Source organism: Triticum urartu, chromosome 7 (genome assembly GCF_003073215.2).
Source record: "Triticum urartu cultivar G1812 chromosome 7, Tu2.1, whole genome shotgun sequence".
NCBI classification, from domain to species: Eukaryota; Viridiplantae; Streptophyta; class Magnoliopsida; order Poales; family Poaceae; genus Triticum; species Triticum urartu.
Window position 1 is genome coordinate 634,618,999 of NC_053028.1, and position 72,089 is coordinate 634,691,087.

General features: G+C 44.7%; 1 pseudogene; it reads left to right on the forward strand.

Moving 5' to 3' along the window:
• The first annotated feature begins 12,023 nt into the window (after window positions 1–12,023).
• Window positions 12,024–38,595, forward strand: LOC125519249 (annotated as a pseudogene).
• The last annotated feature ends 33,494 nt before the right edge of the window (window positions 38,596–72,089 follow it).

Consider the following 72,089-nt stretch of genomic DNA (forward strand, 5'->3'; position numbering starts at 1 on the left):
GTGATGGTTCACAGAATAGGTTACACTATGTTGATTCCTATATAGATGAAATTAACAAATTATATTCATATTTTTATGAGTAAACATGAATTAATTTTTGGAGCCACATATCATATATATAGTTGTTGTGTACGAGTGCAAAGTTGTATGTTCGCAATCTGTTACACCATGATTTTTTGACTAACTGGTATTGAACTATGCAAGTATGTGAGAGGTGCACAAATCATTCAATTCTTTTAGTAAAAATTTAGAGTGTAGGTGCACTACCAAAAGAAAAACGTTCAAGTGATCCTTTAGTCAGGCTGGTACCATAGTTGTCACGCACTATTCTCTTCACCCAAGAGGTCTTGGGATCATGTCCTGATTGCATTTTTATTAAAACTTAAAATCTATGGCCTCTAGAAAAGAACAAAGGCCATATGGGCTTTGTAGGGTTTCTGGGCACATTTGCATCTTGCTGATCGATGACGGTTTCTATGACGGACGAGGGAAAATCGTCATCGATTGTGACAGATTTTCATAACGTCACTAGAAATCCGTCATGGATTAACAGGTTTCTTGTAGTGATTAGCTTCGATCCGTGGGCATAGACCAACTTAGGCCAAAAGCCTAAGCTTGGGGGAGTACGTATTTCTCACCGACATTACATTCATGTTCACACACTCATTCTAGTTGTCGGTGCTCATACTTTTTCATTGTACTGTCCATGCTAGTTTATTTTCTTTTCTAAACCCTCTTCTCGTGTGTTTGAAAAACCTTAAGAAAAACCAAAAAATTAGTTGTAGCTAGTTTACTTTCCATGCCTGCAGTAGTAGTAATTAAAAGAAAACCCAAAAAGATTTTTCGTTCTTCTTTTGCTTGTTGGGAGCTTTCCCGTGTAAATAGTTTTATTTCTTTTCTTGTTCTTTGGGGGTCGAGAGGAGAAGACCATGATGAAAATGTTGAGTGGCTCTCATATGCATTATTGTTGATTTAACTAAGAGCCCATGTTACCTTGTCTTCTCCCTTGTATTAAATGCTTGCAGATTCCAGCTTAGTCCAATGCACGTGCACTACTATTATTATCCACACCGTTTGGTCGTGCAAGTGAAGGGCAATAATGAAGATACATGATAGACTGATTGAGATGAGAGAAGCTAGTATGAACTCGACCTATCTTGTTTTTGTAAATATGATTAGGTCATCGTTCCTGATTCAGCCTATTATGAATGAAACATGTTTGCAATGATAATTAGATATTATAGTTGCCCATGCCATGCTTAATTAGTTAGGAGTTTATAATAGTTTACCCTGCGTGGCAACATGCCATTAAAATGGTTGTGATGTGGTATCCTCCTTTGAACGATTCGCGTGGCTTGACTTGGCACATGTTCACGCATGTAGTTGAAACAAAATCAACATAGCCTCCACGATATTTATGTTCATGGTGATTCATATCCTACTCATGCTTGCACTCATTGTTGATTAATCTTAATGCATTTTCATGACTGTTGTCACTCTCTAGTTGGTCGCTTCCCAGTATCTTTCTAGCCTTCACTAGTACTAAGCGGGAATACTACTTGTGCATCCACTTCCATAAACCCCAAAGTTATTCCATATGAGTCCACCATACCTTCATATATGCAGTATCTACCCGCCGTTCCAAGTAAATTTGTATGTGCCAAACTCTAAACATTGAAATGAAATTCTGTTTTGTATGCTCGAATAGCTCATGTATCAACTAGGGCTGTCTATATCTTCCATGCTAGGTGGGTTATTCTCAAGATGAGTGGACTCCGCTCATCATTCACGAGAAAATGGCTGGTAACTGGGATGCCCAGTCCCATGCTCAAATCAAAATAATTGCAAACACAACTCCCCTGGAATTGTTGTTAGTTGGAGGCACCCGTTGTTTCAGACAAGCCATGGATTGATATTTGTTGGTGGTGGGGGCGTATAAACATTACCATTCTGTTTGGGAACCGCCTATAATGTGTGTAGCATGGAAGATATCGAGATCTCTTGGTTGTTATGTTGACAATGAAAGTATGCCACTCAAATATTATTTATCTCTGTTTCAAAACTTGAGCTCTGGCACCTCTGCAAATCCCTGCTTCCCTCTACGAAGGGCCTATCTATTTACTTTTGTGTTGAGTCATCATCCTCTTATTAAAAAGCACCAGTTAGAGGGCACCACTGTCATTCGCATGCATTGCTATTACTTTACATTGAGTATGACTGGATATCTTTTACCATGAATTACAATGTCTAGTCAGTCCTTGATCTTCAGGGTGCTCTGCATTTATGTTTTGCGGTCTCAGAAAGGGCTAGTGAGATACCATCTTGTAATATCATATTATGATTGTTTTGACAAAGTGTTGTCATCCGAGAATTATTATTATTGCTCGCTAGTTGATTATGCTATTGATATGAGTAAACATGAGACCTAAATGTTATTGTGAATATGGTTAGTTCATAATCTTTGTTGAAAACTTGAATGCTAGCTTTACATATTTGCAACAACAAGATCAACCAGAGTTTGTAAAAGTTTTTCTTTATCACTTTCAGTTTGTCAACTGAATTGCTTGAGGACAAGCAAATGTTTAAGCTTGGGGGAGTTGATACGTCTCCAACATATCTACTTTTCCAAACACTTTTGACCTTGTTTTGGACTCTAACTTGCAAGATTTGAATGGAACTAACCCGGACTGACGCTGTTTTCAGCAGAATTGCCATGGTGTTATTTCTGTGCAGAAATAAAAGTTCTCAGAATGACCTGAAAATGTTTTGGAATTTATAAAAAATATTGGCCAAAGAATCAGCGTAAGGGGGCCCACACACTGTCCATGAGGGTGCAGGGCGCGCCCCCCGGGGCACGCCCCCTACCTCGTGGGCCCCCTAAGACTCCACCAGCGTCAATTCCAACTCTATATATTCATGTCCGAGAAGAAAAAAATAAGAGAGAAGGATTCATCGTGTTTTATGATACGGAGCAGCCGCCAAGCCCTAATCTTCATCCGGAGGGCTGATCTGGAGTCCGTTCGGGGCTTCGGAGAGGGGAATCCATCGCCATCGTCATCATCAACCTTCCTCCATCACCAATTTCATGATGCTCACCACCATGCGTGAGTAATTCCATCATAGGCTTGCTGGACGGTTATGGGTTGGATGAGATTTATCATGTAATCGAGTTAGTTTTGTTAGGGTTTGATCCCTAGTATCCATTATGTTCTAAGATTGATGTTGCTATGACTTTGCTATGTTTAATGCTTGTCACTAGGGCCCGAGTGCCATGATTTCAGATCTGAACCTATTATGTTTTCATGAATATATGTGAGTTCTTGATCCTATCCTGCAAGTCAATAGTCACCTACTATGTGTTATGATCTGGTAACCCCGAAGTGACAATAATCGGGACCACTCCTGGTGATGACCGTAGTTTGAGGAGTTCATGTATTCACTAAGTGTTAATGCTTTGGTCCGGTACTCTATTAAAAAGAGGTCTTAAAATCCCTTAGTTTCCAATAGGACCCCGCTACCACGGAAGGGTAGGACAAAAGATGTCATGCAAGTTCTTTTCCATAAGCACGTATGACTATATTCGAAATACATGCCTACATTACATTGATGAACTGGAGGTAGTTCTGCGTCACCCTATGTTATAAATGTTGCATGAGAAATCGCATCCGACATAATTATCCATTGCCTACGAGCTTTTCACATATTGATCTTTGCTTAGTTACTTTTCTGTTGCCACTGTTATGATTGCTACAAGAACTACTAATGTTACTTTTGCCACTATTACCGTTACTTCCATACTACTTTGCTACTAAATACTTTGCTGCAGATATTAAGTTTCCAGGTGCGGTTGAATTGACAACTCAACTGTTAATACTTGAGAATATTCTTTGGCTCCCCTTGTGTCGAATCAATAAATTTGGGTTGAATACTCTACCCTCAAAAACTGTTACGATCCCCTGTACTTGTGGGTTATCATCCCCCGTTTCAATAAACCTCTTTCTATATTGTAGAACAGTACCCATTTCAATGAACTGAAATTTCATAAATACTAGGCACTCATTAATCACAATACTAGATTTAACATGACCACAATCCCAGAAACATTATAGGTACTCATACATAGTCAACATGCATGGATAGATCTCATATGGCGAACTAATAATAGTTGATAAGCAGTCTACTAGGTAGTCATATAGTAGCATATATATGGTTCAATAGCCACACACACGTATATAGTTCTAGATGATATCGATGACGATCATCATCCTCAAGCCTTGGCGGTGGGTGTTCCTGATAGTAATTAGGATGGCCTGTCCAACATGAAGATTCTTACCAACGAGAAAGCTCTTCCACCCAACCGAGCTGAAGTGTGTGCGACCGTCTGTGTCCATGTCATACGCACAGGTGGTGACGGAGCCCCTTGCGGTAAGGCATATTCCAGCAGAGCCTTCTTCATCAGGCTCGATACCACAACTCACACATTGGCTCTTTGGCAATTTATGATTAAGAAAAACATATCAATTAATAAGTAGCCTCGCACATACTCTTGCAAATATATTTATACTAAGTATAGATTTCTACACTATCAAAAGACAATACTACATTTCTACAAACATGAATTCTACTAATAAGTATGGACTCTACACTATTAACAGTTCCTTGGATTCTACACTAGCATATATATCATTGGACTCTAGCTACACTAAAGCATATCATCGATTGGATTATACATTAAGCATATATATCATTGGACTCTAGCTACACACTAAAGCATATCATTGATCAGACAGTAAGCATGTAATTGGACTCTACACTAATTAAGCATGTCATCGGACTCTACACTAAAGCATATCATTGGCTAACTTCTACACAACATATCATTGGACTCTACGCTAAGCATATCATCAGATTCACTAAGTATATCATTGGATTCTACACTATGCATATCTCATCGGATGCTACATACAGATAATTTGCAATTGTAAGTATAACAATAAAGCATAGGGACAATTCCATTTCTGCCCCTAACTGGAACCCACTACTCAAATTTGCCCCTAATTTCAATGTGTGCTCAAATTTGCCCCTCTGCCGTTAGTTGCCCTTATAGAAATGCCCTTCTGCGACGTTATCGTCCGGTCAAACAACTTTGACCATCTCGAAAAAAATAGTAAAAAAATCAAAAAAAATCTGAAATTTTGTGGGATTGAAGCTACCCATGTGCGCAAGGTGCGTGCAAATTTTCGTGCTATTTAGACATACCAGGAGCTCGTGGCAAAGGAAAACAATAAATCTGTACATCTTTGAATAGTAAATTCAAAAAAATAGCAAGAAAATCTAGACACGTTCCCTCTCGATACCCAGAGACTAGCTCGGAGACGGTGCGGTTTACAAGCGGCCTCAGGGGAAATTAATAGTTGAATTAATAAAAAAATGCCGCCATCCACCATTAAGAAGATGATCTATCACATTGAATCTTCTCTGCCCGAAACGGGTGAACAGTCATACTGATAGTTCATCTCCTTAATAAGAGTGTAATGAATACCGAATCTTACTGCATCTGGACTATTCCACTATTTAAACATGTTATGTTGCTTGTCTCTAGGTGAGGTGGGACTAAACTTTGATGGTAGCCTTATCTTTACCGAGAGCTACTCTCGGCAACTGTTCCTTTACCGAGAGGAGCTCTCGGTACAGGTACTGTTGGATCATAAAATTAATACATATTCATAATTGTATATCACCGAGGTACTTTCGCCTAATTAAATAGGTCATGTTGCTGCATCTGGACTATCCGACTATTTAAAGAGGTCATGTCGCTTGTCTTTACTAAGAGCTCCTCTTGGTAACTCTTACTCTGCAGAGAGTTGCTCTCGGTAAAGGTGTGGTTTGATCATAAACTTATGAAAAACACCAACATCCATTCTTTAGAATACAGACTATCAATATGAATTTTCTTTGTCCGAAACATGAAGATTCATAGTGATAATACGTATTCTTATTAATGAGGACTGATGCTTAATGCGATTGGACTATTGAACTATTTAAACAGGTCTTTATGCTTGTCGGTAGGCGAGGTGGGACTAAATCTTTGCCGAGAGCCACTCTCGGCAAAGAGTTGCAACCATGAACGTGCCGTTAATCACCGCCGGATGTGCCACATGGCAAAACTTTGCCGTGTGGTGGCCACTTGGCCCTCGGCAAATAGTTCCTTTGCCGAGGGTTGCCTTTTTGCCGAGGCCTACTCTCGGCATTAACATGTGTTTGCCAAGATGCTCCCTTTGCTGAGAGTCACACTCGGCGTCTCTTACTTTGCCGAGTGTCCGTGGTTGGCTCTCAGCGAAGACCCTGACACCCGGCGTATACGAAATTTCCAGTAGTGCATGAACAATCCATTCCTATAAGAGACCCACTTCTTATAAAGACAACAACAATTTCATATTGAGATCATGTGTGCGGTGATAAATCTGCATACAATGGCACATATGGGAGACGTGGCCAAACGATTAGCATACCAAGGCGCATATGGCAGACCACTTTGACTTGTCGATGATCCAAATCGTATCGTAGCACATTAATGTGGAAGCTGACCTCACAGTGAAGATCAAGTTACATTCCGGATGAAATGCAATCCTATGGGAATCAACCGGATGGATAGCAAACTGATCGGAATCAGTAACATTTGTCCCTCCAAATAAGTATGAAATTTCAGCACTATGCTTCAATATCCATTCTTTGCTGTCATAGTCCTTGAGAACATAGACAACTAGTCGAACCACATCACAATGGTGGTTTTTCTCAAAATTGGCATAATGCAGGCGACCCTATGACTGCTGAATAAAACCATCATATAGATGACCAGGGATACCGATATTCGCTCATGTTTCCCCCTCCATGTCCTCCACACCTAGACAATGAGATGACCTTTTGCCATAGGCTTGAAAATGCAACCAGCCGTTGAGGAAGACATCAGCCGACCAAGGAGTAAGAAGCTCCATATTTTCGCCCCATCTGTCTTCCTTATGATCCCATCTCCTGGTTTCTGACGAATACACCTCCGCCCTACCAAGGTAGAAATTAAAGTCGACATCCTCTAGCAACACAAACACATACTCCCTCCCTTCCTAAATATAAGTCTTTTTAGAGATTCCACTATGGACTACATACGGAGCAAAATAAGTGAACCTACACTCTAGAATATGTCTATATACATCCGTATGTAGTTTGTAGTGGAATCTCTAAAAAGACTTACATTTAGGAACGGAGCGAGTAGAAGTGGGAAGACACGGCCGGATCGAAACACAGACGCACTATGCCCACCTTGCTAACATAGATGCGATCAGGCAACAAAACCCACTCCTCTGTGACAGGGTTGCACACGATGTAACAGAACTCATCACCCAGAGCGGAGACATCGCAACAGCGACAGAGGAGGAGGCCATTGCAGCAGTCCAATAGATCGATGCGCCCGTGGCTGGGAATAAAGGTGAAAGAGGTGTCGATCGGAGGGCAGCTTTCCCCAAGACACTGGCGAAGCAAACTTCTATTTCTAGAGACAAATCCCCTTTGTTGCTCCTAGTGTAGAAGAAGCTAGCTAGAGTTTGAGGGAGCTTCCTGCGGTTATCGAGGTTGTCGACGAGGCTGAGCCAGTGCTTGGAGACGCATTTGAAGTGGTACACCGACCTCACAGGGACGCGCGAGAGTATCTCAACAAGCAGGTCGTCGGAGAGTCCCTCTGCCGTCATGCCCCCGTGGGGAAGAGAGGAAGATATGCACAAACAAAGAGAAGAGGTCAGGCCAGGGGATCGGTGAAGGAGTTGGCGATGGTTTATACTGCTGCTCTGCATACTGGATACGACTTGAAACACGTGTTGGTTTTCACCCTCAGGAAAGATCACGTCAAAGTAGCAGAACACACGCGCACGAAAAACTTTGCCAAGGGCACGTGGCGCGCCCTTCTTTTTCATTTACTTCTTCGCAAATCCACAGGTTCTATACATAGAAAACTGCAGCTCTTATGTACTTTATATACACACTTGGGAGCAGGCCCAACGCCACTTGACAAACGACTTCATGATATACTCGGATGACATAACCTAGACGAGATGATTAGTGATTACAACTTGTGCTACCAGGACAGGACACGGCTAATAGCTATACTACTCCTAATTTACTGCTGTATCATACTAGTATGCGACTAGGTTTGGTTCATTTCCAACAGTGGACTTACTCCCGCGGGGCGAGAGCGATCCGCCGGCATGGACATGGCAGCGGAAGATGGCGCCAGTGGTGCCGTCGAGCGAGGAGGAAGGGGATTGAAGCCTACGACTATGACGGGCTCGGGGCTTTGGTTTTCTTGCTAGCGGGCTGTCAATGGGTCGTCGAATGGGCTGAACAATGAAGCTCTCTCGACAATTCATCACTCTGGTCTGCATTAGCAGCTTGTTGCCTTCCTTTTTCACACACAGACACGCGCAAAAATGATCTAACACAGGTAAAAAAAACCTTCTAAGTTCTCTTGATAATTCCAAGAAAAATTCTTGTTGTCAATCTCCCTTGTGCCCCAGGAATAAAAGTCCTGATCAAAAATGCATTATGCCATGAGATGAGCTATTGCAATGGGTTTATGATGAAACAAGAACAATTTTAGTTTTCCTTTCCGTCTCGCAAGACGATTAGGGCAAAACCTTCTTTCCCTCGCCTCCGCCGGAAGTCTATGGATATGTCTCCACTTTGGCTGCCGCACCGGTGGTCGATGGCGATGGGGGGGGGGGGGGGGGGGGGGGGGGATCCTGGTGGCCTTGGCTCTGGCTAGTAGATATGTTATGGTTTTAGTTCCCGCAGGGCGACGCTCAGACGGATGGTCGCACTTTTTCTTCCAGTCAGTTTTCCGGGCTTCGGCATGTCTCAAGTTCGTTTGCTGGGACGGATTAGGAGTTCCGACATAGAATCCTGCCAGCTCCTCGGGGCAGAGCTTCGATGATTAGGGCCGAAGGGGTGCAACCAACATCAAACCATGCAATGGCCCTAGAAAGAGTGCCACCAAACCGCGTGACACTACACTCCCAGCTCCAACATGACCATATGTCCTCTAAGTAAAACCATCAACCAAACCACTAGAGACACCGGATTTCATCCATGTTTCCCCCTTCGCATCCACTGCAACCACACAAATGTATGACCAATGGCCATTGTCTGGTTTGAGACAGATACACTGGCAATTCTGCCACCCAGCCCCCCCCCCCCCCCGCCCCCCAAGCGCTCGTCAATGTCGTGGTACCAACTTAAATACATGGAAATGCAATGCAATGATTCTGCCAGGTTGAAGCCCAAACCGACAGGTGGCCTAGCCGAAGGCCAGCACCACGACCCAATTCCTTGTGGCTGGATTGCATTCACACATGAGGCACATATTTTGAATAATTAGTCTCAGGGAAATCAGCGACAATCCCCGCGGAATGAACCAACATTGCTCCAAACTTAAAAGCATGAAGGCATCAGGGCACTCCAGTCAGAGAGAGGACGAGATTCAAGCAGGCACACCCTACTAAGCTGCTAAATTTGCATAAGAACATGTAAGATAGCAGCACCTAGTTTTCCAAAGGTTTTCCAGCTCAAGGCAATCAATTTCCATGATGACCTTCTCAGCACGAATGTCCTGGAAGATTAACATCATCCCAGTACGCAAATGCCACAGCAATAAGTTGAATTACCTCTCTTATTTAACACATCAGAGTTCTGGACTGGAGTTTATGTGGACCATTATAGTAAGACTGACATGGGAAGTGCACTGTGGCGACATCGCTTACTTTAAACTCTTTAAACCTACCTACGTGAACAAAATCCACAAACACAAAGACGATGACTTCCTAGTTTTCTGGAGCAGTTTTGTGTTAAAAGTTGTCTACCAACAGGATGAACGTTATGATCCACAATATTTCCTATTTGATAAACAACAGCATTGTGGCTGTGATGTTATGCTAACAACATAACCTATTTGAATCAGACAAGTTAATAGCACCAAAAGAAGTGACAATGTAATCAGCCAAAGTATAACAAATAAGCACATACAATAGAAAATACATTGAACATTTGAATAAGCCATCTGAGAGAAATCAGCCACAATGCCCCCAGAACGAATCACCATTGCTCCAAACTTACAAGCATATAAAACATCAGAACTTTCAATCACAGACCAAACCAAATGCAAGCAGACGTACCAAATGCGATGCTCCATAGGCAATATAACACGAATAATTGACATCACTTGTGTAACGATTGTAACTCTTCATACAGCGGCACATATGGCAGATATGGTGGATTGCCATTTTCAAGATTGCATATCACTTTGAGTTGCCGACGGTCCATATCATAGAACATGAACGTTCTATTCCAGCCCAAGGTGAAGAAGATCAAGTTACATTCCGGATGAATTGCAATCCAACAAAAGTCCTCCTCAATGTCTACAATGTCTACATCATGTCGCCCTCCAAATAGATGTGAACTTTCAATGCTATGCTTCAGTATCCATTCTTTACTATTATAGTCTTCGAGAACATAAACTAGTAATCGAACAACATGACCATCATTGTCATCTGTTTCAAAACCAGCATAATACAAGCAGCCCTGTGAGTGCTGCATAAAACCATCATTCAGAGAAGGAACACGAGAGTATATCATTGTTCCCGCCTCCTTGTCGGCAGCTAGACACAGGGTAGAGTGATTGACATCGGCGAAAAAATGCAGACTACCATTAAGATATGCAGCTGAGTGAACAAGAACGAGATCAATATCCCAGTACCATTTCTTCTCCTTATGAACCCACCTCCCGGTTTCCGATGAATAGACATATGAACAGACGTCCACTCCCGGGAGACCAAATCCATTTAGTTCGTCCGTCAACAAAAACACATGGAAGTGGGGGGACACGGCTGGATCAAAACCTAAGTGCACAATACCCACCCAGCCGGCATGGTCGCAATGCGGCAACTCAGTCCATTGATCCATTCCTCCGTGGCAGGATTGCACACGACGTAATGGCGCTTGCCACCATGGGCAGATACGCCGTAGAGAAGGAGGCCATTGCAGCAGTCCAAAAGAAAGGCGTTCCGGCCGTAGGGCAGGAAGGTGAGATTGGTGCGACTGCGGTTCCCGGATAAATTGGTGAAATGAAGAACTGGATGTACCAATTGCTCCTCCGTGGTGCCCCTGAACAAGAAGCCGGTCAGGGTCCGGGGGAGTTTCCGGCGGTAGGTGCGGTCGTTGATGAGGCCGAGCCAGTGCTTGGAGAAGCACTTGAAGCGGCAAAGCGACCTGGCGGGCACGCGCGAGAGTATCTCGACTAGGAGGTCGTCGGTGAGTCTCTCGGCCGCCGTCTCGCTGCTGCTGGGAGGAGAAGAGGATGACCTGCACACAGAGATGGAGAAGTGGTCTCAGGGGATCGTGTGAAGAAGGGAGAGGAAGGTCGCAACGATTCATGGCGATGTCTGCTCTGCGTACCTGATCCGAGTTGATTTGCGTCCGTCCTCCCACTGGCGAGCTCGATCCACCGGTGTGGACATGGCGGCGGCAGCGCCGTCAAACGCGGAGCAGGGGTGATGAAACCTAGGGGGGCGGGGGAGGGGATTTAAAGGGGAGGCTAATGGGCCGTCATTAGTATATTGGGCTAAACAGTACATGTCCCATTTTCACTAGACCCCTTTAAAAATCAACCCCAAAAGAACATAAAAGTAGGAATCTTTATTATATACACCCCCGTCCCAAAATAAGTGACTCAACTTTGCACTAATTTTGTACTAAATCTTGTACAAAGTTGAGTCACTTATTTTGGGACGGAGGAAGTACTAGTAAAACGCCCGTGCGTTGCTATGGGTCTAGCACAGGTAAATAAATACGTTCTTAGCATGAAAAGGAAGCATAAGTAACATACAAGTTTTGTCAGGATCATCTGGGAAAATCCTCCCTGCTACAGCCATCATCGACGATGAAGCCCCTCTTGCCGACATTTCGTGGAGTTGGGCAATGGCATGGCGTGCAACGCCAGCGTCGAGGAAGCAGCTAAGCGGCATGGTGAACTAAAGCAGAGCTGCAGTACGAGTGACGTGGTCATGACTCATGAGCAGCTAGCCACCAAGTACAATCAATTGGTCGAGAGTCGAGACCGAAGCCGGATAAACCCAAACGGTGGTGGAAGTCTCCCATGGTGGGCCGGCTCACGACAGCATTGTGCTAACATCTCCATGGGGGACAGCGCGCTCTCCTCTGTATGAATCTAGCGAAGGAGAGAAGGAATATACACAAAGAGATTTTTTTTCTTTTCTTGTGTATGCATGTGTTGTTTCATGTAGGAAGATTGTCGTTGTGCTGGCCTAATTAACTAGATCATCAGCGACCAGCGCCTTCCACAACATATGGCTAGTTCTTTTCAGATTCCTCGGCTGGTTCTAGGTCCGTATGCGACCTAATTTGTGTTTAGGAACACCTTAGCGGATACAAACAGAGGAAAATGTTCTTGACCTATCATATTTGGCTATATCCTATACATGCATGCCGAATCTGTCTGGAACTATATATAATTCAGAGATATCTTAGGAACACCATTACTTATCTCTGTACTTCATATTTGAGCTGGCCCTTAAATTAATCTGCATGTTAGCAAAATATCCAACCTATAGTCACGTTTTGTGCGCAATATCCTGTACCTTAAACCATCGCAAATCCTTTATCTTGTGAGCCAGTATCTTCATTCTTCATGCACAATACAAGCAATACTTCAACATTGAATACTTCACAATTGGAAAAAATAAATGCAAGGAGGAAAGTTTGCTCTTATGTGTTAATAAGTCCACATAGAATCTAAGCAAGTTGTTTCATGTTTGATGTTTTTTGTCGTATAGCCAAACATTATTATTTAATGACCGTTCTCTAGATTTCATGTGAAGTGGTGTATATATTTAATTGTTTAATAAAACCTTTTAATTGGAATGTATTTTTTCACTTGCCAACAATTCCCTAAAAGACTGTTATATTATTCTAGACAGAGAAATGTGGCTTTGGATTGATAGCCGAGGACGAAATAAAGAAAGGAGAATTTGTTATAGAATATGTAGGAGAAGGTATGGGTTTGTTGAAATCTATTTTAAGCAATTAAATGAAATGCAGACAAATGAAAGTATTATTATTTTTTACTCATATTGGGCGATCAAACTAATATCCATATATCCTGCATCAATATTGTAGTTATTGATGACATAACTGGTGAGGAAAGACTATGGAAAATGAAGAGACAACGTTACACTAACTTCTATCTTTGTGAGGTCAGCAACAATATGGTCATTGATGCGACAAACAAGGGGAACAAGTCCAGGTTTATACAATCTTGGGCTCGGGTGTGCGCTGCTTTGTACAATCGAAAAAGGAGTGTGCTTTGTACACTGAGCCATGCAGCTCGCCTCTGGACGACGGCTCACGCTGGCGCCGTGCTGGTCGCCGACGCCGCCGGCGGATTCCGGATCTCGGTTCTCTTGCCTAGGTTCTACCGATGCGGAGGAGGTGGTGCATGCGGTTCAAGACTCCTCCATCGAAGCCTCTACTCTGCAGTCTTCGGTTGTTCGTCGGAGGAAGACGGACGAGGAACTGGCGGCTGAGTTCTGGGCGCACATTGGTTACCCTACACCGGCGTCTAGTTTGTGGGAGAGACCGTCGTCTCGACGGACAGGTGAGGTTTCTTGTATTTGCAGGTCTGACAAGAACGGAGAACCGTTGCTGGACCCGGCGGAGATCGCGGTGGCTTCACGTCGGGTGCTATCGTGGATGTGCTAGGATCGAAGGTGTCACCGATGATACTTGCCGCGGCCGCCCGCGGCGTCTCCGGGGTGCCCATCCGGTCAAGACCGCTGATCAAGCCTTGGATCGGCCCGATCCCGCCTCCTCGGGCATCGCCGCCAAGAACTCTCGGCGATCTCTTGCCGCAGGTGTGTCTCGGAGATGGGGAGGCCTCATCGGAATTCTGTTCGTCGGTGCTTTCTTCGGGTCAGGCAGGGCGGGGTGCTAAAGCGATAATAGTTCGAAATCTCGATCCGTCATCTGCGGCTGTTTCAGGTCTGGCATGTGATCAGACGAATCCTGGATGTCGGCTCCAGATGGTCAATCTCAGCCGTTGGCTTAGACACTTGTTGAACCGGGCAGAGCAGGCAGCCAACCCTAGGTTCAATCCTTCCTTCGTGGTTGTCGTCCGCTCCCCAGCAATGACGCGCGCCGACCCATCCGCGCCGCCGGGCACCTCCACCAGCCACCAGTCTAATCCATCTTCAAGCTCCTCTCAGCCAAATGCTTCGCCGTCGGGAGGCGCTCTTGGCTTCACACCGGGGGTTTACCAGCCGGTGCAGGTCGCGCAACCCTATGCGTCGCCGGGAACTTTCGCGCCGGTGCAGCAGCCGTCGGAGCATCCGCAGCCAATGCAGCAGTCCACTGTGTATTAGGCGCTGTTCCAGCAGCAGTTTTTTGGGACCTTAGGTCAGCTCGTGCCATAGCCGATGTATCTTCTTCAACCAATGACTGGCTTCGCGCAGCAACATCAGCAGCCTGTAGCTTTTCAACCAGTGATGAACGCTTATGTGCAACATCATGGTGCTCCCGTCGGGGTGCAGATGGCACCCAACTTCAACGCCAGGCCGCCACACAACTCTGCTGCCACCGGAGGCCCTGCTGCTGCACGACCTCGCAAGCCGAAGGGAAGCAAGGGTGGTTGTCAGAAGACGCACTAGGGAGTAGCTCTGTCATCCACCACTCCCCCACCTGCGGACCCTATGATGCCACCACCAGTGCAGGTGCCTACCATGGCCCCTTCGTCTATGATGGTTGCAGGTCACGGCCAGTACATGCATATGCAGCTGGGACCAATGCAACAACAGCCTACACCTACGATTCAACCTTCAGGGGCATCCGAGGGTGCAGCAATTCCTAAGAAGGTGTGATGCTCTAAGTGCCAGTCTGCAGGGCACACAAATGATGATTGCGAGACACAACAATTTTGTTTCTTTTGCAACAAGACTAATCACCCGATGACTTTGCGGCGCTGCCCTGCTTTCAAGATGCCGAAGCCGGTGGCGATGCTGTGTGGTTATGGAACTGAAAGTATGGCCTTTTTTCAGATGCCCGACAATGTCTGCAGGGAGGATCTTGCACCACAGGATTCACTGACGGCGTTGGTATCTATTTCTGGTGGCTCTATAACTCCCAGTATCGTGGAGGCAGAGGTTGCTAAGATTGCTCTGTACCAACTGCAGTGGACGTGGGAGGCCATGCCGCATGGCCAGGACGCTTTTCGCATGTCCTTTCCGAGTGAGGAAGTTCTACACAGGGTCACTGGGTTTGTAGTTTTCATCAAGTCTCACAATGTCACTATCGAGTTTAAGCCTTGGAAGCCAGAGGAGATACCACACCGTTTCGAGCTGATACCTATTTGGGTCCATGTGCATGGGGTGCCTCATGCTCTCCGACACTTCTTGGGTGTGTGGGCGGTTGTCCCGGTGATTGGCGCTACTCTTGACATCGATCTTCTCTGTTTACGTCGGAGAGGAATTGTTCGCATCCAGGTAGTGGTGCCGAACCTTGATGCTTTCGAAAGCAGCACAATTGACTCTCTCTACCGATGTGGTGGTTCAAAAAAAAGTTTATGAGTTCCGGTACAGTCTGGAAAAATCAGACTTCCGGGTTGATAGTGACTTTGTGCCTCGAGTCTAGGAGCACGGCGATAATCCAGGGGGCGACAAGGGGCATGACAGGGAGGATACATTGAAGAGCAACAATCCAAGCAAGAGGTCCAAACCCACTTCATCTCCCAACAACCCTTTGGCCCTTCCTACCACGGGCGGAGTGGTGCCCATGCAGATGACCAATGCCGTCACACCACCGAACCCTCATCGAGGTCTTCCTCCCACGGCTGCTTCTTCATCATTAAAGGGGTCTTCTTTGACGGTGCCGGATACTTTGTCTAAGGCTGTCCCTCCGACGACGTCGGCTCCCCTGTCTTTGGCCCCGCCGACTCCGACTCACTAGTGGGCACCGCCCATCGATGAGGGGAGCCACACATGGCCCATACCTGAGGGGGAGGCACCTGCGGGGGTAATTGCGAGCACTACATCGCCGCCACCGTCGCCAGCACCTACTTCTCCGACTCGTCGGGGAGTGATCTTCTCCCCGGCCGTCCGAGCTGGCCAGGAGTCGGCCATGGCACAACTACGAGCACTATCATCTACTCCTCCGTCACCGAGGGGGGGGGGCGTCGGCATCCGGACTCGAGGATGTTGGGGAGCAGCCCATACGATCTTCTTCTTCATCGCCACAGCAGTCTACTCGGCCTCTCGGGGTCGCCGGGATGTCTTCTTCATTGACGCAGCAGACTACTCCGCCTCTCGAAGGCGCCGGGATGGGCTCGGCGGCCGATGTTTCTCCTTCTCCGCTGAGGGGCAGCAGGCGTCATTATGTCGGGACTGACGGTTCTGCAGCAACCGATGATGATTCTATGGTGAAGGCCATGCGTAGGACGGCTTTCCGCAACCTCGACTTCGAAGTACCCCTTCTTGCAAATCGTTTATGTCTTTTGATAAATCCAAATTTTCTTCAAATATCACTAGACTTGGAGTGTCACTGGGACGTAATGAGAAAGAGGTAGATTTTCGGTTAAGGCTCTTAAACAAGTGGAGTTCGACCGGCTTACGGTTGCTTCTAAATTGTCGAGTTTTGTTGACCCTCCCGTGTCTGTTGAGGTGGATGAGGATGCTGATGCCAATCACGAAGGCAAGCTTCTCTCTCATTTAGTTAAAGACACGACTGAAGTAGACCTTGATGATACTGTACGCGACACTACGCTTTATGAGCTTGTCACGTCAGCGCAAGAACAAGTATAACTCAGCAAAGAAAAGAGGGCGCTCTTCTAAGAAGGCGAAGGTCTCTAAAAAAATTGGTTCAGCATGAGAGGCATGTTTTGGAATAGCAGAGGTCTTGGTGACTTGGCTAAACACAAACACATTGCCGATTGTGTAAAGGATCATGCGTTGGACTTTGTAGCTATCACTGAGTTGGGCAAACGTGATTTTCCAACACGTACTCTCGACCACTTTTCAAGTGGTTTGGACTACGAATGGCACGTATTGCCGCCGACTGGCAGGTCCGGTGGAATATTTCTCTACTTACTAACTTGCAACTATTGTCCACGTCAAAGGGGGATTATCATATCAAATTCCCCCTTCGAAACAAGTCCGACAACTTCCTTTGGATTCTGGTGGCTGTATATGGCGCCGCTAAAGAGGAGTTTAAGTCTGCATTTCTAAAAGAACTTGTTAATACCTGTCAAGACAATCCCCACCCCATGTTAATTGGGGGGGGGGGATTTTAATATCCTTCGATATCAGCAGGAAAAAAGCAATGACCGGTTAGATACTAGGTGGCCTTTCCTCTTTAATGATGTTATTGACAGCCTAGATCTGAGGGAGATCCCGATGTCTGGTCGTCAGTATACCTGGCCCAATAACTGATCAGTGCCAACATTTGAAAAACTTGACTGAGTGCTAGTTACCACTGACTAGGAATATAAATATCCCCTGGCATCGGTTCGGGCTCTAGAACGTATTGAGGCCTTATCGGATCATGCTCCTTTGCTAACCAATTTTGGACAACCAATCCCAAGTTCTAACCGTCACCAGTTTAAATTTGAACTGGGATGGCTCACTAGAGATTGATTTCATGACCTTGTTAAGAAAGTGTGGGCGCGTCAACCTCGTGGTAACACACTCATTCAACGATGGAACAACCGAATTAGCGCCTTGCGCCGATTCCTTCGTAGATGGGCCAAGCATACTGCTGGCATTTACAAAAAAGAAAAACTGCAACTATCTACCTTAATCGATTCCCTTGATAAAATAGCGGAGGTCAGGCCTCTGTCTGCTGTTGAGATTGAGCAAAAAAGCAATCTAAATGAGCAGATTGCCCGCCTATTACGCAAGGAAGAGATTAAATGGTACCAACGTTGCAAGGTGGATTCGCTTGTGCAAGGTGCTGATAATACGAAGTACTTTCAAATGCTTGCCAATGGCAGACATAGAAAGAAACGCATATTCTCCCTTGACCAGGAGGAAGGCCGAATTGAGGGGGACGCACCACTTAGAACTTTCATTACTAAGTATTACAAGGAGCTTTTTGGACCTTCAGCTGAGACAAATTTTCAGTTGGATGAATCTGTTACTCATGACATCCCTCAAGTTACGGAAGAAGAAAATGAATTCCTAACCTCCTCGTTCTCTGAGGAGGAAATTCAAATCGCGGTGTTTCAAATGGAACACAACAAAGCTCCGGGTCTGGATGGCTTTCCTGCAGAGTTCTATCAATGTTTTTGGGACGTGATTAAGGCAGACTTGTTTCCGTTGTTTAACCAACTGCATACTGAAGACCTTGATATTTCTCATTTAAACTTTAAGGAAATTATCCTATTGCCCAAGATTAAGGAGTCTAATCATATTCAACAATATCGACCGATTTGCGTTCTGAATGTAAGTTTTAAATCTTTATGAAGGTCACAACTAATCGGTTGAACGGGATGGCTGACCATGTCATAAAGCCCACTCAAACATCATTTATGCAAGGCCGCAACATATTAGATGGAGTGGTCGTCCTGCATGAAACTGTACATGAGCTTCACTAGAAAAAGTTGAATGGTGTCATTCTTAAAATAGATTTTGAAAAAGCCTACGATAAAGTTAAGTGGCCCTTTCTTTTGCAAACTTTGCGCATGAAGGGGTTTTCACCAAAATGATGTCGTTGGGTAGAGAGCTTTGTTTCAGGAGGCAGTGTGGCCATAAAAGTTAATGGTGACGTTGGCAACTATTTTCAGACAAGGAAGGGGCTTCGCCAAGGGGACCCCGCCTCTCCTATTTTGTTTAACATTGTGGCTGACATGCTAGCTACCCTTGTTGAGCGGGCTAAGCTAGACGGACAAATCAGTGGTGTCATTCCACACTTGGTAGAAGATGGTCTATCTATTCTACGATATGCGGATGACACTATCCTTTTCTTGGATCATGATCTAGACAAGGCAAGGAATCTCAAGTTTCTCTTATGTGCTTTTGAGGAACTTTATGGTCTCAAAATCAATTTTCATAAGAGTGAACTCTTTTGCTTTGGCGATGCTGCAGAATCAGCACCTGAGTATGCTGAGATTTTTGGATGTCAGCTCGGGCAGTTTCTGATTCGATATCTGGGTATTCCCATACACTATCGGCATTTAACAATCGCTAAGTGGAAGCATGTGGAAGAGAGACATGAGAAACGTCTAGCCAATTGGAAGGCCAAACTCTTGTCTTACGGGGGACATTTGATCTTGATCAATTCTCTCCTAAGCAACACGGTTCTATATATGTTGTCATTCTTCCACCTATCGAAAGGGGTTCTCCAGTGACTAGACTACTTTAGATCCAGATTTTTTTGACAGTGCGATAATGAATCCAAGAAATATTGACTGGCTAGGTGGAGCGTATTATGCAGACCTAAAAGTCAAGGGGGGCTGGGAATTCAAGACCTTGAGATAAAAAATATTGCTCTTCTCAGCAAGTGGGTTTACAAACTACTCTCTGAGAATGGGGTATGGCAGGAAATCATTCGCAACAAGTATGTGGGATCCAATGCCATTTCTCAAGTTCATTGGAAACCCGGGATTTGCATTTTTGGAGTGGCGTCATGAAGGCTAAGGAATTCTATTTCCAATTTGGGACCTTCTCGGTCAGGGATGGTGCTCTGGTTCGATTCTGGGAAGACACCTGGCTAGGGAACAACCCACTAATAGTGCAATATCCGAGCTTGTATAGGATTGTCAGACATAAATTTGTCATGATCAAACAAGTTTTAGGACAACAAAACCCTGATATTTCTTTCCGTAGGGACCTTCTTGGCCCTCACCTGGCAGCATGGAATGAATTACTCACTCGTCTGGAGGACATTCAACTATCAGGTGAGCCGGATGTCATTCGATGGAACTTGCATCAGAATGGCAAATTTTCTGTCAAATCCATGTATGATGCAATGGTTCATTGTGATGTTTCAGTTGATAACAGGAAATTGTGGAAGCTCAAAATTCCTCTAAGAGTGAAGATTTTCCTCTGGTTTCTACATAGGAGTCATCCTAACTAGAGATAATCTGGCACCACGAAACTGGCATGGTTCTAAGACATGTGTCTTTTGCCATCAGGACGAGACTATTAGACACTTATTCTTTGAGTACAAATTCGCTTGGGTAGTTTGGGCCATAGTTCAAGTAGCTTCTAATTTATACCCACCACGTAGTGCATGGAATATGTTTGGCAACTGGTTGCGGGTATTGATAAACAATTTCCTGCACATATTCTCGTGGGAGCGGCGTGTTGGGGATCGTAGCAGAAATTTAAAATTTTCTACGCATCACCAAGATCAATCTATGGAGTAATCTAGCAACGAGGGGAAGGGGAGTGCATCAACATACCCTTGTAGATCGCTAAGAGGAAGTGTTACTAGAACGCGGATGAGGTAGTCGTACTCGTAGCGATTCAAATCACGGTCGATTCTGATCTAAGCGCCGAACAATGGCGCCTCCGCGTTCAACACACGTGCAGCCCGGTGACGTCTCCCATGCCTTGATCCAGCAAGGAGAGAGGGAGAGGTTGGGGAAGACTCCGTCCAGCAGCAACACGACGGCGTGGTGGTGGTGGAGAAGCGCGGTACTCCAGTAGGGCTTCGCCAAGCACTACGAGAGACGAGGAGGGAGAGAGGTAAGGCTGCGCCTTGGGAGAGAGAGACTCGTGTGTTGTGCAGCCCCAAAACCTCCACTATATATAGGGGCAAGGGCAAGGGGAGGCGCCCTAGGGTTTCCCCTAGGGGGGCGGCGGCCAGGGCAGATGCGATCTCCCCCTTGGGTGACTTGGCCCCCAAGCCAGGAGGTGGGAACCCTAGATGGGGCGCCCCAAACCCCTAGTCACGTGGGAATAGGTGAGGGGGGCGCACAGCCCCTTAGTGGGCTGGTTTGCCCCCTTCCCTTGGCCCATGAAGCCCCCCAACACTTGTCGGGGTTCCCGAAACACCTTTCGGTCATGCTGGTCATCACCCGGTACCTCCGGAACACTTCCAGACTCCAAAACCCTTCGTCCAATATATCAATCTTCACCTCCGGACCATTCCGAAACTCCTCGTGACATCCGGGATCTCATCCGGGACTCCGAACAACATTCGGTAACCGCGTACATACTTTCCCTATAACCCTACCGTCATCGAACCTTAAGTGTGTAGACCCTACAGGCTCGGGAATAATGCAGACATGACCGAGACATCTCTCTGGTCAATAACCAACAGCAGGATCTGGATACCCATGTTGGCTCCCACATGTTCCACGATGATCTCATCGGATGAACCACGATGTCAAGGATTCAGTCAATCCCGTATACAATTCCCTTTGTCTACCGGTATAGTACTTGCCCGAGATTCGATCGTCGGTATCCCGATACCTTGTTCAATCTCATTACCGGCAAGTCTCTTTACTCGTTCCGTAACACATCATCCCATGATCAAATCCTTGGTCACATTGTGCACATTATGATGATGTCCTACCAAGTGGGCCCAGAGATACCTCTCCGTTTACACGGAGTGACAAATCCCAGTCTCGATTCGTGCCAACCCAATAGACATTTTTGGAGATACCCATAGTGCACCTTTATAGCCACCCAGTTACGTTGTGGCGTTTGGTACACCCAAAGCATTCCTACGGTATCCGGGAGTTGCACAATCTCATGATCTAAGTAAATGATACTTGACATTAGAAAAGCTTTAGCAAACGAACTATACGATCTTGTGCTAGGCTTAGGATTGGGTCTTGTGCATCACATCATTCTCCTAATGATGTGATCCTGTTATCAATGACATCCAATGTCCATGGTCAGGAAACCATGACCATCTATTGATCAACGAGCTAGTCAACTAGAGGCTTACTAGGGACATGTTGTGGTCTATGTATTCACACATGTATTATGGTTTCCGGTTAATACAATTATAGCATCAACAATAGACAATTATCATGAACAAGGAAATACAATAATAACCATTTTATTATTGCCTCTAGGGCATATTTCCAACAGTCTCCCACTTGCACTAGAGTCAATAATCTAGTTCACATCACTATGTGATTGCAATGAATCCAACACCCATGGGGTTTGTTCATATCTTGCTTGTGAGAGAGGTTTATTAGTCAATGAGTCTGAACCTTTCAGATCCATGTGTGCTTTACAAATCTCTATGTCATCTTGTAGATGCAGCTACCACGCGCTACTTGGAGCTATTCCAAATAACTGTTCTACTATACGAATCCGTTTTACTACTCAGAGTCATCCGGATTAGTGTCAAAGTTTGCATTGACGTAACCCTTTATGACGAAATCTTTTACCACCTCCATAATCGAGAAAAATCCTTAGTCCACTAGTTACTAAGGATAAGTTTGACCGCTGTCGTGTGATCCATTCCTGGATCACTCTTGTACCCCTTGACTGACTCATGGCAAGGCACACTTCAGGTGTGGTACACCGCATACCATACTGTAGAGCCTACGTCTAAAGCATAGCACACTTCAGGTGTGCCATTTATAAAGACCGATAATGACTTATTATTGCAGCCAAAGCTTTCCCCGTTGCTTTATTTAATGTTCGTATCTACATGGGTAGCTTTGCTTGTTTCATACTTGGCTTACTCTTGGTCCCAATTGAGGCATGCATGTTCTAACTATTTTTGTTTCAGAAACATAAAGCCAAGGTCAGATTCTTTTAGAAAAACCAATGCTAGTCACATATCTTATCCAATGACATTGGTAAAAGAATGCAAAATAAAAGGCATAGCCGAATGGGGTGATGCAAAACCTGAACCATTCGTTTTCTTAACTCCAAAGCCGTTCTCACAACAAGATCGGCTAGAGAATAAAAATTCCACCTTCAATTCAAGCATGTGTGATCAAATATTTGATTTATTGTTGAGAAATAATTACATTAGAATTCTTGATCACCATGTTGAACCATCTGTCTAGGGACGAATGTATTGTAAGTTGCATGATTCGTCCAAGCATAATTTTGAGGATTGCAACATGTTTCGTCAAATAGTTGAATCGTCCATTGATAAAGGACGATTGAAATTTGTTGAGACACCAAGAGATGACCAGTCTATTCCGATTGGTCTCGATGGCAGAAAGTTTTTGCATCGGCTGCTTCAAGCCGATCCATTTGAAGAGAAGGTAAAAACTGCAGGTGATGGGATCAAGCTTTCAAGTAAAGAAGTTGTTGAAGAGCATAATGAACATAATCTTGAGGGCCAGAATTCCATCGAAGCTACAATGGAGACACCAAGGACTGGGGGCAACAAGCAAATTCAATGATCGATGAAAGCAAACCAAAAGAAAACAAAGGCCGAAATAAGAGCAAGTGTAAAAGATCAAAAATCACCTTCACCGAACTATTGGAGAAATATCAAAATAAGAGTCAAGAGAAGAATGCTTATCGGCCCAATCATGCAAAGAAACCAAGATCACCCCCAAGGCAAAAATATGAGGATCGGTATTGGCAAAGTGAGAACTTTAATGCAACATATTCATATCCTTATTTTGGGCCACCAATGCCAATGTCATGGATGCCTCCCTATGCTCATGTAGATCCATATCCATCATGGGATAGGTATGGGCTACCTCTTGTTCACTTGCGTTGGTTTTCCCTTGAAGAGGAAAGGGTGATGCAGCAAAGTAGCGTAAGTATTTCCCTTAGTTTTTGACAACCAAGGTATCAATCCAGTAGGAGGCCGCACACAAGTCCCTCACACCTACACAAACAAATAAATCCGCACAACCAACGCGATAAGGGGTTGTCAATACCTACGCGGTCACTTACAAGAGTGAGATCTGATAGATATGATAAGATAATATTTTAGGTATTTTTATGATAAATAGAAATAAAAGATGCAAAGTAAAATAAATGGCAAAGGAAATAACTAAGTATTGGAAGATTAATATGATGGAAGATAGACCCGGGGGCCATATGTTTCACTAGTGGTTTCTCTCAAGAGCATAGGTATTTATGGTGGGTGAACAAATTACTGTTGAGCAATTGACAGAATTGGGCATAGTTATGAGAATATCTAGGTATGATCATGTATATAGGCATCATGTCCGAGACAAGTAGACCGACTCCTACCTGCATCTACTACTATTACTCCACACATCGACCGCTATCCAGCATGCATCTAGAGTAGTAAGTCCGAGAGAACAGAGTAACGCTTTAAGCAAGATGACATGATGTAGAGGGATAAACTCATGCAATATGATATAAACCCCTTCTTGTTATCCTCGATGGCAACAATGCAATACGTGCCTTACTGCCCCTACTGTCACTGGGAAAGGACACCGCAAGATTGAACCCAAAGCTAAGCACTTCTCCCATTGCAAGAAAGATCAATCTAGTAGGCCAAACCAGACTGATAATTCGAAGAGACTTGCAAAGATAACCAATCATACATAAAAGAATTCAGAGAAGATTCAAATAGTGTTCATAGATAAACTTGATCATAAACCCACAATTCATCGGTCTCAACAAACACACCGCAAAAGAAGATTACATCGAATAGATATCCACAAGAGAGGGGGAGAACTTTGTATTGAGATCCAAAAAGAGAGAAGAAGCCATCTAGCTAATAACTATGGACCCGTAGGTCTGAAGTAAACTACTCACACTTCATCGGAAGGGCTATGGTGCTGATGTAGAAGCCCTCCGTGATCGATGCCCCCTCCGGCGGTGCTCCGGAACAGGCCCCAAGAAGGGATCTCGTGGATACAGAAATTTACGGCGGTGGAATTAGGGTTTTGACTCCGTATCTGGTAGTTTGGGGGTACGTAGGTATATATAGGAGGATGGAGTACGTCGGTGGTGCAACAGGGGCCCCACGAGGGTGGAGGGCGCGCCTGGGGGGTAGGCGCGCCCCCGTACCTCGTGCCCTCCTCATTGATTACTTGACGTAGGGTCCAAGTCCTCTGGATCATGTTCGTTCCGAAAATCACGTTCCCGAAGGTTTCATTCCGTTTGGACTCCGTTTGATATTCTTTTTCTGTGAAACCCTAAAATATGCAAAAAAAACAGCAATTCTGTGTTGGGCTTCCGGTTAATAGGTTAGTCCCAAAAATAATATAAAAGTGTATAATAAGGCCCAATAATGTCCAAAACAGAATATAATATAGCATGGAACAATCAAAAATTATAGATACGTTGGAGACGTATCAAGCATCCCCAAGCTTAATTCCTGCCCTTCGTCGAGTAGGTAAATGATAAAAACAGAATTTTTGATGTGGAATACTACTTGGCACAATTTAAATGTAATTCTTCTTAATTGTGGTATGAATATTCAGATCCGAAAGATTCAAGACAAAAGTTCAATATTGACATAGAAATAATAATACTTCAAGCATACTAACTAAGCAATTATGTCTCTTCAAAATAACATGGCCAAAGAAAGTTATCCCTACAAAATCATATAGTCTGGCTATGCTCTATCTTCACCACACATAGTATTTAAATCATGCACAACCCCGATGACAAGCCAAGCAATTGTTTCATACTTTTGGTGTTCTCAAACTTTTTCAATCTTCACGCAATACATGAGCGTGAGCCATGGACATAGCACTTTAGGTGGAATAGAATGGTGGTTGTGGAGGAGACAAAATAAGGGGAAGATAGTCTCACATCAACTAGGCGTATCAACGGGCTATGGAGATGCCCATCAATAGATATCAATGTGAGTGAGTAGGGATTGCCATGCAACGGATGCACTAGAGCAATAAGTATATGAAAGCTCAACAAAAGGAACTAAGTGTGTGTGCATCCAACTCGCTTGCTCACGAAGACCTAGGGCGTTTTGAGGAAGCCCATCATTGGAATATACAAGCCAAGTTCTATAATGAAAAATTCCCACTAGTATATGAAAGTGATAACATAGGAGACAATCTATTATGAAGATCATGGTGCTACTTTGGAGCACAAGTGTGGTAAAAGGATAGTAGCATTGTCCCTTCTCTCTTTTTCTCTCATCATTTTTTGGCCTTTTCCTTTTTTATGGCCTCTTTTTTTCGTCCGGAGTCTCATCCCGACTTGTGGGTGAATCATATTCTCCATCATCCTTTCCTCACTAGGACAATGCTCTAAAAATGATGATCATCACACTTTTATTGACTTACAACTCAACAATTACAACTCAATACTTAGAACAAAATATGACTCTATGTGAATGCCTCCGGCGGTGTACCGGGATATGCAATCAATCAAGAGTGACATGTATGAAATAATTATGAACGGTGGCTTTGCCACAAATACAATGTCAACTACATGATCATGCAAAGCAATATGACAATGATGGAGCGTGTCATAGTAAACGGAACGGTGGAAAGTTGCATGGCAATATATCTCGGAATGGATATGGGAATGCCATGATAGGTAGGTATGGTGGTTGTTTTGAGGAAGGTATATGGTGGGTGTATGATACCGGCGAAAAGTGCGCGGTATTAGAGAGGCTAGCAATAGTGGAAGGAAGAAAAGTGCGTATGATCCATGGACTCAACCTTAGTCATAAAGAACTCATATACTTATTGCAAATATCTACAAGTTATCAAAGCAAAGTATTACGCGCATGCTCCTAGGGAGATAGATTGGTAGGAAAAGACCATCGCTCGTCCCCGACCGCCACTCATAAGGAAGACAATCAATAAATAAATCATGCTCCAACTTCATCACATAACGTTTCACCATACGTGCATGCTACGGGAATCACAAACTTTTAACACAAGTATTTCTCAAATTCACAACTACTCAACTAGCATGACTCTAATATCACCATCTCCATATCTCAAAATAACTATCAAGTATCAAACTTCTCATAGTATTCAACACACTCATAAGAATTTTTTTATTATTAATCTTGAATGCCTAACATAATTAAAGAAAATTACCATGTTGTTTTGTAGGACTCTCAACATAATCTTAGTGAAGCATGATAGAACAATAGTTTCTATAAAACAAATCCACCGACATGCTCTAAAAGATATAAGTGAAGCACTAGAGCAAAAACTATAAAACTCAAAAGATATAAGTGAAGCACATAGAGTATTCTAACAATTTCCGAATCATGTGTCTCTCTCAAAAGGTGTGTACAGCAAGGATGATTGTGGAAAACTAACAAATAAAGACTCAAATAATACAAGACGCTCCAAGCAAAACACATATCATGTGGTAAATAAAAATATAGCTCCAAGTAAAGTTACCGATGGAAGTAGACGAAAGAGGGGATGCCTTCCAGGGCATCCCCAAGCTTTGGCTTTTAGGTGTCCTTATATTATCTTGGGGGTGCCATGGGTATCCCCAAGCTTAGGCTATTTCCACTCCTTGTTCCATAATCCATCAAATCTTTTACCCAAAACTTGAAAACTTCACAACACAAAACTTCAAGTAGAAAATATCGTGAGCTCCGTTAGCGAAAGAAAACATAACAAAACTTCAATGTACTGTAATGAACTCATTATTTATTTATATTGGTGTTAAACCTACTGTATTCCAACTTCTCTATGGTTTACAAACTATTTTACTAGCCATAGATTCATCAAAATAAGCAAACAACACACAAAAAACAGAATCTGTCAAAAACAGAAAAGTCTGTAGTAATCTGTAGCTAACGCAGGATCTGGAACCCCAAAAATTCTAAAATAAATTGCTGTACGTGAGGAATTTATCTATTAATCATCTGAAAAAATAATTAACTAAATATCACTTTCCAAATAAAAATGGAAGCAATTCTCGTGAGCGCTAAAGTTTCTGTCTTTTACAGCAAGATTAAAAAGACTTTCCCCAAGTCTTCCCAGCGGTTCTACTTGGAACAAACACTAATTAAACACAAAAAATACAACCAAAAAAGAGGCTAGATAAATTATTTATTGAATATCAGCAAGAAAAAATATTGGGTTGTCTCCCAACAAGCGCTTTTCTTTAAAGCCTTTTAGCTAGGCAATGATAATTTTAATGATGCTCACATGAAAAACAAGAATTGAAGCACAAAGAGAGCATCATAAAACATGTGACAAACACATCTAAGTCTAACATACTTCCTATGCATAGGAATCTTATAGGCAAAAAAATTATCAAGGGAAGCAAAAACTAGCACGGAAAGAAACAATAGCAATCTCAACATAACGAGAGGTAATTTAGTAACATGAAAATTTCTACAACCATATTTTCCTCTCTCATAATAATTACATGTGGGATCATAAGAAAATTCATCAAAATAGCTATCACATAAAATATTTTCAACACGATCCACTTGCATGCAAAATTGACACTCTTCCAAAATAGTGGGATTAACATTAACTAAAGTCATGACCTCTCCAAACCCAATTTTATGAGAAACTTCATAAGACTGAACATTCTCCAAATATGTGGGATCTAAAGTTGACACTTTTCCAAACCCACTTTCAATATTATTGCAAACATTATTATCAATCTCATATTCATCATGGGGCTTAAATAAATTTTCAAGATCAAAAGGAGAATCACCCCAATCATGATCATTACAGCAAGTAGTAGTCATAGCAAAACTAGCATCCCCAAGCTTAGGGTTTTGCATATTATTAGCACAATTGACATCAAGAGAATTTATAGTAAAATCATTGCAATCATGCTTTTTATTCAAAGATCTATCGTGAATCACTCCATAAAGTATTCCATCACAATTTTCAGATTCACGAATTTCAAGCAAAACTTCACAAAGATAATCTAGTGCACAAAACTCACTAGCAATTGGTTCATCATAATTGGATCTCTTAAAAAGATTAGCAAGCGGATGAGGATCCATAGATCTTAGGTTCTCTGTTTAGCAATAAATAAACAACTATTCCAACCAAACGAGCAAACGAGCCAAGTAGGACATAAAAGCAAATGAAAAGATGAACAGAAGAGGGGCAAATAAAATGGCAAGGGTGAAGTGCGGGAGAGGAAAACGAGAGGCAAATGGAAAATAATGTAATGTGAGAGATAAGGCTTTGTGATGGGTATTTGGTATGTCTTAACTTGCAACGGTGCCACAAGTGACTCGATGTTGGGAGCCAAATCTTGACTTGTCTTGTGCGAACCTCCCCAGCAACAGCGCCAGAAATCCTTATTGCTACCTCTTGAGCACTTGCGTTGGTTTTCCCTTGAAGAGGAAAGGGTGATGCAGCAAAGTAGCGTAAGTATTTCCCTCAGTTTTTGAGAACCAAGGTATCAATACAGTAGGAGGCCGCACACAAATCCCTCGCACCTACACAAACAAATAAATCCTCGCAACCAACGCGATAAGGGGTTATCAATCCCTACACCGTCACTTACGAGAGCGAGATCTGATAGATATGATAAGATAATATTTTTGGTATTTTTATGATAAAGAGAAATAAAAGATGCAAAGTAAAATAAATGGCAAAGGAAATAACTAAGTATTGGAAGATTAATATGATGGAAGATAGACCCGGGGGCCATAGGTTTCACTAGTGGCTTCTCTCAAGAGCATAGGTATTTACGATGGGTGAACAAATTACTGTTGAGAAATTGACAGAATTGAGCATAGTTATGAGAATATCTAGGTATGATCATGTATATAGGCATCACTTCCGAGACAAGTAGACCGACTCCTGCCTGCATCTACTACTATTACTCCACACATCGACCGCTATCCAGCATGCATCTAGAGTATTAAGTTCAAGAGAACAGAGTAACGCTTTAAGCAAGATGACATGATGTAGAGGGATAAACTCATGCAATATGATATAAACCCCTTCTTGTTATCCTCGATGGCAACAATACAATACGTGCCTTGCTTCCCCTACTGTCACTGGGAAAGGACACCGCAAGATTGAACCCAAAGCAAAGCTCTTCTCCCATTGCAAGAAAGATCAATCTAGTAGGCCAAACCAAACTGATAATTCGAAGAGACTTGCAAAGATAGCCAATCATACATAAAAGAATTCAGAGAAGACTCAAGTATTGTTCAGAGATAAACTTGATCATAAACCCACAATTCATCGGTCTCAACAAACACACCGCAAAAGAAGATTACATCGAATAGATCTCCACAAGAGAGGGGGAGAACTTTGTATTGAGATCCAAAAAGAGAGAAGAAGCCATCTAGCTAATAACTATGGACCCGTAGGTCTAAAGTAAACTACTCACACTTCATCGGAAGGGCTATGGTGTTGATGTAGAAGCCCTCCGTGATCGATGCCCCCTCCGGCGGAGCTCCGGAATAGGCCCCAAGAAGGGATCTCATGGATACAGAAAGTTACGGCGGTGGAATTAGGGTTTTGGCTCCTTATCTGCTACTTTGGGGTACGTAGGTATATATAGGAGGAAGGAGTACGTCGGTGGAGCAACAGGGGGCCCATGAGGGTGGAGGGCACGCCTGGGGGGTAGGCGCGCCCCCCTACCTCATGCCCTCCAGGTTGATTGCTTGATGTAGGGTCCAAGTCCTCTGGATCTTGTTCGTTCAGAAAATCACGTTCCTGAAGGTTTCATTCCGTTTGGACTCCATTTGATATTCTTTTTATGCGAAACCCTAAAATAGGCAAAAAAATAACAATTCTAGGTTGGGCCTCCGGTTAATAGGCTAGTCCCAAAAATAATATAGAAGTGTATAATAAAGCCCAATAATGTCCAAAACAGAATATAATATAGCATGGAACAATCAAAAATTAATGATACGCTGGAGACGTATCAGCATGATATAAGGGTACATTCTCCATCTTATTTTAGACCATCTCACCAATATTATGCAGCTCCGAGAATATCAACATTCAGACAGTGACATGTTAAAGACCGTTTCAATTATAAGGAATCGGTCTGGACCCCATGGATGCAAAAAGAGGTGGTCAAGCAAGTCTACCACGTGAAAAGAGATGGTCGTAAGTGTGCTACTTCAGATTTGATCTCAAATAATAAAGATCCAATCAAAGTGTTGACATTGGCTACAAAAGGTACAGAAGTGAATAAATCAATTGATAAAGATCACAGTGCCAAATCTGAAGAAAAGAAGTTGAGGGTGCACAAGGCCCAAAAAGAGTTGCCATTGGTTGAAACGAAATCACAGACGTGCTCACTCAGCTTACCATATTGGCAAAAGAAATAGCTACAAAAGCTTAGTGCACAAGAGCTGAGAATCAAGAACATGGCATGGGTTCCCAAGAGGAACAATAAAAATAAAAATGATGCAGGTCCTTCTATTGCAGCAAGTGTTACAAAAGTTAAGAAAGGGAAGGATGGAAGCGGAAAACAATTAAGCCGAAGGTGTACATCATCCCATGAAAAATCTTCGGTTAGCGCATCATACATATTCGTCAAACAAGCCATTGATGTCTTTGCCATGGAATTCATCCCCAGGTATGATTGGTTACCCTCCATGGGCTTATTTTGATCCATGGATGCAATATAATTTTTTATGTCATGAAAGGGTATTACCAAATCATTATACATATGATTAGCTACAAGTTTGTTGCTGATCCAGAGGGCCGAAATGCTTGATTTGTTATTTCACTTGTTTATTTTCGGCTATACGTGCTTTGGTGGATGAGGTTTACATGGACCTTATGTTAATGGCCGATACTTAACTATCGCCTTAAGAAATTATTTAATCGTGGCCGGTGTGGAATTCTAACATCGTCCTTAGTTTGATTGAAGAGGGAGAGAACTACTATGGAGATTATGTTTTGATAGTTGAATTCATAACAATGGCCACGGTGTTGGTGTTATTTATATATCTCCATGTACTCTTGTTCTGTGAAGCCTCGTGTGCCTCTTAAAATATATATGCACAAATTATCAAAGCCGAATATGCATTTTTATTTGGATTGGATCTTTTACTTGCTATAGGTACGATACATATTGAGGCTTTAAGTGATTCGTTATGAGTAGTGCAACAAATATCCAAGGGTTATCAATGTTTTGACGAATCACTTCTAGTTTATCTTGGAGTATGTCTAGATGCAAAATTTACCTTGAGTTGCTTTAAAATTGTTCATATATCTAGACATGACAATTGGAGAGAGTTGGCATAGCAAGAATCCGGCTACCATGTCATGGTGCACATCTATCAATAGCCGATGCTTATTCTTGCCAACATAGGTAAGGCCGATTGGAGCTCACCACCTCGGCCACTAATGAAACTTTTATGCAGGCAAAGTAAGGATTGGAGGAAATTCATTCTTGATCATCTACAAAATCCTAGCGAAGGAGTGGACAATATGGTTGATGGTTGGTTTTGACACGCATATCTATGGAACTTTATAGCCGGATTAATGAAGTTGAGAAAGTTTCACCCAAGCTTGCATCAGAATATTCACGCAAGCAATGGCCGATATAAATTTATCGTCCTGAGAACATGAAAATTAGCCGATGGAGTGTTGACATCGTCCTTAGCAAGTTATTTTTCGACACACAAGCTTTGCCCAAAAACAGGGGGGCATGTGGTGACACCCGATTTTGGCATGGTCAATACTTATTTAAGATGGCCTTAAATGGAGAAGCGATCTACATGAAGGAGTTCCGTATTGTTGATATGAACATCTTTGAAGTTTGGGCCATCACCGTCAGATTTCATCTCAAAGGCCGAAACTATGCTCAAAGTACCAAGATCTTATATTCAGAGTACAGTTTGGCCGATTAAGCCCCCAAGACGACCTCATATAAAAAAATGATCTACACGAATTGTCTTCGTCTCGTCGAACCGATTAATTTTGATATAAAAATTGTCCCAATCCGAGTTCATATGAAAAAGTTAGAGGCAACACTTCGCGAACCGGTCTTGAGTGAAAAAAGTGACGCGAGGGACCAGACACCCACCTAGGTGGTGTCTGATGGGTCACGTGAGTTATTCGGCCTTTGTCGGCTGAATGAAGCTTGCCGGGCTAGAAACCTTGCCAGGGTGGAAACCTTGCCGGGGTGAAAGCTTGCTGGGGTAGAAACCTTGCCGGGATGTAAACCTTGCCGGGGTGAAAGCTTGTTGGGGTAGAAACCTTGCCGATGTGGAAAGCTTGCCGGGGTGGAGACTGCCAAAGTCAATCCGACCAGAAGTTGGAGATGGGATCGAAAAGTTATTCAGATGGCCTCATATGGAAAAGTGTTCTACACGGAAGTTGTGTGTATCATCATAACGGTCAACTTTTCTTTTGCAGTCATTATCATGGGAAATAGTATACGGCCTGCAGACTTGTTACAAGACTCGGACAGTTTAGAAAACTGCATAATTGAATCCGACCCACATTTAAAGATAGGCCCTGAAAGGCATAAAGATGGCCTTAAAAGGATAAGTGGCCCGCTTTGTCTTATGCAGATCATCGAGGAGGACAAGTTTGTTGTTGAACTCGACTCCATCCGTGTTAGTATGCGATTTCTATGGCCCGCGCAAGAAGCAGGACAGAAGTATGGGACAGATTCGGGCTGAATCCGAGTTGGACTGAAACTAGAATTGTAGGACGTGAATTGATGTAATTTTCTTGTAAGGAAAGCCTAGATGAATCATTTGCTTGTACGGGAAGTCCAACCGCCTCTTATATATAGTGGAGGTGACGGCCGATTGAAACAACACCAATCGAATAAACACATCTACTACTTTTTCGTGTTCATCTACTTTTTATCTCTCCCTTGTATCTTTCTTCTTGTTCTTCGCTAGTTCTTCATGCCAGAGGGCTGCGGATCCATGAGGCTCTAGGGGCGAGCGAATCGACCTGGAGCAGCCCATAGCCGCCGCGAGCCCTAACGGGGTCCCTCCCGGGTAAGCGAGGTGATACGTCTCCAATGTATCTATAATTTTTTATTGTTCCATGCTATTATATTATCAACCTTGGATGTTTTATATGCATTTATATGCTATTTTATATGATTTTTGGGACTAACCTATTAAACCAGAGCCCAGTTCCAGTTTCTCTTTTTCCCTTGTTTCAGTGTTTCGCAGAAAAGGAATATCAAACGGAGTCCAAACGAAATGAAACCTTCGGAAAAGTTATTTTTGGAAAGAAAGCAATACAGGAGACTTGGAGTGCACGTCAGGGGATCAACAAGGAGAGCACGAGGCAGGGGGCGCGCCCACCCCCCTGGGCGCGACCTCCACCCTCGTGCGCCCCTCGTGGCTCCCCTGATGTATTTCTTCCGCCTATATATATCCATATACCCTAAAACTATCGAGGAGCACAATAGATCGGGAGTTCCGCCGCCAGAAGCCTCCGTAGCCACCGAAAACCAATCTAGACCCGTTCTGGCACCCTGCCGAAGGAGGGATCCTTCTCCGGTGTCCATCTTCATCATCCCGGCGCTCTCCATGACGAGGAGGGGGTAGTTCTCCCTCGGGGCTGAGGGCATGTACCAGTAGCTATGTGTTTGATCTCTCTCTCTATCTCTCATGTTCTTGAGGTGGCACGATCTTGATGTATCGCGAGCTTTGCTATTATAGTTGGATCTTATGATGTTTCTCCCCCTCAACTCTCTTGTAATGGATTGAGTTTTCCCTTTGAAGTTATCTTATCGGATTGAGTCTTTAAGGATTTGAGAACACTTGATGTATGTCTTGCGTGGGATACCTGTGGTGAGAATGGGATATTCTATGATCCACTTGATGTATGTTTTGGTGATCAACTTGCGGGTTCCGTGACCTTGGGAATCTATGCATAGGGGTTGGCACACGTTTTCGTCTTGACTCTCCGATAGAAACTTTGAGGCACTCTTTGAGGTTCTATGTGTTGGTTGAATAGATGAATCTGAGATTGTGTGATGCATATCGTATAATCATACCCACGGATACTTGAGGTGACATTGGAGTATCTAGGTGACATTAGGGTTTTTGTTGATTTGTGTCTTAAGGTGTTATTCTAGTACGAACTCTAGGGCTGTTTGTGACACTTATAGGAATAGCCCAACGGATTGATTGGAAAGAATAACTTTGAGGTGGTTTTGTACCCTACCATAATCTCTTCGTTCGTTCTCCGCTATTAGTGACTTTGGAGTGACTCTTTGTTGCATGTTGAGGGATAGTTATGTGATCCAATTATGTTATTATTGTTGAGAGGACTTGCACTAGTGAAAGTATGAACCCTAGGCCTTGTTCCAACACATTGCAATACCGTCTGTGCTCACTTTTATCATTAGTTACCTTGCTGTTTTTATATTTTCAGATTACAAAAACCTTTATCTACCATCCATATACTACTTGTATCACCATCTCTTCGCCGAACTAGTGCACCTATACAATTTACCATTGTATTGGGTGTGTTGGGGACACAAGAGACTCTTTGTTATTTGGTTGCAGGGTTGCTTGAGAGAGACCATCTTCATCCTACGCCTCCTACCCATTGATAAACCTTAGGTCATCCACTTGAGGGAAATTTGCTACTGTCCTACAAACCTCTGCACTTGGAGGCCCAACAATGTCTACAAGAAGAAGGTTGTGTAGTAGACATCACGGGGCTTCGGGTCTACAAAAGCATCTGCCGCCTTTCCTGTGTATTGCGCTGCCGATCAGATCTCCTTCGACATGAGCTGCGGTGCATCACCCCGGCGTCGATGGTACACGGTGACGTGTTTGTGTGCGAACAAAATGTCCTTTATCGAAAAAGGTCCAGGTTTATCAATCATAGTTGTGAACCAAACACAGATATGTAGAAATGGTTAGTTATATTGTACTGCTTATTATTCTATATCCATGCTGATGACCCTCATACTTGCTACTGGTACACGTTATTTTCCAAGACTGTGGATGGAGAGACCAGAGTTGGAATTTTTGCTCTTCGTGACATATAGAGAGGGGAGGAGCTGACCTATGACGACTATAAGTATGGTCATTCAGTTTCATGGTTTTATAATTCTTTTTCCATTCTATTTTTTGTTTGTTTCGCCCACCTTGCTTTATTGCATGGTGTATACAAAACTGTTCCTATTTCTAATCTATGCCCTTATCTACAGATTTGTCCAGTTTGGAGCAGGTCAAGATTGTCATTGTGGGTCTTCAAACTACAGAAGAATGGTTGGCACGTCTAAGTCGTCAACTCATTTGTTCTTCACAATGGCAACTCAGGAAGTTCGCAAGATCTGCACGACATAAAGAAAAGAAAGACAACCTCAGATAATTGTATTGGGGAGATCATCCATTTATGGGATCGTCGAGATAAAATGTAATGCCTTCACAATTTCAAATCTGGTCGATGACGTTAGATGTCCTTTTATCTGTTGTTTTCAGTTGCTGGCCCGGTTTAACCCCTTGTCTTTCAATATTATGCCTTTCAGGTATGTCCCAGCAGTTGTACATGACTATGATGAGTACACTGGAATGCATACTGTGAGTTTTTCAACAAATGATCTTTACATGATATCTAATTGGAATTTATATATTATATTATTTGTTTTGGTTCAGTTACTTCTTGATGAAGAAACTACTGAAAATTTTGATATGAGAGAGGAAGATTGGGACTTCTTGCCGGTATGGCATTCTTAGTAACTGCACTGCTTTAATTCGTTTGTCTTTTGGAGCTTGTGGGTTATATCATACCTTGCTTTCTTGGACAACCCACATGTTTTGTAGCTAACTGTAGTCTAAAAAAGGTACTCCTACATCCTTTCCGGTTTAGAGGGGCACATGGCTTATCTCAAAAATCAGAAATTTATAATTTGTAAGGCTCATGGTCTTGGAAACATGCGAATATAGCTATGTCCACATTAAATTCTATCAAATTCCCGTTCCTAGCGTAGAATAAACGAATGCATGAAGGAGTGACAGGGCCATGCATGTAGTATTAATATGGTTTTTAGCACTTAAGTAGGTCCTCCTCCGTTGACGTGATTTGCAAGATGAGCCCAATAAACCGGAAAGGTGGGAGCACTATGATAACTTACTTGCTAGCTTGTGCTTCGCATCTGCTACCAAATTCAGTAAAACATGGTTGACTTTTTTTCTTTGATGTTTAAATAGCCATTGGATTACTCATATTTACATAGACATAGCACCTTTCCATCCTAGAACCAATGTTCAGGATATCGGTAACAGGTACCATATTGGTCGGGTGTTGACTAGAGATTAATTGGTGAATCGACCATTTAACTGAATTTATCGCTAACCCATTTATCGGGAGATTAACTAGGGCCATATCTATATATCCTAGGCTATATAGCAGCATGCAATGTACTAAGTGTCTAAATATGCAATCCTAGGCTACATAGCAACAAGAAAAAGTGTTGCCTTGATGTTTTGGTGATGTTTCAGCCAATCTGGAAGGCCATAAACCTGCAATTTGAAACGTGCGGAGGGAATGTGCCAGTTTTGGGCTAAAAAAGGCCTAGCAGTTAATTGGCCCAGCCTATAATTCGGACTCACAGCTGATAAACCGGTTTATCAGACAAATTAACTGGACCTAGCAGTTAATGGCTTGAATAGCATGTTCTCGTATTGGGAGGGGTCCGAATAGCAGTTAACTGACCATATCGGTAGTTAACTAACCATCAACACCAGCTGATCTGTTCCAACCAGTAATTGGATGTTTTCTCAAAATGTTACTGACTATACAAACATCCCCCAACACCCCATCTGGATGTTGGAGTCGGGCTGAGGAATCAGAATTGTATCTTTGCGAATTCTGTTGTTTGGGTGGTGAGAGTATTGGATTTTGAAGTCTCGTACCAGGATCTGTGCCGTACGGGTCCTTCAAGATTGTTGGTATTGAGGGACCCCTGTATCCATCTTTTGAACTCTGTTGAGGAAGAAAAAAGTTGTCTGTCTATATTAGTAGAAGGTGAGGTAGCTGGAGACCCATCCAGGTCCTGCGAGGTTGCTGGAATTGCTGGACTCAATGATATAGTTGTATGGCACCCACAGTCATGGATGGGAACCTGGCATTGGGAACTCCAGAAGAGAGTAACATGGAGTATGTAAGAAGAGGAAAGATGGCTCTATGAGGTTTCCAGGTAACATGGGTGCCAGCAACCAAACAGAAAATGGAATTGGGCCATTGTTTCATTTCTAACAATAATTTAGTAAGCAACCGAACACAAAATTTTGAATCATACATCATTTCCATTTCCACTTGAAATTTAATTGGGTCTCTAATTTTAATATACGAATTCAATTCGAACATCCACAGAGATCCTAAGGCTCTGGTTCTGTAAATAGCTTGTCTCTTTCTTTCTTTCTTTGTTAGTATGATTTTGTTTCGAATAGCCCCATGGACAAGGTTTTAAATTTTGACTTTTGCTCTTTAGTGTTAGTTTTTTACTGTTAAATTTCGCTTTTCTGCTATTCGATAGGTTGAACTAGACAATGTTTCAGAAGCACCAGAATTTTCGGGTTGAGTTGATACATAGATCCAATGGATGTTACATTGATGTCTACAACTTCTTGGTTGTAACTGTGATTGGAACAATGAGAACTATATACTATTGTTTGTCATTTGCTCCAGAGAAGCCCCCCTGCTCATTTGATCTTATCTTTTTACACCGCCCAGAAGATCCAGAAGAAGACTGATTATTGATGGTTACAGTGATGACTAACTTCTTACAGTATAACATAGTGCTATTTTCATATTCAGACCCTTATTTTGTACAACTGGTTGTTGTTAAAATCACATTTTTTTTCTTGTTCATCCTATTAATTTTCTTTTCTATTTCAGTTACTTTTGCATGTTGTATAAGTTTCTTTGGAAATGAAGGCATGCCCCGACCTCTGCATCATGACGATGCATACAGCCCTCTTATTAAAAAGTCTCGAAGTAGCACAAAGTCTTAAAGTATTACAGCTCGCAAAAGGAGTGGAAAAATAAAAGTAAAATGCATGCTCAAGATCGCAACCGGTATGGCAATGTATAGGACAAGCTCCCTAGACTCCTATCATGTTATGCGACCACCATCCAAACCGGTTGAATATAGCCCGTGCTACCATCTCCCACTGGTTGCACCCATTAACCAAAGGCTCCCTGGAGTCCATAGGAGTGAGTAAGGACCACGTACAGATCCACGCGGTAGCTCTGGAGATAACCTGCAAGAAAGTTAAAGTATGTTGTCTGTTAAAAATCATATCGTTCCTGCAATTCCATATAGCCCACATGAGTGCACATATTCGAATCCGGATACGAGCCGTGGTGATAGTCTCAACCCCAGCTAACCACGTTCCAAACAACGATTCAATGTCAACTGGAGGAGTAATGTTAGAGGCTATATGAATCGTTCGCCAAAACAATTTGGCAAGTGGACATTCTAAGAATAAGTGTTGTATCATTTCATCATGATCACAAAAACAACAACGTGAACTACCTACCCACCGCCTCTTTATTAAGTTATCTTTAGTGAGGATCACTTGCTTGTGGACGAACAACATAAAGATTTTAATACACAAGGGAACCTTAACCTTCCAAATATGTAACGATCTCAAGATTGGGCCAGAACTAATCAGATACATGTAGAAAGATTTCACCGTAAACACCCTGTTTTTGGATAACTTCCAGTGCAATGAATCAGGTAGGTCTAATAAATGAACTTCTATCAATCGTCGGACCATGTGCATCCATGTTGTCCATCGTTCACCAACTAATGCACGTCTGAACTGAATATTCAAGGGAGTCGTTTGAAAGATTGTCCCTACGTAGTCCTCCTTACGTTGCACAATGTCATATAGGGTGGGATATTGTATGGCTAGGGGTGTCTCTCCTAACCACGTGTCTTCCCAAAATCTGGTTGACATCCCATTGCAAACCAAGAATTTGACTCTATGAAAGAAACATTCTTCTGTTCGCATGAGTCCCTTCCAAAATGGCGAATCAGTTGGTATCATAGTGACCTGGGCAAGCATTTTCGAACGTAAATACTTATTGCGTAGAATCTGAGCCCACTTACCTTCCGACTCAGTCTCTAACCTATAGAGCCATTTACTCATAAGGCATTTATTCTTGATTTCCAAGTTCTCAACACCGAGCCCCCCTAGTCCTTGGTTCGGCAAAGGATATCCCAATGAGCGAGACGGTATTTCTTCTTGGCCTCATCTAACTTCCAGAAGAACCGAGATCTAAAGAAATCAAGTCTTTTCCGCACCCCTTCCGGTATCTCGAAGAAAGATAGCAGGAACATCGACATGCTAGTAAGTATTGAATTTTTCAATACTACCTGACCTCCATAAGACATTAGTTTGCTCTTCCAGCAACTAAGCTTTTTTTCAATTCGATCTTCGATGTACTTCCATTCTTTATTACATAACTTACAGTGATGGATCGGTATGCCCAAATAATTGAAAGGCAAAGAACCTAATTCACACCCAAACAATTGCATGTATGTGTCTTGCTCATCTTTGGCCTTACCAAAGAAGAACAACTCGCTCTTGTGAAAGTTTATTTTTAATCCAGACAATTGTTCGAAGAGACATAGTATGAGTTTCATATTTCGCGCTTTTGCAATGTCATGATCCATAAACAAGACAGTGTCGTCAGCATATTATAAAATGGAGACTCCCCCGTCCACCAGATGAGGTACTAACACGCCCGCTTGACCATTTTGCTTGGCTCTGCATATTAGAATGGTCAACATATCGGCCACTATATTAAATAGGAGAGGAGACATTGAATCCCCTTGTCTCAATCCCCTGCGTGTCTGAAAGCAGTGACCGGTATCATCGTTAACCTTAATGCCGACACTACCCTTCTGGACTTGAGAACTCACTTGTTTCCGCCAAGTCTCACTAAATCCTTTCATGCGCATTGCATGTTCAAGAAATGTCCATTTTACTTTATCATATGCCTTCTCAAAATCCACTTTGAATATAACCCCATCTAGCTTCTTCGAATGAATTTCATGCAGCGTTTCATGCAGGACGACAACCCCTTCAAGAATGTGTCTCCCAGGCATGAAAGCTGCATGGCTCGGTTGCACTACCGAGTGAGCAATCAGCTTACCGAGCCCCCTGGTCCTTGGGTCGGCAAAGGATATCCCAACGAGCGAGACGGTATTTCTTCTTGGCCTCATCTGACTGCCAGAAGAACCGAGATCTAAAGAAATCAAGTCTTTTCCTCACCCCTTTCGGTATCTCGAAGAAAGATAGCAGGAACATCGACATACTAGTAAGTATTGAATTTATCAATACTACCTGACCTCCATAAGACATTAGTTTGCTCTTGCAGCAACTAAGATTTTTTAAATTCGATCTTCGATGCACTTCCATTCTTTATTAGATAACTTACGGTGATGGATCGGTATGCCCAAATAATCGAAAGGCAAAGAACCTAATTCACACCCAAACAATTGCATGTATGTGTCTTGCTCATCTTTGGCCTTACCAAAGCAGAACAACTCGCTCTTGTGAAAGTTTATTTTTAATCCAGACAATTGTTCGAAGAGACATAGTAAGAGTTTCATATTTCACGCTTTTGCAATGTCATGATCCATAAACAGGACAGTGTCGTCAGCATATTGTAAAATGGAGACTCCCCCATCCACCAGATGAGGTACTAACCCCTCCACTTGACCATTTTGCTTGGCTCTGCCTATCAGAATGGTCAACATATTGGCCACTATATTAAATAGGAGAGGAGACATTGAATCCGTCCCCTTGTCTCAATCCCCTGCGTGTCTCAAAGTAGTGACCGATATCATCGTTAACCTTAATGCCGACAGTACCCTTATGGACTTGAGAACTCACTTGTTTCCGCCAAGTCTCACTAAATCCTTTCATGCGCATTGCGTGTTCAAGAAATGTCCATTTTACTTTATCATATGCCTTCTCAAAATCCACTTTGAATATAACCCCATCTAGCTTCTGCGAAAGAATTTCATGCAATGTTTCATGCAGGACAACAACCCCTTCAAGAATGTGTCTCCCAGGCATGAAAGTTGTCTGGCTCGGTTGCACTACCGAGTGATCAATCAGCTTACCGAGCCCCCTGGTCCTTGGGTCGGCAAAGGATATCCCAACGAGCGAGACGGTATTTCTTCTTGGCCTCATCTGACTGCCAGAAAGAACCAAGATCTAAAGAAATCAAGTCTTTTCCACACCCCTTTCAGTATCTCGAAGAAATATAGCAGGAACATCGACATACTAGTAAGTATTGAATTTATCAATAGTACCCGACCTCCATAAGCCATTAGTTTGCTCTTCCAGCAACTAACCTTTTTTCAATTCGATCTTCGATGCACTTCCATTCTTTATTAGATAACTTACGATGATGGATCGATATGTCCAAATAATTGAAAGGCAAAGAACCTAATTCACACCCAAACAATTGCATGTATGTGTCTTGCTCATCTTTGGCCTTACCAAAGCAGAACAACTCGCTCTTGTGAAAGTTTATTTTTAATCCAGACAATTGTTCGAAGAGACATAGTATGAGTTTCATATTTCGCGCTTTTGCAATGTCATGATCCATAAACAGGACAGTGTCGTCAGCATATTGTAAAATGGAGACTCCCCCGTCCACCAGATGAGGGACTAACCCCTCCACTTGACTTTATTGCTTGGCTCTGCCTATCAGAATGGTCCATATCGACCACTATATTAAATAGGAGAGGGGACATTGAATCCCCTTGTCTCAATCCCCTGCGTGTCTGAAAGTAGTGACCGATATCATCGTTAACCTTAATGCCGACACTACCCTTCTGGACTTGAGAACTCACTTGTTTCCGCCAAGTCTCACTAAATCCTTTCTTGCGCATTGCCTATTGAAGAAATGGCCATTTTACTTTATCATATGCCTTCTCAAAATCCACTTTGAATATAACCCCATCTAGCTTCTTCGAATGAATTTCATGCAACATTTCATGCAGGACAACAATCCCTTCAAGAATGTGTCTCCCAGGCATGAAAGTTGTCTAGCTCGGTTGCACTACCGAGTGAGCAATCTGTGTCAATCTATTCGTGCCCACTTTCATGAATATTTTGAAACTCACGTTAAGAAGACATATTGGCCTGAATTGTTCGATTCGAACTGCCTTCTCCTTCTTTGGTAACAACATAATCATGTTAAAGTTAAGATGGAACAGTTCTAAATGTCCGTAAAAAAATCATGAAACATAGGCATAAGATCTTCCTTAATAATATGCCAACATTTCTTATAGAATTCCGAGGGAAACCCATCTGGTCCCGGTGCTTTGTTTGGTTTCATTTGTGAAATTGCATCCAACACCTCTTTCTCAGTAAACGGTGCAGATAGAATATCGTTCTCCTCTGCCCGAAGCTGAGGTACATCTCCAATAACAGATTCATTAAGGGACACCGCGCTTGCCTCCGGAGGCCCAAAAAATTGTTTATAATAATTAGAGATATACGCTTTATGATTCTCATGGCCGACAATTGTCCCTTTATCCTGTTCAAGCTGAATTATTTTCTTCGTTCTATGTTTACCCTTCCCAATAATATGAAAGAATTGTGTATTGTCATCCCCTTGGACAACCTTGAGCACCTTAGCACACAATGCCCACTTGAGTTCTTGTTCTCTAAGAAGAACTCGTAGGCATTGCTAGGCTTCGGATTTCGAGCTCTGCTCAGCTACAGTAAGAAGGTTGACTTCAGCTTTTAAATCTAGAGCATCTATTAATTGGGTGAGTCACTCTTTTTCTTGTCTGTATATCCCACTCTCGTTTCTGGCCCAAGCTCGTAAAAACGGTTTTAAATGTCTAATTTTGTTTTGCCATCTATCAACACTGGATCTTCCCCTAACAGGTTTTTGCCCATTCGCGTGTGATAATCCCCATAAAGTTTTATCTCTCGAACCAACCTAGTTCAAAAGAGAAATCATTCTTGTTTGCAATATGTTTCGCAACTCCCAAGTCTACTAGTAATGGTGTGTTGGGGAACACAGTATTTCAAAAAAATTCCTACGATCACGCAAGATCTATCTAGGGGATGCATAGCAATGAGAGGGGAAGAGTATGTCTACGTACCCTCGTAGACCGAAAGCGGAAGCGTTTAAATAACATGGTTGATGTACTCGAACGTCTTCGCGATCCAACTGGTCAAGTACCAAACACATGGCACCTTCGCGATCTGCACACGTTCAGCTCGGTGACGTCCCTCGTACTCTTGACTAGTTGAGGCCGAGGGAGAGTTTCGTCAGCACGATGGCGTGATGACGGTTATGATGAAGTTACCGACGCAGGGCTTCTCCTAAGCACTACAATGATATGACCGAGGTGGAATTCTGTGGAGGGGGCACCGCACACAGGTAAACAATCAACTTGTGTGTTCTAGGGTGCCCCCTGCCTCCGTATATAAAGGAGCAAGGGGGAGGTCGGCCGACCCTCATAGGCGCGCCAAGGGGGAGGAATCCTCCTCCTAGTAGGAGTAGGACTCCCCCCTTTCCTAGTCCTACTAGGAGAAGAAGGAAGGAGGGGGCGCAACCCCTTGATACGTCTCCAACGTATATATAATTTTTGATTGCTCCATGCTATATTATCAACTGTTTTGGACATTATTGGGCTTTATTATCCACTTTTATATTTTTTTGGACTAACCTATTAACCGGAGGCCCATGCCAGAATTGTTGTTTTTTTTTTGCCTATTTTAGGATTTCGAAGAAAAGGAATATCAAACAGAGTCCAAATGGAATGAAACCTTGGGAACGTGATTTTCTCACCGAACATGATCCAGGAGACTTGGACCCTACATCAAGAAACAAAGGAGGAGGCCACGAGGTAGGGGGCGCACCTACCCCCCCCCCCAAGCGTGCCCTCCACCCTCGTGGGCCCCCTGTTGCTCCACCGACATACTCCTTCCTCCTGTATATACCTACGTACCCCCAAACGATCAGATACGGAGCCAAAACCCTAATTCCACCGCTGTAACTTTCTGTATCCACGAGATCCCATCTTGGGGCCTGTTCCGGAGCTCTGCCGGAGGGGGCATCCATCACGGAGGGCTTCTACATCAACACCATAGCCCCTTCGATGAAATGTGAGTAGTTTACCTCAGACCTTCGGGTCCATAGTTATTAGCTAGATGGCTTCTTCTCTCTTTTTGGATCTCAATACAATGTTCTCCCCCTCTCTTGTGGAGATCTATTCGATGTAATCTTCTTTTTGCGGTGTGTTTGTTGAGACCGATGAATTGTGGGTTTATGATCAAGACTATCTATGAACAATATTTGAATCTTCTATGAATTCTTTTATGTATGATTGGTTATCTTTGCAAGTCTCTTCGAATTATTAGTTTTGTTTGGGCTACTAGATTGATCTTTCTTGCAATGGGAGAAATGCTTAGCTTTGGGTTCAATCTTGCAGTGTCCTTTCCCAGTGGCAGTAGGGGCAGCAAGGCACGTATTGTATTATTGCCATCGAGGATAACAAGATGGGGTTTTTATCATATTGCATGAATTTATCCCTCTACATCATGTCATCTTGCTTAAGGCGTTACTCTGTTTTCATGAACTTAATACTCTAGATGCATGCTGCATAGCGGTCGATGAGTGGAGTAATAGTAGTAGATGCAGGCAGGAGTCGGTCTACTTGTGTTGGACGTGATTCCTATATACATGATCATACCTAGATACTCTCATAACTATGCTCAATTCTGTCAATTGCTCAACAGTAATTCATTCACCCACCGTAAAATATTTATGCTCTTGAGAGAAGCCACTAGTGAAACCTATGGCCCTGGGTCTATCTTCATCATATTAATCTTCCAGTACTTAATTATTTCCTTTGATTTTTACTTTGCTTTTATTTTACTTTGCATCTTTATCATAAAAATACCAAAAAATATTATCTTATCATATCTATCAGATCTCACTCTCGTAAGTGACCGTGAAGGGATTGACAACCCCTTATCGTGTTGGTTGCGAGGAGTTATTTGCTTTGTGCAGGTACGAGGGACTCGCGCGTAGCCTCCTACTAGATTGATACCTTGGTTCTCAAAAACTGAGGGAAATACTTACGCTACTTTGCTGCATCATCCTTTCCTCTTCAAGGAAATCCAACACATTGCTCAAGAGGTAGCACGAAGATTTCTGGCGCCGTTGCCGGGGAGTCTACACAAAAGTCAACATACCAAGTACCCATCACAACCCTTATCTCCCGCATTACATTATTTGCCATTTGCCTCTCGTTTTCCTCTCCCCCACTTCACCCTTGCCATTTTATTTTCCCTCTCTCTCTCTCTCTATCCTCCCTCTCTTTCTCTATTTGCCTCTTTTTACCCGCTTACTTTTTGTTTGCTTGTGTGTTGGATTGCTTGCTTGTCACGATGGCTCAAGATAACACTAAATTGTGTGACTTTACCAATACCAACAACAATGATTTTATTAGCACTCCGATTGCTCCTCTTACTGATGCTAAATCTTGTGAAATTAATGCCGCTTTGCTGAATCTTGTCATGAAAAATCCGTTTTTCGGCCTTCCTAGTGAAGATGCCGCTACCCATCTAAATAGCTTTGTTGATTTGTGTGATATGCAAAATAAGAAAGATGTGGATAATGATATTGTTAAATTGAAGCTATTCCCTTTTTCGCTTAGAGATCGTGCTAAAGCTTGGTTTTCGTCTTTGCCTAAAAATAGTATTGATTCTTGGAACAAGTGCAAAGATGCTTTTATCTCTAAGTATTTTCCTCCCGCTAGATCATCTCCCTTAGAAACGATATTATGAATTTTAAGCAACTTGATCATGAACATGTTGCACAATCTTGGGAGAGGATGAAATTAATGATACGTAATTGCCCTACTCTTGATTTGAATTTGTGGATGATTATACAAAAAATTATGCCGGATTGAATTTTTCTTCTAGAAATCTTTTAGATTCGGCCGCGGGAGGCACTTTTATGGAAATCACTTTAGGAGAAGCCACTAAACTCCTAGATAATATTATGGTTAATTATTCTCAATGGCATACAGAAAGATCTACTAATAAAAAGGTGCATGCGATAGAAGAAATTAATGTTTTGAGTGGAAAGATGGATGAACTTATGAAATTATTTGCTAGTAAAAGTGTTTCTTCTGATCCTAATGATATGCCCTTGTCTACTTTGATTTACAATAATAATGAATCTATGGATGTGAATTTTGTTGGTCGGAACAATTTTCGTAACAATGCCTATAGAGGAAATTTTAATCCTAGGCCTTATCCTAGTAATCCCTCTAATAATTATGGTAATTCCTACAACAATTCTTATGTAAATTATAATAAGATGCCCTCTGATTTTGAATCTAATATTAAAGAATTTATTACTTCGCAAAAGAATTTCAATGCTTTGATTGAAGAAAAATTGCTTAAGATTGATGAGTTGGCTAGGAACGTTGATAGAATTTCTCTTGATGTTGATTCTTTGAAACTTAGATCTATTCCTCCTAAGCATGATATCAATGAGTCTCTCAAAGCCATGAGAATTTCCATTGATCAGTGCAAATAAAGAACCGCTAGGATGCGTGTTAAGAAAGATGCCTTTATAAGAGCGTGTTCTTCTAGTTCCTATGAAAATAAATATGAAGATCTAAAAGTTATTAATGTGTCCCCTATTAAATCTTTGTTTTGCAATATGAATCTTGATAATGATGGGACTTAATATGATCCACCTTTACCTAGAAGGCGTTCCAAAAATTCGGAGTTTTTAGATCTTGATGCTAAATTTAATGAAAGTAGGACTGAAGAAATTAAAACCCTAGATGTTGCTAAACCCACTGTTTTGGATTTCAAGGAATTTAATTATGAAAATTGATCTTTGATTGATTGTATTTCCTTGTTGCAATCCGTGCTAAATTCTCCTCATGCTTATAGTCAAAATAAAGCGTTTACTAAACATATCGTTGATGCCTTGATGCAATCTTATGAATAAAAACTTGAGTTGGAAGTTTCTATCCCTAGAAAACTTTATGATGAGTGGGAACCAACTATTAAAATTAAGATTAAAGATCATTAGTTATATGCTTTATGTGATTTGGGTGCTAGTGTTTCCACGATTCCAAAAACTTTGTGTGATTTGTTAGGTTTCCGTGATTTTGATGATTGCTCTTTAAACTTGCACCTTGCGGATTCCACTATTAAGAAACCAATGGGAAGAATCAATGATGTTCTTATTTTCGCAAATAGGAATTATGTGTCCGTAGATTTTATTGTTCTTGACATAGATTGCAATCCTTCATGTCCTATTATCCTTGGTAGACCTTTCCTTAGAATGATTGGTGCAATTATTGATATGAAGGAAGGAAATATTAGATTCCAATTTCCATTAAGGAAAGGCACGGAACACTTTCCTAGAAAGAAAATTAAATTACCTTATGAATCTATTATGAGAGTCACTTATGGATTGCCCACCAAAGACGGCAATACCTAGATCTATCCTTGCTTTTTATGCCTAGCTAGGGGCGTTAAACGATAGCGCTTGTTGGGAGGCAACCCAATTTTATTTTTATTCCTTGCTTTTCGCTCCTGTTTAGTAATAAATAATTTACCTAGACTCTGTTTTGGTTGTGTTTTTTGTGTTTAATTAGTGTTTGTGCCAAGTAGAACTGTTGGGAAAACTTGGGGAAAGTCTTGATATCTTGCTGTAAAAAAACAGAAACTTTAGCGCTCACGAGAACTGCTGCCATTTTTATTTGGAAAGTGATCTTTAGTTAATTATTTTTTAAGATGATTAATAGATAAATTCCTCACGTCCAGCAATTTATTTTAGAATTTTTGGGGTTCCAGATCTTGCGCTAGCTACAGATTACTACAGACTGTTCTGTTTTTGACAGATTCTGTTTTTCATGTGTTGTTTGCTTATTTTGATGAATCTATGGCTAGTAAAATAGTTTATAAACCATAGAAAGTTGGAATATAGTAGGTTTAACACCAATATAAATAAAGAATGAGTTCATTACAGTACCTTGAAGTGGTCTTTTGTTTTCTTTCACTAACGGAGCTCACGAGATTTTCTACTTTAAGTTTTGTGTCGTGAAGTTTTCAAGTTTTGGGTAAAGATTTGATGGATTATGGAACAAGGAGTGGCAAGAGCCTAATCTTGGGGATTCCCATGGCAACCCCAAGATAACCTAAGGAAACCTAAAATCCAAAGCTTGGGGATGCCCCGGAAGGCATCCCCTCTTTCGTCTACTTCTATCGGTAACTTTACTTGGAGCTATATTTTTATTCACCACATGATATGTGTTTTTCTTGGAGCATCTTGTATGATTTGAGTCTTTGATTTTTAGTTTACCACAATCATCCTTGCTGTACACACCTTTTAAGAGAGCCATACATGTTTTGGAATTTGTTATAATACTCTATGTGCTTCACTTATATCTTTTGAGTTATATAGTCTTGCTCTAGTACTTCACTTATATCTTTTAGAGCACGGTGGTGGATTTGTTTTATAGAAACTATTGATCTCTCATGATTCACCTAGATTATTTTGAGAGTCTTAAATAGCATGGTAATTTGCTTAAATAATCCTAATATGCTAGGTATTCAAGATTAGTAAAAAAATCTTATGAGTGTTTTGAATACTAAGAGAAGTTTGATGCTTGATGATTGTTTTGAGATATGGTGGTAATAATATCAAAGTCATGCTAGTCGAGTAGTTGTGAATTTGAGAAATGCTTGTGTTGAAGTTTGCAAGTCCCGTAGCATGCACGTATGGTAAACGTCATGTAACAAATTTGAAACATGAGGTGTTCTTTGATTGTTCTCCTTATGAGTGGTGGTCGGGGACGAGCGATGGTCTTTTCTTACCAATCTATCCTCCTAGGAGCATGCGCGTAGTGCTTGGTTTTTGATGACTTGTAGATTTCTGTAATAAGCATGTGAGTTCTTTATGACTAATGTTGAGTCCATGGATTATATGCACTCTCACCCTTCCATCATTGCTAGCCTCTTCGGTACCGTGCATTGCCCTTTCTCACATTGAGAGTTGGTGCAAACTTCGCGGGTGCATCCAAACCCCGTGATATGATACGCTCTTTCACACATAAACCTCCTTATATCTTCCTCAAAACAGCCACCATACCTACCTATTATGGCATTTCCATAGCCATTCCGAGATATATTGCCATGCAACTTTCCACCATTTCGTTCATCATGACACATTCATCATTGTCATATTGCTTAGCATGATCATGTAGTTGACATAGTATTTGTGGCAAAGCCACCGTTCATAATTCTTTCATACATGTCACTCTTGGTTCATTGCATATCCCGGTACACCGCCGGAGGCATTCATATAGAGTCATCTTTTGTTCTAGCATCGAGTTGTAATCATTGAGTTGTAAATAAATAGAAGTGTGATGATCATCATTTTCTAGAGCATTGTCCCAAGTGAGGAATTAAATAAAAGAGAGAGAGAGAGAGAAAGGCCATAAAAGAGAAGGCCCAAAAAAATGAGAGAAAAAGAGAGAAGGGGCAATGTTACTATCCTTTGCCACACTTTTGCTTCAAAGTAGCACCATAATCTTCATGATAGAGAGTCTTTTTCTTTTGTAACTTTCATATACTAGTGGAATTTTTCATTATAGAACTTGGCTTGTATATTCCAACAATGGGCCTCCTCAAGTGCCCTAGGTCTTCATGAGGAAGCAAGTTGGATGCACACCCACTTAGTTTCTTTTGTTGAGCTTTCATACATTTATAGCTCTAGTGCATCTGTTGCATGGCAATCCCTACTCCTTGCATTAACATCAATCGATGGGCATCTCCATAGCCCATTGATTAGCCTCGTTGATGTGAGACTTTCTCATTTTTTGTCTTCTCCACATAACCCCGATCATCATATTCTATTCCACCCATAGTGCTATGTCCATGGCTCGCGCTCATATATTGCGTGAAAGTTTATAGGTTTGAGATTACTAAAGTATGAAACAATTGCTTGGCTTGTCATCGGGGTTGTGAATGATGAGAGCATTCTTGTGTGACGAAAATGGAGCATGACTAAACTATATGATTTTGTAGGGATGAACTTTCTTTGGCCATGTTATTTTGAGAAGACATAATTGCTTAGTTAGTATGCTTGAAGTATTATTATTTTTATGTCAATATGAACTTTTATCTTGAATCTTTCGGATCTGAATATTCATACCACAATTATGAAGAATTACATTAAAATTATGCCAAGTAGCACTCCGCATCAAAAATTCTGTTTTTATCATTTACCTACTCGAGGACGAGCAGGAATTAAGCTTGGGGATGCTTGATACGTCTCCAACGTATCTATAATTTTTGATTGCTCCATGCTATATTATCTACTGTTTTGGACATTATTGGGCTTTATTATCCACTTTTATATTATTTTGGGGACTAACCTATTAACCGGAGGCCCAGCCCAGAATTGTTGTTTTTTGCCTATTTTAGGGTTTCGAAGAAAAGGAATATCAAACGGAGTCCAAACGGAATGAAACCTTCGGCAACGTGATTTTCTCACCGAACATGATCCAGGAGACTTGGACCCTACATCAAGAAACAAAGGAGGAGGCCACGAGGTAGGGGGCGCACCTACCCCCCCCCCCAAGCGTGCCCTCCACCCTCGTGGGCCCCCTGTTGCTCCACCGACATACTCCTTCCTCCTGTATATACCTACGTACCCCCAAACGATCAGATACGGAGCCAAACCCCTAATTCTACCGCCGTAACTTTCTGTATCCACGAGATCCCATCTTGGGGCCTGTTCCGGAGCTCCGCCGGAGTGGGCATCCATCACGGAGGGCTTCTACATCAACACCATAGCCCCTCCGATGAAGTGTGAGTAGTTTACCTCAGACCTTCGGGTCCATAGTTATTAGCTAGATGACTTCTTCTCTCTTTTTGGATCTCAATACAATGTTCTCCCCCTCTCTTGTGGAGATCTATTCGATGTAATCTTCTTTTTGCGGTGTGTTTGTTGAGACCGATGAATTGTGGGTTTATGATCAAGACTATCTATGAACAATATTTGAATCTTCTCTGAATTCTTTTATGTATGATTGGTTATCTTTGCAAGTCTCTTCGAATTAACAGTTTGGTTTGGCCTACTAGGTTGATCTTTCTTGCAATGGGAGAAGTGCTTAGCTTTGGGTTGAATCTTGCGGTGTCCTTCCCTAGTGACAGTAGGGGCAGTAAGGCACGTATTGTATTTTTGCCATCAAGGATAACAAGATGGGGTTTTTATCGTATTGCATGAATTTGTCCCTCTACATCATGTCATCTTGCTTAAGGCGTTACTCTGTTTTCATGAACTTAATACTCTAGATACATGCTGGATAGCGGTCGATGAGTGGAGTAATAGTAGTAGATGCAGGAAGGAGTCGGTCTACTTGTCTTGGATGTGATGCCTATATACATGATCATACCTAGATACTCTCATAACTATGCTCAATTCTGTCAATTGCTCAACAGTAATTCGTTCACCCACCGTAAAATACTTATGCTCTTGAGAGAAGCCACTAGTGAAACCTATGGCCCCCGGGTCTATCTTCATCATATTAATCTTCCAATACTTAGTTATTTCCTTTGCTTTTTTACTTTGCTTTTATTTTACTTTGTATATTTATCATAAAAATACCAAAAAATATTATCTTATCATATCTATCAGATCTCACTCTCGTAAGTGACCGTGAAGGGATTGACAACCCCTTATCACGTTGGTTGCGAGGAGTTATTTGCTTTGTGCAGGTACGAGGGACTCGCGCGTAGCATCCTACTGGATTGATACCTTGGTTCTCAAAAACTGAGGGAAATACTTATGCTACTTTGTTGCATCATCCTTTCCTCTTCAAGGAAATCCAACGTAGTGCTCAAGAGGTAGCACCCCTCCCCCTAGTCCAATTCGGACTAGGCCCATGGGGGGTGTGCGACCAGCCCTTGGCAGCCCCTCTCTCTCTCCCCTAGGCCCATTAAGGCCCATTACTTCTCCGGTGGTTCCGATAACCCTTCCGGCACTCCCATATATATCCATTGAGACCCAGAACTCATCCGGTGTCCGAATATAGTCATCCAATATATCAATCTTTATGTCTCGACCATTTCGAGACTCCTCATCATGTCCGTGATCACATCCGGGACTCCGAACAACCTTTGGTACATCAAAACACATAAACTCATAATACCAATCATCATTGAACGTTAAGCATGCGGACCCTGCGGGTTCGACAACTATGTAGACATGACCGAGACTTACTTCTGGTCAATAACCAATAGCGAAACCTGGATGCTCATATTGGTTCCTACATATTCTACAAAGAGCTTTATCGGTCAAACCGCACAACAACATACGTTATTCCCTTTGTCATCGGTATGTTACTTGCCCGAGATTTGATCGTCGGTATCTCAATACCTAGTTCAATCTTGTTACCGGCAAGTCTCTTTACTCGTTCCGTAATGCATCATCTTGTAACTAACTCATTAGTAACATTGCTTGCAAGGATTATAGTGATGTGCATTACAGAGAGGGCCCAGAGATACCTCTCTGACAATTGGAGTGAAAAATCCTAATCTCGATCTATGCCAACTCAACAAACACCATCGGAGACACCTGTAAAGCATCTTTATAATCACCCAGTTACGTTGTGACGTTTGATAGCACACTAAGTGTTCCTCCGGTATTCGGGAGTTGCATAATCTCATAGTCATAGGAACATGTATAAGTTATGAAGAAAGCAATAGCAACAAACTAAACGATCATAGTGCTAAGCTAACGGATAGGTCAAGTCAATCACATCATTCTATAATGATGTGATCCCGTTCATCAAATGACAACTCTTGCCCATGGCTAGGAAACTTAACCATCTTTGATTAACGAGCTAGTCAAGTAGAGGCATACTAGTGACACTCTGTTTGTCTATGTATTCACACATGTACTAAGTTTCCGGTTAATACAATTCTATGATGAATAATAAACATTTATCATGATATAAGGAAATATAAATAACAAATTTATTATTGCCTCTAGGGTATATTTCCTTCATGGTGTGTGGTCAGAGATCGCCCTCTACATCGCAATGGGTATTTTTGTTCCAATTCCACACTAGCAAGCACCCTATCCAGCTTCTCATAAGTTGGATTGGGCAATGAATTGGCCCATGTATATTGTCTACCTGTGAGCTCTATTTCTCTCAAGCTAAGACTTTCAATAATCATGTTAAACATCATAGACCAAGGACCATCAAGTTATCATTATTCTTTTCATCTCTCCTCTAAATTATGTTAAAATCCCCTCCGACTAGGATTGGAAGGGTCTCATCCCGACAAATCCGTACCAAGTCTGCTAAAAAATCTGGTTTAAGTTCGGGTTGTGCTGCCACATAGACCTCTACGAGAGACCATCGGAAGCCATCCAATTTCGATATCACCCGAAACTTGACCACAAAGTCCCCCCAAACCACATTAATTACCTCAAGCATTTCGCATCGAACCCCTAGCAAACTCCCACCGGATCTTCCCCTACGAGGTAAACAGTGCCAGTCAAAATCAATTCCTCTAGACAAAGTTCCAAGGAATTGCGAGGTGAAATTATCCCGTCCTATTTCAAGTAGCGCAATGAAATCTAACTTTTTCTCTATCGTTGTCTCTGCCAAGCATCTTCCTTTAGCCAGGTCAGCTAGACCTCTGCTATTCCAAAAGATTCCTTTCATAGATCATCGTGAAATTTTTTCTTAAGCTTAACCCTAGCACTCCTACGAACCGCCGAAGTCGGATATATTTTCCGTTTCCAGGGTCTCTTGGGATTCTCCCCATCACCCTTTGGGAATGCATGATCGGCAAAACTCGAGACATTACCCTCCGTCATTAGAGGCTCTACAATGTCCGCATTCTCCAACCCAACCTCATCTTCGACCTCCGTACTAGGCAATAGATTATTACATATGTTTGCAAGAGCGGCCATTCCTAAAATTTTCATGTCATCATCATTCATAGGTCTGACTGATGCGAGGTTCCGAATTATTTCAGAAGCTCTCTCCGCTTCTAAATCTAAAAGACCATTTACCGAATTTGCCACCTCCTTCTCATTCGAACCCAAGGAAATTCCTAACTCGTTTGCTTTATCGATAATTTCATGATCGGTAAAATGCAAAATTGAACAACTCTTATCGAAGGACATACTTGTAGTTGCCTCGACATCTCGAAGCTTGGCCGCCCTCATGGCGCGCCTTAACTGTAGATCGTCGGCATCTGGTTGACCCTGGATCCGGTCACTGACACGCCTGCCAGCCGTCACCGGATCCATGATCCCACCAAAAGCGATCAACTCCTCTGAAGTCCTCTCCCGAGGCGTCTGTGCCCCGTTCCCACGCCCATCCCTTGATGCCATTGAAGATGGGAAGGGCGTGGTTGAGTGGGAGCCACCACCAGTAGTGACGGGAGAGCGAGACCATGGAGCCACCTGCTCAACAGTCGCACTCCCCGCCAACCTGTCATCATGGCGTCGACTCGTCACGACCGTGGACGGGCTGCGGGCCTCCTGACTGTGCCTGCCGGTGCTGCTCCGCGGGGAGAGGGCGGCGTGAGCCTCCTGCTCGTGCCCCTCTCCAAGGTGTGTCGGGACCGCCACATGGGAGAAGATGGTGCGGGCCTCCTGCCCACTTCCCCTCCCACCCGCGCGCGGCAAAACGGTGGCCGCCGAAACAGCCATCGGCGAGGTACTCGGAGCGCTCCTCCCTACACCGCCCGGGGTGGGTGAAGTAGGAGGAGAGCGGCAATGAACCTCCTCGTCGACCGTCCCTCCGATCTCCACCGTCTCATGTCTGGGTGAAACCGACACCCCGAAGTCTACCTGCTGAGATGAAGGTACTGACGGTGACACACAGTCAGGCACCGACGGTAGCTCATGTTCCGCCGGATCATCCGCCGCAACTCGGCTACTCCATAAGCGGCTAGGTGCAGACCGCGCTCCAAAAGAACCAAACCGAAGCATGTTCATTGGAGTCGTCAAAGATGACGTCTCCTTGGCAGACTTATCCTCCTTATCCAACTTTGAATTCGGCCCTTTAGCCGGCTCACGTGCTGTACTCTCAGGCCCCTTGTCCTAATTCCTAGGGGCTCCATCCCCCTCAGTCGTATCCATATCCTAATGCTCATCCCCCTCCTGAAGTATCGGGGTATCCTCAATCTCAATCTCTGGTACATACGTGACCCCGACATGGGTCCACTTAACTACATCTGGCACGAACTCAAGACTGACCACACTCACCAGTAACCTCGCCGCTCCTTGTGCGCGAGTGAAAGGCATGTCCACCTGTTCCGTCTTACCAATGAGTGATACCAAGCTCCAAGCTACCAAAAAGTGATTAATCGGTTTGCGAGGTGCACCATAGAACCGTACCCAGACCTTCTCTAAAGGTGTACCCTCGGGCTCCTTCTGCTTCCACTCGTCAAAAGCCATAATAACGTTAGTACTCGGTACCCTGCACATGAAAAATTTAAGAATATGCAACTGATCTTCCTTAGTGGGGAAATCAACCTTGTAAGTTTGGTTCTCCAGCTTATCAAGATGCCACTGATAGTTGCCTGGTACCAACTCTCTCAACTGTCTCACCATCCGAGTCTCTGTCATGGACCCACTGGTAACCTTAACCACTACTAGAAAAGAACTCTCCACCACATGAGTCATAGGTGACATCAAGTGACTCAAAGAACATCAATTCCTGACAGCAAACTCCATATATGTTAACCCATGGCTTAAGACCCAAAGAAGCGGGCATTCACCGGACACATGCTGCGATCTGAGGCAGTAATCACAAAGCTCATTAGTACACTCTGCGACAAAATGTCTGGCTCGTCACATCTATAGCAAGGCAGCTTCTTCTTCTTCATAGCCCACCTCGAAAGCTTTTCACCCTCAGTTTTGTCCGGACCCTTGTCAGCTCCAGAAGTGGATACCGGGATGTTAACCGCTGCAATAGCCCGGACCGTGTCCGCAGCCACCTCGTGTAAAGCTGGTGAAGCCGTCGCTGCTATGATATCCATCATCACCACTTGGGGCGTCTGCACTACCTGGGCAGCCGGCGGTGGTGGAGGTGGGCGCGGTGGGGGCGGGCACTGCCGTCCCCCTCTCCCGCTGCGGAAACGATGCCCACCCAGAACTTGTCGTTGAGGCCAGCAACACCTTCCACAAAATTTCCTGGCGGTCCCTGGAAACCGCGTCCCGGTCCGCCGCCATTGTACCCATTGAAACCTTGGCCGCCACTAGAAGACGACCCTCGATGCTGACCTTCTACATAAACGTCGTAACCATCATCACCCAATTGCCTGTACCGGTTGTAGCGGTTATCTCTGCACAGTGCCGCCGTGCTCAGCCCATCCCGGACAGACGTCGCGGCCACATCCCACTGCCTGCGCCTTGGCTGCCGGCGGCGGAGCAGGCTCCTCCTGCTGTCGTACATTAGCTCGGCCAGTAGCCGTCTTTGCCGGAGGCCCCAAGGTGGGCGTCGCCGTAGCGGGCGGCGGCCCCTGCCTCGGTGGCGGACCCCACGCCCCGCCCCCGCGGCGGACGGCGGCCCGTGCCTAGCAGGCGGCGGATGTTGGAACTTCGCCCACAGGATCGATCACATCAAATTACAATGAACACACGCGCACAAAAAATTGATAGCCAAGGGCTCGTATCGTGCCTTTTGTTTTCCTCTTTATTTCTTTTTCTTGTTTTTCTCTTCACGTTACAAATCTCATGAATTGGCTGTGTATATATATACACATACCAGCCATAACATTGACCGACTCGAGACCTTACTCGTACTTGCTTTGGACTCCAGAAGCAACACGGACAAAACTCAACAAAGGCAAACTCCTAGCCTAATAGGAACACTACTACTAGGACACGCGAAGTCACTTTTCTAAACTAATCAACCGGCAACGCTGATCGCACTTCATACTAATCCGAATAGGACTCAAACATGACTATACGTACTGGTAATCTCAAACTTACCTAATTTATCTTAACTTATGTTTGGATTACCTAATGTTGAGTATATGTGTTATGTGCATATTGTGTATTAAGCCCGCCTCCTAATTCCTTGTATAGTTGAGGTCTGTGATCCACCTTTGTACATCATATATACGTATCTATGCACGAAAAGCAATACATCGTGCAATTCACATATTACATGATATCAGTTTTTAGGTTCTAAACCCTAGTTTTCCGCTGCTGCCGCTGCCGCGCACCTTCTCCGCGCCGCCGCCGCCTCCCATCCACCGCCACCGCCCGCGCGTCAACCGCGCCGGCCGCCACTACCCTTTCGCATGCGTGCTCCTTCAGCCGCCGCTAGCCTCGCGCGCTACTAGCACGTCCGCTGCCCGCTGCTAGCCACTTTCATACGTGGATTTCTCATCCTCTTATATATTCAAAAGTCAAAGGTATGCTAGCCATTATCTATAACATGAAGATCGGGCGGTCTCCATCTAGTGGCTTGATATAGGAGCTGGCAGCCGCACGCCGCGTTGCCCGATCCATCGCGCCAGCCACCAAGTTGCTTCGCTGCCGCATCGCTCGATCTGCTGTGTGCCCGAGCTGCTGCTGCCGCCGCGCGATCCATCCAAGCCGCGCGTTCCCGAGTTGCTGCTGCCGCCGCGCGATCCATCCAGAGCCGCCATACGAATCTCCGTCGTCGGACCAGTGATGGCGTCAACTGGCCCGTCCACCGCCGCCTCTGTCGTCCCGCCGCCGGCACCCTCTGGCGCGGCTCCGCCGCCGGCGCCCTACGGCGCAGCCCCGTCGCCGTACGGGGCGGCCGCCACCTACGGCACGTCCGCCGTCGCCCCGCCGCCGGTGCCCTTCGGCGCCCCCTCCCCCCCCCCCCACGCGCTCGTTCCCACGTACGGGACGTACGGGGCTCCGCCTGCGTACGTGTCTCCCGGGTACTGGTGGGGGTCGTCAGCGGTACCGCGGTTGCAGCTAGGGCGGCCGAGGCTGTATGGAGCGTACCCACCGCCGCAGTTGAACGGCGGCTACGGCTTCCCCATGGCATCTTCATCCCCCTCGCCGGCCCTACTGTCGGTGCCCTGGGACCCGGTGCTCCTCACCGGGCTGCATGCCGCTCATACGCCGACGAACTACACTGGAGGTGGTGATTGGTACATGGACACCAGTGCAACGGCTCACATGTTTACTCATCCTGGTAACCTTGCCTCCTTCACTCCTGTCTCCACCGACCGCCGCATCATTGTCGGCGACGGTTCCACACTTCCTATCACACATGTTGGGCACACTTCTTTTCCTTCTACTTCTACTTCATTATCTTTGTCTAACATACTTGTGTCACCTCATCTTATTAAGAATCTCATTTTCGTTCGTTGTTTCACTCGTGAAAATCCTGTTATCGTTGAATTTGACGAGTTTGGTTTTTGTGTCAAAGACGCTCGCACCAGGATGGTACTTCGCCGATGTCACGGCCCCGACAAGTTCTATCTGGTGCACTCGCCTTCATCCACCACCATCGCACCGGTTGCTCTCTCCGCTGGCATCGATCTCTGGAACGCTCGCTTGGGTCATCCCAACCCCGTCACACTTCGTCATATTCTTAGGAGTTTCAGTTTCAGTTGCAATAAAATCAAGAATCACACTTGTCATGCATGTCGAGTCGGCAAACATGTTCGTCTGCCGTTTACTAATTCCACCACCATTGCTTCTTTTCCTTTTCAGTTGATTCATAGCGATGTGTGGACTTCTCCGGTTCCCAGTAACTCAGGTTATTTATATTATCTGGTCATTCTTGATGATTATTCTCATTATGTGTGGACTTTTCGTTTGCGTAGAAAGTCGGATGCACTCTCTACCTTGGCGTCCTTTTTCTCATATGTCCGCACGCAGTTTGGGCATCCCATCATTGTGCTTCAGACGGACAATGGAAAAGAGTTCGACAATCTTGCTTTCCGCACCTTTTTGTCGCATCACGGCATGGTTTTCCGCCTCACATGCCCGTACACTTCACAGCAGAACGGTCGAGCCGAACGCGTCCTTCGCACTCTGAATGACTGCGTTCGCACGCTCCTGTTTCATGCCAACGTGTCGCCTCATTTCTGGCCGGACGCACTCGCCACTACATCAGTTCTTCTTAACATTAGACCCTGCCGCCCACAGTGTGACTACGCACCTCACCATCTTCTTTTTGGTATGCCCCCGTCTTATGACGACTTGCGTATTTTTTGGTGCCTTTGCTATCCCAGCACTGCCGACACTGCTTCTCACAAGCTTGCACATCGATTTGTCGCTTGCATCTTCATCGGCTACCCCTCCAACACCAAGGGATATCGGTGCTACGATCCCGTCTCCCACCGTGTGTTCACTTCCCGGCACGTTTACTTTGATGAGCATGTGTTTCCGTTTCACCAGGTACCCCCGGTTGTTCCTCCCGTCACTGGTAACGCGGGCTCCTCGACGCCTCTTCTAGGGCGCTCGCGCGCCTGTCTTGGCCTGCCCCTGGCTTTGAGCCCCCCCTGCATGAGGCGCCTCCTACAGCCGCGGCACTGGCGCCCCCGACATTGGCGCCCGCGGCCCCCGCGGCTCCTCTGGCGCGCGCGGCTCCCGCGGCGTCCCCCGGTGCCCGCGGCCCCCCCGACGCCCCCGATGTTGGCCCCATCGGCGCCCACAGCCCCCCAGGTGCCCCCGGTGCCCTCTCGGCGCCCCTGCCCCCCCCCTCCCAGTGCCTGTGGTCGGTCCGGTCACCCGCGTTCGTACGGGCATTTTTCGCCCGAGCTCGCGCTACGCCTCGGATGACTACGTCCATGCGGCGTCCACCACTGAGTTTTCGCCGTTGCTGTCCTCCGTTCAAGCCGCTCTTCGTGACCCGCTCTGGATGGCTACAATGCAAGAGGAGTTTGACGCCCTGTTGCGCAACCGGATGTGGCAGCTTGTTCCCCGTCCCCGGCACGCCAACGTGATTACCGGGAAGTGGGTGTTTAAACACAAGCTCCGTCCTGATGGTACCCTTGATCGCTACAAAGCACGATGGGTCGTTCGTGGCTTCCGACAGCGTGCTGGCATCGACTTCACCGACACCTTCGCTCCGGTCGTCAAGCCCGACACGATACGCACGGTTCTCCACCTTGCGGCCTCCCGTGCTTGGCCGGTGCACCAGATGGACGTCTCCAACGCCTTCCTCCATGGCCACCTTGAGGAGCATGTCTTCTGCCAGCAGCCCACCGGGTTTGTTGACCCGGCGCTTCCCGACCACGTGTGCATGCTTTCGCGGTCCTTGTACGAACTCAAGCAGGCTCCGCGCGCTTGGTACCAGCGCATCGCGGCGTTTCTCCACCAGCTTGGGTTCCGCTCTACCTGCTCGGATGCCTCGCTCTTCGTCTATCATCAGGGCTCTGACACGGCCTACTTGTTGCTCTATGTCAACGACATCATCCTGACGGCATGTATGGCTGATCTCCTCAGTCAGCTCACGGCTCGTCTTCGCGCTGAGTTCGCCATCAAGGACTTGGGTCCTTTGCGCTACTTCCTCGGTGTCGAGGTGGTGCGCCATCCGGATGGCTTCTTCCTTCATCAGATGAAGTATGCTCACGAGCTCCTCGAGCGTGCCGGCATGCTTAACTGCAAGCCCGCCGCTATGCCTATCGATACGAAGGCCAAGCTTTCGGCCACGGACGGTTCTCCTGCTTCGGATGTTGCTTTCTATCGGTCTATCGTTGGTGCTCTCCAGTACCTCACTCTGACTCGACCGGAGATCCAGTATGCCGTGCAGCAGGTGTATCTTCATATGCATGCTCCTCGAGATGTTCACTGGGTTGTCGTCGTCGTCCAAGCAGCAGCCTACGGTCTCTCTTTTCAGTGCTGAGGCTGAGTATCGTGCGGTGGCCAACGCCGTCGCCGAGTATTCGTGGCTTCGCCAGCTGCTTCAGGAGCTCTCTTGCCCTATTGACCGTGCCACAGTGGTCTACTGCGACAACGTCTCGGCGGTCTACCTCTCCGCTAACCCGGTGCATCATCGACGGACCAAGCATATTGAGTTGGATATTCATTTTGTTCGGGAACAGGTGGCCCTTGGCCATATTCGCGTTTTGCACGTCCCTACTTCCCAACAATTTGCCGATATCATGACCAAGGGCTTGCCTACAGCGTCATTTGAGGAGTTCTGGTCCAGTCTTTGCGTCAGCCGCGGTGCCGCTTCGACTGCGGGGGGATGTTGAGTATATGTGTTATGTGCATATTGTGTATTGGGCCCGCCTCCTAGTTCTTTGTAGAGTTGAGGTCTCTGGCCCACCTTTGTACATCATATATACGTGCCTATGCATGAAGAGTAATACATCGTGCAATTCACATATTGTACACCTGACAATCACCCTCTAATCCAAACATCCGACTTTTTACTTGACGAGACACGCAGATGATCACCTCTTCATCTTGTCCCACTAATTGCCTCCGGTGACGCGACTTACCGGATCACAACTTCGCTCTTCTTGCAATGATGATCACCACTGCAACATCATCTTTTTTGTTCATGCCGACTTGTAGATTGGACCAACGATTACCTGGACTACCAGCCACGCTGTCACATCTTAGCGTGCTACATGCAGACTAAACACATAGCCTCATGTAGGAACTCAACTTAACTGGTCCGTGTCCATCTTCACGTTGATCTTCGTCTTCTCATCGGTTGCTCGCACACGGAGAGACACAACTCTTCACCCGCCATATCTTTACATCTTTCCTTTGTCGTTGGTGACACAACTTACCAAATGACGCTTCATGTCCGACGGCATCACAACTCGCCATATATGTGCAACTCAACTTCACCGTATATGAACTCGCCGGAACTCCTTGATCACGAACGGAAAAGCAAGGCACGAATTCTTTTTTCCGCCCGCTCTCGCTCGCAATTCTCCTTCGCCAATGAATCATCTGAACTGTAGCAGAAGACTCACACACCTGAGCTCTTGGACGCACCTTACAAGAACTCATGTACACACCTAGACGACAGCTCGCAACTTTGTCGCCTCTTCCTCGCTCCTCCGAACGATGATCTCGATGATTTTCTAGGTGTCGCAACTTCGGCATCTCCATAACCATCAACGATCACCAACGCCCTTCCGACGACAGCCCTGTCTCCCTCCTCCAGGTAGTTCCGTTGAACGACAATCACCTGTCTTCTCGTCGTCGCTCCGCCGAACGACAACCGCCCAATTCCTCCACATCGTTGCACCCCCAATGACTGAATCGCCCGCTCCTCGTCGCTGCACCACCCAGCGACTATATCGCCCGCCCCGAGGTGCTAGTCGGGTCGCCACCCCGGGGCAAGCGCGCGGCTTGAAATCGACCTTGCTTTAGATACCAATTGTTAAAACTTCGCCCACAGAATCGATCACATCAAATTACGATGAACACACGCGCACAAAAATTGATAGCCAAGGGCCCGTATCGTGCCTTTTGTTTTCCTCTTTATTTCTTTTTCTTGTTTTTCTTTTCACGTTACAAATCTCATGACCTGGCTGTGTATATATATACACATACCAGCCATAACATTGACCGACTCGAGACCTTACTCGTACTTACTTTGGACTCCAGAAGCAACACGGAGACAGCCCAACAAAGGCAAACTCCTAGCCTAATAGGAACACTACTACTAGGACACGCGAAGTCACTTTCCTAAACTAATCAACCAGCAACGCTGATCGCACTTCATACTAATCTAAATAGGACTCAAACATGACTATATGTATTGGTAATCTCAAACTTACCTAATTCATCATAACTTATGTTTGGATTACCTAATAGCGGACCACCCCGGCCAGCGACAAAAATACCACTATCTGAAACTTTTTTTTTGTAAGTTGGATGCCTTGTCTAACGGAAGTTTCTCTATCTTGTGCAGGATCCTTATGTTTCGATACATCCAATTGATTCCCATCTCAGCAGGACCTGTCACTACCATTGTAGACAAATCATCACCGGGGAAGTACTTGCTGCAACCATCCACCCTCCAAACAGTTTCTTTTTTCTGTGTGCTCCTGACTTGTAAATCGGATTTCCATCCTCAAATCAGATCGGTTTTCCTGCAATCTCCCCCCTTTTGCAAATCTGCAGTTCTACCTCATGTGACATGCTCTGGCACGGTCAAGAAGCATGGTCGCTGCCATTTTGTCTCCCGGTCTGGGACAGCCAGACAGCCATGTATCCTTTCTGTACAAAAATGTAAGATGTTCTTTTTTATTTTGCATAGAGCATAAAAAATATATTACATTTTGTTACGGAGAAAGTAGAAAACACCGTCTGTCTACGACTAGCCACAGTGAGAGTAACTTCAGCAGTAATATCAACTCCAACTCAGCAAACTTTCTTATGTGGCAATAAGTTAACGAGGAGAGAGATAGTTTCAGTAACTTAACTAGTTACTGTAACATCACATGTCCCAATGCAATATGAGTCTATAACCTAATAAATGAAGTTTTGCATGACACTGCACTTATGTTACTACCCACTATAAAGGTAGTAATATAGTCTATGGATATGTGTATGTTACTGGTGTATCTATAGCCAATGTTGTGATTTGCACGAGAAGGTTTTATTTGTACCCTGCTACCTAGATACGTTTGATACAAGTCTATCCGCTCCTCTCAGTGAGAAGTATATCCATACACCACTTTGTCATTTTTCGAGTTTACGATTCTAGTTGGGCTGGCATTTCTGGCTTGTTCAGCTGCGTGTTAGCTGGGTTGGGGTCAATCATATTGTATGACTGGGGTCAGAGGCAACTTCTATTAAGCACACTAGCCTAAAAAAAACTGGTGGGAAAACTGAAACAAACTGGTGTCAATTCACGTAAGTGGTTACACTTGAGCTCCGTAACACGACTACACGAGCACTTGTAACAAGGTTAGAGCAATTCTAGCAGATCCCGCATCTTATCGGCCTGCAAAACGCTTTTGCAGTTCGTGCAACACCACTTTTGCGGGCCGGCATGGACAGCCACAGATGCAGACCCCTCAAACAGACTCGCATAAAAGTATATTCGCGGAATATGCTTTTTTACGGGTCGATTTGTGCGGGTTCTGCTCGTGCACCATCGCGACGACCCGCAAACAGAAAAACTGCAAATCTCACATTTGACATAGGATTTCACAAACAAGTTCAAATTTAAATGACATAACACAGTTTTACATGCAAATAAAAGCCAAGTTCATTACGACAAACGCAAAAAGAGGGCCCTGCAAAAGTTTGCGCCCATGTCCGGCATCATCTTGGTCGACCTCTACTCTGCGCCAATCGAGTCCACCTTGAAGTTCATCGCCACCACCAAAGCCACCTCCTGCGCTTGTTCCAACTCCCGCACCAAAATCATCAACATTGCCACCATATGGAGCAGAGAAAACATCTCCGGAACTGTAGCACGCACCGTCCAACGCCACCATTCTTCTCTTCAAGATTTCTCTCCTTTCCATATCATGCCATGTTTTGGTGAGATCGTCCATGACATTGCGGTTCATTGACATGATCTTGTTCTCTTCGGCGAGCAGCTTGGACATGGCTTTGTTTTCTGCAGCGCGTGCTCTTCTCTCCTCAACGGCAGCTTTGCGCAGCCCCTCTTCTTTGAGCAATTGCCACTTTTCTTGCTTATCCTTTGCCTTCTTCTCGGTCAACTCTTTCTTGATCTCCAACGACTTCAACAACATCGACTCATTTGATTGCACCATGGCATCAATCTTCTCCCTCAAACTCGATGCTTCTTGCTCTCTCTTCATCTTCTCATTGGTCTTCATGTCGCCATCGGGCTTGTGCAAATTTCTTGGGCCATCATCATCCTCATCTTCATCCATGTTTGTAAGCGAGCCTCTCTTTGGTGGGGACTCTTTGTCGATCAACTTCCACTTCTCGCAATTTTGGAGTAACTCCCAACAATGCTCTAGTTTGAAGAATTTTCCTTTCGAAGCTTCCATATCCTTGTATCTATGTTGAGCAATCTTGTCCTACAAAATGTAAACAAAGTGATGCAATAACGTCCCATGATGCAAATATGATGATGCACAACTTGAACAAAGGCAAAACAAACTCACGTGGTCGGACTCCACGGTGCCACTTCAAGGTGCATTGCGTACTTGCTCCAAGCAAGCTGCCCAACGGCTCCACATTGGTTTGATATTCTCCCAACGCCCTTGGAGCGACCGAAATGTGCGTGGAGTCTTATTGGGATGCTTCGCCATAATGCCGAAATATTGATCTTCGATCCTTTGCCAATATCTCTTGGCGGTTTGAGAAGATCCCGTGCATGCATCAAGAGGCACCGCACTCCATACTTTGATCAAAACTTGATCTTCCAAGATAGTGTAGTTCTTCGATCTTATGCTTTTCTCAATTTTTGTTTGCGATTGCGCATACGCTTCCGCTTCGATCTCCTCCAATTCATCATCACAACCATGATCATCCACGCCGGCCTCCGTTTCATTGTAGTCGAATGCGGCGAATGGGGCTTGATCAATGTCAACCACATTCGTGTCCAACAAGTTCACGAACTCGGTTGTTGCATTGTTTGAACCACCGCTATAGAGAACAATAACAAGTCACGAGCTATCAAGGATAATGGCGAAAAATGAAAGGAAATCGCCATGGCCGAAGACGCATACCTTCCGGCCATTTCGTTGAACACCTCGCTTGCGGGGGGAGCGGCACCGTTGAACGGCATCGCTGGAGCACCTCCTTGCGGTGGGATGGAGTGAGACGATGAAGAAGGTCGCTTATTTGTAACCGGAATCTTCCTTCGCTTTACGCCCGCGACCTTGCCGACCTTCTCTGTCGCCGGTCGGGATCGCGCTGCCGCGTTAGCGCCCGGAGCGCGGGCCATTGCGGCGGGGGCAGCCGGATTCCCGCCCTGCACGACCACGTTGCCCTGCCGCTTGCAGGCAGGCGCGGCGTTTGCTTGGGTGACGGCGGCGGGGCCAACATGGCCGGCGACGAGATCCGCCCGTGGGGAAGAAGCGTGCGCGACCTCGACGGTGACGGGGGGCAGCATGGGGTCGTCCATGGCGGCGAGGGACGGCCGGGGAGGAAGCACCGGAGCGTGCGGAGGCGGGGCAATGGTGGTGGAGGGTGGGGGAGCGGGAAAGGGTCCGCGGAAATGTCCCTCCCGTCAAATCTCGCTGCGGATAGGGGTTGAACTCGGGTCGACCTCCCAGCCCGTGAAGATAGAGGTTGAGGGAGAAGATTTGTCACGCCCCGCAAAAATATTTACGGGGTGGGGCGGGATGCGGGGCCGGGGCGGGATGCGGGGTCTGATCGGGCATGTTTTCCCTCCCCGATCCGTATTTTGACGGTTATTTTACGGGCCGGGCGGGACGTGGGGTCTGCTAGAGTTGCTCTTAGCTCCACGCTTTCGGTCCACCTGAATCTAGACGCGGCAGAATAGGATTATAGCCGGAATCTCCATGCTTATCATCCGACTTCTTCTCACTGGCAATTTGGTGTATCGCTAGCACACGCAGGATTGCTGCACTATGATTAAGTTTGGCTCTCCACACCAACTTAGGTGATGAACATTTGCACGTCCTAATACCTCTCATGCCAACTCAACTAACAGTAGGTTTAAGTTCAACAACATAGGCTTGTATCGTGGCACGTAATTCTTTTTTTTTAGAGGAAAGGCCATAGCCCGACTTTATAAATAAAGCCACAAGGCAGAGTCACAAGCCCAAACACCAACATAAGGCGAAGCCAGCAATAATTCACGAAAACAGTACTAGGGACCAGGATCACGAAAGTATTAGGGGTACATGGCAACCTGCCAGACACGACACGCAGGCCGGAAGAAAAATAGACACCGCCAGCATCGAAGACGAAGAAGCATCGACAGGAAAGGTCAGGCTCCAGGGGCCTGCCCAGAAATAGAAGACGCCCAGGCCCGAACTTTAGAGATGAGCAGGTCCAGCACTCCCCGGTCGTCCTCCTTAGTCAATGATCTCCACTGCTGTAAGAAGATACAAGATTTGAAAAGAGCGTCAGCAGCCTTAGATGGGAAGACGTGCTCGATCGTAAATTTGTTCCTAATCGTCCACAAAGACCAGCAAATTGCACCCAGGTCAACCCAAAAAACCCTCTTAGTCACCCCAACCAGCGAGTTGGCAAGGTTTCTCAGCTCAGGAAAGGAGGAGGGATTCCAAGTAACCTAGAGCCAGGAACGAACGCAACTCCAGACCAGCTAAGCCAACACATAATGAAAAAAAAATATGGTTCGTATCTTCTACGGCACCGCATAGAGCACAGAATTCCGAGCCCAGCCCGTTCCGCTTACGAATTTGGTCGACCGCAGGGAGACGGCCTCTGAAGGCCTGCCAAAGGAAGATTTTAATCTTAGGAGGAACTCTGGACCGCCAAATGCAAGAGAATCTATTCGAAGGGGCACCTCCGATGAGACTAGAGTACAAAGATTTAACTGAAAACCGACCCGAGGGAGAATGAGGCCAGACCACCGTATCCGGTGTCTCCGAGAGCAAGGGGAAGAAGGCAGAGAGTCTTTGCCAGTCATCCAACTCTTCAGAAGACAGAGAACGGCGAAAAGCCAGATCCCAACTATTAGCCGCCACCTCCGCGATGGAGATATCCGGTTTAGGACAATAAGAAAAAAGAACCGGAAAGCTAACAGCCAGAGGGGTATCACCACACCACCAATCACGCCAAAAACGAACCGAGGTACCGTTACCGACATTGAACTTAACATGATCCAGGAACAAGGGTCTGACTTTAATAAGGTCTTTCCAGAATTGGGATCCATGCCGGGCCACTGCAAACATCAGGCTAAAGTGTGGGAAATATTTAGCTTTAAGAATAGAGTACCATAAGGAAGCAGCCCCACTAGTCATGATTTTCCACCACCATTTGATTAAAAGACATTTGTTCATGACCATCGTGTTAATAATCCGTAACCCCCCAAGGTTTTTAGGCTTGCACATGAGCTTCCATTTAACCAGCCTATACTTCCCTTTGTTGTCAGCAACATTTCAATAGAACGCACCCCTGTGCTTGTCAAAACCGGCATGAATGCCAGCCGATAGGAGATAAAAGCCCATTAGAAACATAGGGAGGGAGGAGAGGCACGTAATTCTCTAAATAAGTACTTCTATTTGGCGAGTATATATTCCAAATTGCACATCCTACAAGAAAATATGTTGACGATAGCTTAGGCACAAGATATTTGAGAGTGCATCTTGGAAGCACAAAAGTAGCTCGCACGGGAAAGATGGAGGAAAGGAAAGGAACGGATAGTATATATAGAAGACAATGAGGGAAAGGGACGGCAAGGAATTCAATGGTTTTTTTTTCTGTAGGCACGAAATGCATGTGTGCATGTTTTAATGGCAAAATGGATGCACATGTGTATCCTCTCTTGCAGCATATGCCTCACAATCTACTTCCCGTCAGCCGAAATACAGTGCATGCACATGGAAGCAAACAAGAGATCTCTATATTTTGGAATAGGATACGGCCAAGTATCTTTTGAGGAGTGTATTTGTTCCTCTAAAAAAGCTTTGTTTCTAACTGATTTCTTAAACTTAACGAAATCCTATTCGTTTAATTTTGGGCCACCGACATAAACTTCACTACTATATTACTCCCTCCGCCCCATACTATAAAAGCATTTTTGACACTACACTAGTGTAAAAAGTGCTCTTATATTATAGGACAAAGGGGGTATTTCATTAAATGACATCTTGATCACATAGTTAACCAATTCTTCGCTAAAAGAACCGATCCAAAGAAAACTCCAAAAAAAAATACACACTTCAATAGAAACACAATCTCCCGAGCTGCTCCTACTAGTTCGATCAATGCTTTCTCTGCTTCTTCGTCGCCTACATTGCTGCTTTTCTCTGTTGGCATCTCGAGTTTGTACACTTTCTTCTTCTCCGCCTCATCAAACTTGGACATTGTGTTTCTCTAGTCTCATCTCTAGCAAGTAGTCAGGCCCGGCCAATAGCTCGGGCAAACGAGGCGCTCGCCCTGGCCCCCCGAAGATAGGAGCCCCAACCCAGGTACGTAACAAGCCCAAGAAACATGGTGAGAAAACAGAGGGCCCATTCAGCCGTGAGGCAAAAACCATCGTTAATCTTTCTCCTTTTTCTTCTCATCGACTACTCCACTTCCCAAAATCCAGAATCCCAGCGCCATTGTTCCTGTGTGTTTCCAATTCCAAGGTCGCCACCGGCCATTAATGGAGACTAAAGGAGAAAATTCATTCCCCAATCGGCGCTCCTTCCTTTATCAATGTTCTGCTCGTTTCCATAATCCCGTTCCTCCTCTATTACTCCGGCTCTGACAAGTCCACATCTACCTGCATAGGTCTTGTTCTGCTTTCATTGGATCTAAGTGTGAGAGAGAAAGGAGATCAGGAGAACAGGAGAATTGGGGGAAATTATTCAGTTCATGATGTTGTCTTCTTGTTAGCGCTGACTACTGCAACATATGGATCTGGCCACCTACATCCATATTCAGGTGATTTTTCCCCTGTATTAGTCATTGTATACTGCTTATTCTTGTTTAGTGACATATCATCTAGAAAGTATTCATCTGGTAGTAATAGAAGGAAAAGAAAAGGGCAGGAAGATGAACTGGTAGAATCCCAAAAAGGATAAGTGACAAAATTTTCAGAACTAGTAATTCTTCTAGAGATCCCCTAGAACTGGCCATAGTAAGTGTTGAAGAGCAGCAGACTATGAATACAGATGCTGCTAATGGTGGTATGATGAACGAGGGTGATTGCCCAGCTAGCATAAAAACCTAATTTATTCACCAAATTCAGTAGGATCCACGAAACTAGGACAATCTGAATGATAGGCTTTTTTTAGAAAAGGAGGATGACCCTGCATTTGGGCGATGCATGCGGCCACTTTATTAATTATTCTCACAAGACTTTATAAAGTTAAGACTAAAGCCGCCGTCTAAGCAACAAACTGTCGCTACACCTATCCAGTTGATGAAGGGGCGCAGATAGCCTGGGCCTAATACCAAACAGACATCGCAGCCAATCCTAACATCTAAGACCCGAGACCCCAACCTAGCTACTTGCCGGGTCCGGGACACGCACTGGTCCGGCGTGCTCTCAGAGGCCGCCGCCGCCAACTGCCATCGCTCCATCTTCAGAACTGTACTGATGCATCAACCGTGCTCGGTCCAGCTATCGTCGACGCCACCACGGCGCCCAACGGCACCTCCTCCCTGCGTGCAAACAGTTGTACACGTCGAGGTCGCCACTGATACACCTCAGAGCCATGCTGCCACGTACCACCAGCCGACACAGCTTGAAGCCCTTGGAGGATCTGTCGTGCGTAGCACCTGCCGACCAGGCATGACCAAGCGTAGCACATGTCGGTCAGGCATGACTTGACATCTCCACCGAAGCTCCGTGCAAGACGAAGCCACTCCACCTCCTGCCTCTGACTTCCAACGCTGCTCCACAAAACGATGCTCCCAAGAGAGAAACGACACCATAGTGCCGTCATCGTCCGGTCTGGAACACCAGATCCTAGGGTTTCCCCAGGAGCAATATGAGTGGGTCGACAGAAGTCACATGACGATGCCTTCATTAAGGTAACGACGTGGAACACCGCCATCGCCCGCAATCGGCTCAGTTTTCACCGGCAACTACGTCTCCCCGACTCACAGCTAGTGTCAGATGACGGATCCCGAGATCCGAACACCCAGCCTCAGGCCGACCACCTCTGACGAAAGAGATGACCACCACCGCCGGCTGCACCGGTCAGAACAAATCTGATCGGACGTGCCGCCGACGTGACCACCAGGCCCTCCACGCCGCTGTCGCCGATCTGAAGACATCATGCACTCCACCGCAGCCAAGCTGGTCGCCGCCAACCGCAGCCGCCGCCACCTCCCAAAGGGCCATCCACAGTGCCCGCAGCCCTGGCCTCAGCCGCGCCAAGCCGTCGCCGTCCGAGGATGGGCCGGCCTCCCGCCGCCTGCCGCCATCCGCCGCGCCGTAGATCCCAGATCGGTCGCGCCACCACACGCCTTGGGATCCGCCCTACCCTGGAGACGCGCGGGAGAGGAGATCCCCCGCCACTGCCGTCGGCCCCTGGGCTTAGCCCGGCGGCGTCTTCCGGCGGCGGCGGAGGGAGGGAAGGAGGGAGCTTGCGGCGGCGGCTAGGTTTCTGGCCGCCCGGGTCGCCCTAGGGGAGGA